A 63,136-nucleotide genomic window follows, 5' to 3' on the forward strand; every position below is an offset into this window, starting at 1 on the left:
ATGTATATGTATGTATATATATACATATATATATATTAGTATATACGGATATGTATATATGTATATATACTAATTAATATAATATAATATCATTACAATATAATATAATATAAATGTGAGTGGGAAAGATAGAGAGAGTGTATAAGGAGAGAGAGAGAAATGCTAGCCAAAAATTGTGTTTTATTAATTCACTTGTACATGTATTTATAGATACAAAGTGATAAGTCATCATTAACACTTGTCAACATTTCATCTAACATTGTTGGAAATGACTACACATGTCCTAACACTTGTCAAAAGACTAATAACCCATTTGCTAAAGTCCACAATATTATAACAAAATATTAATTATAGGAGGATTAATTAGGATAAACACACTACACATCTTATAATTTGCCTCTCCTCCCGAATCTTCAGTCGTACGGTATTGATTGGGATAATTATAGTTTTCTCCCCTCAAGTTTGCACCGATGTTCACATTTAGTCCTTCATGTTTCACAAAGCACATATTTGGTCTGTCGTTCAATAATCTGACATTTTCGGTCATTTACGTCAATTTACCATTAATGTATCTGTTAAGTAGGTGATGGGCACACGCATGGTTCCGTTAGTTTTAACCGAAAATTGATCGAAAGGACTAAAAATGTTGATTTTGTGAAACATGAGTGATCAAATGTGGTTTTTGTGAATATGAGGGATCAGATGTGGTTTTTGTGAATATAAGAGACCAAATATGAAATTGGTGCAATCTTAACGGATGAAAACTGTGATCCTAAGATTTTGATCCGAATATGTCCAATTTTGTAAAATATTTTTCATTTAGAATTCCGATAATCGGGTTCCGTATTTTTCTAACTTGATTCTAATGGATTGGGATACATATTTTTCATTTTGACTTCCGATCCAATTTTTGGATTTCCGAAAATATTTGAAATTCCTGAATTTCTCCAATTACGATCCAAAAGCATTCCAATTTTCGAAAGTTCTTTCATTACGATTTCCAAAATCTGTGGTTGGCTGGTTGCTCATGTAAATACGTTACTAGCAAACACAGCACTATTGATATTTGTAAAGATTATAACATATTTTACTCAAAAAAAAAAAAGATTATAAGATATTGACACACCTAAATGGGCTCCATTGGACCATTCATATTATAGAACCATGTGGGCCGAAATACTAGACCCCAAAGCCCGCCAGATAAAGAAATCAAGCTCATTCTCCTAGCTGAGCCCAAATAGGTCCCACTACTTATGCTCGTATTAATAAAACCTTAATTAGAGTCCTAATCAAAGAGAAACTAGATTACTGCTCTCTAATTAGGATTCTTCTATTAATTAAGTATAAATAAGGAAAGGTACGTTCGAACAAATCCCTTGAGTATTATTGATCTCGTGTTCTCTACTCTATTGTATGTGCTAGCATCTGACTTGAGCGTTGGAGGGGTTTCCGCCCGATGAACCTCCGTCTTAGTTCCCGTGCTATGATTTTACGGGTTCGGCAATCAAGCGTGCTGGATCAACCCCAGGCTTAGTTCACGTGCTTTGATTTTACAGGTTGGGTGTTCGACCAAATCCCTCGAGTATTATTGATTTAGTGTTCTCTACTCTATTATCTGTGCTAGCATCTGACTTGAGCGTCGGACTAGGGATTTCCGCCTGATCAACCCCCGGCTTAATTCACGTGCTTTGATTTTACAGGTTGGGCGTGCAAGAAACTTATCCATGTTCCCAATAAACCGAACAAGATGATATACACATCATCACATATCCAGACTATTAGTAAAATTTTATATTTTAAAAAACAAAATATATAACAAATTCCATTCACAAAAAAAACCTAATTCAATTAGCAGAAATCCCCAATGCATGTATTTTGTATTAACAGTACTGTTAGAATCTAATTAGATTCTAATAAACAAGGGATGAGTAAAGACTTGTGCAACAAGTCCTACGTACCGTGAAACACAAAAGGGAAGTCTCCTTGTTTACTTAAATTCTTTAATTTGTCATTAATTGTTTCTTTTATATAGGAAAATATTTTATTAATTAAAAAGAGTTTTTGTGCAAGACTATCCAATAGTTCTTGACTCTTGTGCGTATGATTTTTCAAGAAGGAAAAGATTTTCTTAATTATCTTTTATATTTTATTGTCATTAATTGGTTGTTTGTTTACATGGGAATTCCCATTAAATTTGGATGACAATATTTTAATAAGGCATGGACTTTTATTCCATATATTTTAACAAGATAATTCCTTCTACGTCTCTAACCTTGTAAAACCTAATACAGGAGTGTTCCTAAACTATAAAAGAAGAAGCAGGAACATAATACGGTGTGTGCGTTTTTTTGGAGAGAAGCCGATCTCTCTCTTCTTGGTTGTTGTTGCACGCCTTTTGTTGGAGCAGAAAAATTATATTTTTCTGCTCTTATTTTTGCTGCACCTGGAGCGTCTTTTTCATCGAGAGAAGATTTCAGAGAAATATTTTTTTCTCTCGTTTTTTATTGCTCCATCGTGATACGTGATTTTCATCGAAAATATATCGGCTTCAAGGCTTTGTGGTGAAGACACCAAGATTCAACGAGTATCACAAGTTTGCTTCTTCTATACAAAAAGAAGATCGGTTCTTCGGGAGAGGGGCTTAAACAGATCTCGGGAGGAGATCGATCCGCCGACTGAGGGATTCAGCGTTGAAGGGAGTTCAACCGTGCGGAGCAAGGGACGTGCTGCAAATTGAAGATTTATAATTCAGCGTAGTATACAAGAACGGCGTCAACAAAGAGGGAGTCTTTGTATTTTGATTAAGTCCTATTATTGTATTCGTAAAACTAAAAATTAGTAAATTTTATTTGCAGGTCCCCGTGGATGTAGGGTACAATTGTATCCGAACCACATTAAAATTTGTGTCTCGTTTATTTCTGTTTTTACGAACTGCTTCACGAACTGTTGCAACTCTTCACGCAACAGTTACGAAAAACTGAATCTGACACAAATAATTTATATCTGCACGAAATAAATTCTAACAATTGGCATCAAGAGCCTGTCACTAGATATACTTAGTGAGATTTTGGGATTTAATTTTTTTATTTTATTGTGCAGATATGAATAATCATCGTGAAGGCGCATTCCTACCTCCTCTCTTGGGTGAATTGAACTACTCTGATTGGAAAATAAGGATGAAGATGTTCATCAAATCTATTGATGAATGGGCCTGGCGCGCGATTCTATTTGGTTGGACACCTCCTACCTCAATGAACGAGTCACACGAGATCATTCAAACGCCAAAAGAGAAGTGGAGTGATGAAGAAGTACGAATAGCAGATTATAATTCCAAGGCAATCAATGCTATCTTGAGTTGTATCGATGACGACCAATTCAAATTGATATCGATGTGCAAATCAGCAAAGGAGGCATGGGATGTTCTACAAGAGGCCTACGAAGGAACTACTCTGATAAGCAAGTGCAAAGAGACTGTTGTTGAAACTGTTGCAACAGTTGGACAGACAGTTCAAACAGAACTCAGGTATGATAATTTGCCTTCAATAGACGACATCGGTTTAACTCCCTTTATTCTTGCAGGAGACGATGGGGATTCAGAAAACAACAGTGATGATGACGAGACGACCTTGGAAGAATTAAAGAAGTGCTACGAAAGGATGTACGAAAAATTGCTTCAGGTATGCGAGTCGAATAAATTCTTAGAAAAAGAGAAGCTTGTCCTAATTGAGGAAAACAAAGTGTTGAAGGTAAGAATTTCTACTCTTGAACAAAATGTTATTTCTGCTAGTAGAGAAACAGATAGTTTGAAGGCTAAATTTGCTCAAACCCAAGATGCTATTTCTAAGTTTAATACTGGTAGAGTAACTTTGAATGAAATTTTGAACAAAAATCAGCCGAACTATGGTCGTATAGGTATAGGGGGGTAATCAGCTATCTAATGATGCATTGAAACAGAAAGAGAATCCAAAAAGAAAAATCAATTTTGTTAAACAATCCACTGTTTCACAAACTGTTGCGACAGTTGCACCAACACAGCCATTTCAAAGAAAAGTTTTTGTTCCTACCTGTCATTTTTGTCATGTTCCTGGTCATATACGACCCAGGTGTTTTAAGTACTTGAAAATGGTTAAAAGAATAATGGCCCGCTCACCACTTTCCGCTAAAATTGATCATACTTTTGTGTCATCTCAAAAACCCAAGATAAAGGTTGATTTAGTGAATAAAACTCAACAAAAAATCTGGGTAAAGAAGTCTGATCTAAATTGTTTATCTGCCATTACTTCTTTAAACTCATGTAATGATAGTACTAACTGTTCCAACAGTTCTGGTGACAAAGCTAGTTTGGGGAATAAAAAACTTTGTAATCTGAATTGTGATAATTTGTATGCGAAAAATAAGTTTATGAATCCAATTCAGCATTCGAGAACTAAGCTTACTGATATTTGTCATCTTTTCATAAGGGGCTTGGTTGAAAAGGGGGTTGTCTCAATTGATTATGCTGCAACGGAGAATGAATTAACTGATGCTTTTGCAAAAACCCTTGATGCACAGAGATTTGATTCCTTGCGAAAATCGCTGGGAATTTATGTTGCTTAATCTGATGCAGTTGCATGAACTGTTGCAACAGTCTGTGTGTCCAGACTTGCAACTTTTAGTGGTAGGACACTTCATATGTTTTTGCATCTCATATAGGATCTGCATTAAGCATACTGCATCTGATTGAGACAAATGTGAATTTGATGCTTCATGTACTTCTAATCTTTGTGGGGGTAGAACTTCACCAATTCCCAAAATGATTACTTAAAAGGCTCCAACTTATTTATTTCTCTGAATAGTCTTGTCATGGTTGGATGTTTTTATAGGGAAAAGCTGCCTCTTTTAATGAGTGAAAGCTACTCTTGAACTACTGTTACTAATATATATATATATATATATATATATATATATATATATATATATATATATATATATATATATCTACAACCATTTGGTCAGTGAATAGTTCGAAGCCTTTTTGAGTCGAGTCAGTAAATCACGTGGCCGAAAGCTCGCTATACGGCTCAATTAGAAAGCCCAGGGGACTACACATTGCACGTCCAATATAAATTATACATATGGTCAGTGAATAGTTCGAAGCCTAGTTGAGTCGAGCCAGTAAACCACTTGACCGAACACTCACTACAAGGCTCAATTAGAAAGCCCAGGGGACTACACATTGCACGACCACCATAATCTCGTTCCTTTTATTTGCTCTGTTTTTCATGAGAAAAAACTACCATTAGACGTGTGTGTACGCTACCTAATAAGAGCATCTTTGTGTTTGACTTGGGATTATTAAGTTTGTTGGTTGCATTGGCAGTCGGATTTTTGGGGATTGCGCTTATCGTGAATGTGAAGATAAATCCCATATGTTTTGTTTGTCCATGCAGTATCCTATTCACATATGTCTCTTCACTCATGTTTATTTCTCATGTTTAATTCTTGTCTTGCATTAGGCATTATTTAAAAAAAAAAAAAAAAAAAAAAAAAAAAAAAAGAGAGAGAGAGAGAGACGGGATTTTTGTTAATGTGCCGGTTAAATTTGATCTTTTGTTGCAACCGGATCTATTGGGCCTACTACTCACATTTCCACGTTTCGTATGAAGTTTGGCAAAGTCTGTAGTCTTTGTTATTTAATGCTGGATTTGATATCACTATCCTTTTGATTTCGTATTGCAATTATCGTGTGTTATTGAGTGTGTGAGCGTGTGATTTTGTGTTCCCGTCATGAATGGTGATTCTTCTTACTTACTTTCAAAATTCTCTCTACGTTTGATATTTTTGTTAAGTGTTTGAACAGCTTGCTCAAATCATCAAGATCATTAGTCCATGTTGAGTTATCTATGCATGGTGATTGCCCAGAAAGGGGGAGAAAAGAACAGTCAGCGATGGCATGAACACAGGGAGAGTTCCGACAACTGTTGCGACAGTGCATCAGACAGTTGCTGGAACAGTGCATGAATGCAGGGGGAGTTCAGACAACAGTTGAGACAATGCATCATACTGTTGTTGGAACAGTGCATAAATACATGACAAATAAGGAGGAATTCATTGTAAAGGGAAGTTGATTATGCTATTGCATATTTTTAGTTGTTCTTTGCTTAATTGAACAACTGTACACTATCTGCTGAACTGTTTGATAAACTGTTGCAACAGTTTATATTTGCAGATGTTATTTTGAATTTGCTGACCCTTGTTCATGCATGTATCATATATTTAGGGGGAGTAAATGTTCTGACCAATCAATGCCAAAGGGGGAGAGTGTTAGAATCTCGGTGGGATTCTAAGTCCTCAACACCAAGTGGAATTCTATGGAGATGTTTATTGTCATTAATTGGTTTAGGTCTTCACAAGAGTATAAAATGAGGAGCTATAATGCCGACGTTATTTGTTGAGTCTTTTATCACGTGGGTGATTTACCACGTCGCCCTCCAAGTCTACAAAGCCAAGTAAGCAAAGTGGAAGAATGAAGTCACTTACAAGGGGAGCTGCCTAAGGTTCATTCACAAGGGGAGATACACATGCAGGGGGAGCCGACTCCGTTGTGAACCACATGCCGAAGCCACTACTGTGGGAACAGTTGTTGAAACTGTGACACTTACTATTGCAGCAGTTCATGCCACTCTTGTTGCTGAAAGAGATTATGATGATGAGCTGTTCCTTTGATGCTGAGGATGATCTTTATTTTTATTGTTTCCTTATATCCTCTATTGTTTCATTTTCAGGCAATTTACTCAGGGGGAGAAAATGTTAGAATCAATAAATGACAAAGGGGGAGATTGTTAGAATCTAATTAGATTCTAATAAACAAGGGATGAGTAAAGACTTGTGCAACAAGTCCTACGTACCGTGAAACACAAAAGGGAAGTCTCCTTGTTTACTTAAATTCTTTAATTTGTCATTAATTGTTTCTTTTATATAGGAAAATATTTTATTAATTAAAAAGAGTTTTTGTGCAAGACTATCCAATAGTTCTTGACTCTTGTGCGTATGATTTTTCAAGAAGGAAAAGATTTTCTTAATTATCTTTTATATTTTATTGTCATTAATTGGTTGTTTGTTTACATGAGAATTCCCATTAAATTTGGATGACAATATTTTAATAAGGCATGGACTTTTATTCCATATATTTTAACAAGATAATTCCTTCTACGTCTCTAACCTTGTAAAACCTAATACAGGAGTGTTCCTAAACTATAAAAGAAGAAGCAGGAACATAATACGGTGTGTGCGTTTTTTTGGAGAGAAGCCGATCTCTCTCTTCTTGGTTGTTGTTGCACGCCTTTTGTTGGAGCAGAAAAATTATATTTTTCTGCTCTTATTTTTGCTGCACCTGGAGCGTCTTTTTCATCGAGAGAAGATTTCAGAGAAATATTTTTTTCTCTCGTTTTTTATTGCTCCATCGTGATACGTGATTTTCATCGAAAATATATCGGCTTCAAGGCTTTGTGGTGAAGACACCAAGATTCAACGAGTATCACAAGTTTGCTTCTTCTATACAAAAAGAAGATCGGTTCTTCGGGAGAGGGGCTTAAACAGATCTCGGGAGGAGATCGATCCGCCGACTGAGGGATTCAGCGTTGAAGGGAGTTCAACCGTGCGGAGCAAGGGACGTGCTGCAAATTGAAGATTTATAATTCAGCGTAGTATACAAGAACGGCGTCAACAAAGAGGGAGTCTTTGTATTTTGATTAAGTCCTATTATTGTATTCGTAAAACTAAAAATTAGTAAATTTTATTTGCAGGTCCCCGTGGATGTAGGGTACAATTGTATCCGAACCACATTAAAATTTGTGTCTCGTTTATTTCTGTTTTTACGAACTGCTTCACGAACTGTTGCAACTCTTCACGCAACAGTTACGAAAAACTGAATCTGACACAAATAATTTATATCTGCACGAAATAAATTCTAACAAGTACATATCATAGAAAATAATCAATTACATTCATAGCATAACGTAACACAATTCGATCCCTAATTCAATTATACATGTCGTCGTCTAACTAGTCGGCATCTCGAATCGGCAAAGCGGGCAATAATGGCTAGTCCTCAGCCACTTCTTGATGCAATCGCCGTGAAAAATATGCGCGCACGGCATACTCAACAATTCTTCTCGATTATAATCATCGCCCCAGAAGCTTTCCAAGCAGACGGAGCAATCCATCTCGGGAATATTGCGAGAATATTCCACCGTCTTCAACACGCGATCAATCGACGAATTCTCGGCCGGAACCATACGAAGAGTAGATTCATCATAATTATTAATATCACGGAGATAAATATATTCGTGCTCCAAAAGTACATCGAAGTGGAGATTCAAAACTCGGTAGGCCCTGCCGCCTGCGATGTATTTGCCGGCTTCGCGCAACGGGTAATCGACCAACTCTCGACGGTTACTGGATTTCAGTCGCGATAATCCACTACTCGTCGTCGTCAGTTTTTCTTCCATGTATTTTTGTGATTCTTCGAAACTCGAGAACTGATTGGAACTCATGGAGACGAGGCAATCGACGACGGGATGATGAGACTGGCTCACGAGCTGCGACTCGTCGTCTTCGGATAAAATCCACTCAGAAACATCGAATTCGAAAGAAAAGTTGAAGTTGATTTGGAATTTACGTACCGAACTCGGAATTACGGCTGTGGTTTCCGATTTTACGAGTTTGTAGGTGAAGGTGTAGACGCATAAAATTAATTAATTGGTTAATTAAATTAGCCAATTAAATTGTGTCTAAATTAAATTATAATTTATCTTACAAAATAAGTTATGGAGATAATTATCAATTAATTATTGGCCAATAGGATTATTTCTTCTCTTCCAAGTTATAAGAGATAAATATCAATTTAAATAGAGCCAATCAAATCGCGCCACGTCATCAAGTAGACTTTAAGTAGGACTCTTATTCTACCACTAGGGACCCTCTCTACACAATTCAAAAAACACAACTCAAGAAGAATAAAAATCGTAGGAGAAAATTCTCTCTACAACATTCAAGTCATCTTCATCAAATTCAAGGCGTTCTTCATCAAATCAAGGGCGTTCTTCAACAAATCAAGATCGAAGGAAGATTGAAGGGCCAAATCCATCAAGATCTTCATCAGAGGGCGTTCTTCAACAAATCAAGATCGAAGGAAGATTGAAGGGCCAAATCCATCAGGAACTCCAAGATCTTCAAGTCAAAACCCGTCAAAGTTCTGCGTTCGATCCGAGATTCAAGTCGCAAGACCCTCGGAAAACGTTATTCAAGTTCAAAATCAAATCCGGAGAAGATCAAGTCAACGACCCGACTCCGAAATTCAAAGTCAACATATATTGTTCTTGAGAGAAGAATCAGAGGATTAAATTAGAGTTTGTAACCCGCAATATTTATATTTATTTCAATAAAATTATATTTGTGCAAGTTTTTCTTGTTTGTCTAAATCGCAGATAAGATTTTGTTGCTACAAATTTTGGCACGCCCGGTGGGACTTCTCTACCTCTCATCTCTTCTCTCTCTCGAAGATCCTCAAAGTGTTGCATTGACTGCTCTACGTTCGCAATGAACACTGCTACTTCGGATTCATCAAGTGTGGGCTTAGTTACAAGGAGTATGGCTAAGAAGCTGCAAGCATCCTCCAAGACTAGCTCGACGCCCCAAACCGTTCAAAAAGGCTTACCACCTCTTGTCAACACAAGTGCAAACGTGGAAGGCTCAAAATGAGAGATTTCACAGCCCATGCCTCATTCAACATCAAGCTACTCAGAGATGGCATCCGTCATGACAACAAACGCTACAACTATGGAAGAAGCATCCTCCAAGACTAGCTCGACGCCCCAAACCATTCAGAAAGGCTTACCACCTCTTGTCAACACAAGCGCAGAAGTGGAAGGCTCAAAACGAGAGATGTCACAGTCCATGCCTCATTCAACATCAAGCTACTCAGAGATGGCATCCGTCATGACAACAAACGCTACAACTATGGAAGAGCAAATTGCAAATTTGACCAAGGCTATTGAGGGACTCACAAAGCATGTTCAACAACGAGATTCTCAAATTGCCAAGTTGATCAACAAGATGGACAAAGCCGATGCTAGTCAAGCTGTGGAGAATCAGATAGAGGTTCAAGACGAAGTCGAGACATCCACAAAGCAACAACCAGTTGAAAACGAGAAGGCTCCAGCTCAAGAACTTCAAGTTTCTCCCGAAGGGCTGATTCATGTAGATCAAGTGATGACGCTGATCAGTGAGACAATCAAAGACAAGTTGGAAGGAGGCTCGAAGTCTCCATCAACCTATGTCAAGCCATACACGCAAATGATTGATGATCTAAGGATGCCAATGGGCTATATATACTTCCAAAGTTTCAACAATTTGACGGCAAAGGCAACCCCAAGCAACATGTTGCACACTTCGTCGAGACTTGCAATGATGCCGGGACGTACGGAGATCACCTCGTCAAGAAATTCGTCCGATCGCTCGAAGACAACGCGTTTGATTGGTACATTGATTTGGGGGCAAACTCCATTGATAGTTGGAAGCACTTGGAGGAAGAATTTCTCAACCGCTTTTACAGCACTCGAAGAACAGTCAACATGATTGAGCTCACCAATTCGCGCCAATGGAAGAAAGAACCTGTCATCGACTACATCAATCGTTGGAGAAATTTGAGTCTTAATTGCAAGGATCGACTGCCTGGGATATCAGCTATTGAACTGTGCATCCAAGGAATGCAATGGGGACTCCGATATATCCTTCAAGGAATTCAACCTAAAAGTTTTGAAGAGTTGGCCACTCGAGCACATGATATGGAATTGAGCATAACTGCAAATGAAGTCGAAGAACCTTCATTCCAAAAGTCGTACCAGCTCAATGAAGAACATGTCGAAGAAGAACAAGAAGATCACGAGGATGGGGGCAAGCCTTTTGAAGAAACAACATCCTATGCAATATGACAAGTCCAAATCAAGTGAAATACTCCTCGACATGAGTTTAAAAGGTCTACAAGTCCAAATCAAGTGAAACACTCCTTGACACGAGTTTAAAAGGTCTACATGTCCATATCAAATGAAGTACTCCTTGACACGAGTTTAAAAGGTCTACATGTCCAAATCAAATCAAATACTCCTTGACACGAGTTTAAAAGGTCTACATGTCCAAATCAAATAAAATACTCCTTGACACGAGTTTAAAAGGTCTACATGTCCAAATCAAATCAAATACTCCTTGACACGAGTTTAAAATGTCAACATATCCAAATCAAACCAAGGCTCCTCGATACGAGCATAAACTATCTATATGTTCAAATCAAGTCAATGTTCCTTGATACGAGCATAAATTATCTATATATCTAAATCAAGTCAAGGCTCCTTGATACGAGCATAAACTATCTACACATATCAAGTCAAGGCTCCTTGATACGAGCATAAACTATCAACATATTCAAATCAAGTCAAGGCTCCTTGATACGAGCATAAACTGTCTATATATCTAAATCAAGTCAAGGCTCCTTGATACAAACATAAACTATCTATACATATCAAGTCAAGGCTCCTTGATACGAGCATAAACTATCTATATATCGAAATCAAGTCAAGGCTCCTCGATACGAGCATAAACTATCTATATATCGAAATCAAGTCAAGGCTCCTTGATACGAGCATAAACTATCTATAAATTCAAGTCAAATGCTCCTTCAGTACGAGCTTAAACTGCGAATGTTTCTCCTTGTCCACATGAGTATAAACTGTGCACGACATCCCTTAAAAGGATATATTTTGAACTACGTTATGACTTGATCCCTTTATAGGGTACGTAGGCAACTTAGAATCTCTGTAAGTTCAGTCATGATTTCAAAAGATATATGTTCTTTGCTAGATCAAGCCGCAATCGAAGTTGAGCAATTATCGAGACTCATCCACTCCAAGATGCATTGTCCGTGAACAAGTCTCGAGGGGGCATTTGTAGACGCATAAAATTAATTGGGTAAATTACACACACCCCCCTGAGGTAAGCTTAAATAACTGTAAGGTCCCTGTGGTATCGATAATTACACTTAGCCCCCTGAAACGTAGTCAGAAACTCTAATAGGATAATGAATTGGATACGTTATTCCGATAGGGTTCTAACGGACTATTGGTTTCAGAAAGTGGTGAAGACAACAAAGAGCTATGGGGTGACATGGCTCCCCGAAAATTCCCGAACATTTCTTAAATCACCCATAGCTCTTTGTTGTCTCCACCACTTTCTGAAACCAATAGTCCGTTAGAACCCTATCGGAATAACGTATCCAATTCACTATCCCATTAGAGTTTCTGACTACGTGTCAGGGGGCTGAGTGTAATTATCGATACCACAGGGACCTTACAGTTATTTAAGCTTACCTCAGGGGGGTGTGTGTAATTTACCCAAATTAATTAATTGGTTAATTAAATTAGCCAATTAAATTGTGTCTAAATTAAATTATAATTTATCTTACAAAATAAGTTATGGAGATAATTATCAATTAATTATTGGCCAATAGGATTATTTCTTCTCTTCCAAGTTATAAGAGATAAATATCAATTTAAATAGAGCCAATCAAATCGCGCCACGTCATCAAGTAGACTTTAAGTAGGACTCTTATTCTACCACTATAAATAGGGACCCTCTCTACACAATTTAAAAAACACAACTCAAGAAGAATAAAAATCGTAGGAGAAAATTCTCTCTACAACATTCAAGTCATCTTCATCAAATTCAAGGCGTTCTTCATCAAATCGAGGGCGTTCTTCAACAAATCAAGATCGAAGGAAGATTGAAGGGCCAAATCCATCAAGATCTTCATCAAATTGAGGGCGTTCTGCAACAAATCAAGATCGAAGGAAGATTGAAGGGCCAAATCCATCAAGAACTCCAAGATCTTCAAGTTAAAACCCGTCAAAGTTCTGCGTTCGATCCGAGATTCAAGTCGCAAGACCCTCGGAAAACGTTATTCAAGTTCAAAATCAAATCCGGAATCAAGTCAACGACCCGACTCCGAAATTCAAAGTCAACATATATTGTTCTTGAGAGAAGAATCATAGGATTAAATTAGAGTTTGTAACCCGCAATATTTATATTTATTTCAATAAAATTATATTTGTGCAAGTTTTTCTTGTTTGTCTAAATCGCAGATAAGATTTTGTTGCTACAAAAGGATTCTTGAAAATCATATAAATCATCCATGGCGTCGTCAAAAGATTTCAAAGATTTCAAGGAAAAAGAAAATTTATCTGTGAAGAGGGTTCTGTTTTAAGGTTGATGCGAATAGAAGATTTCAAGAAAAAAGAAAATTTAAAAGAAAATTTATTTGTGAAGAGGGTTATGTTTTAAGGTTGATGTGAATAGATTTTTAAAATAATATATATTAGGTTAGAAGTAGTGTAATAGGATTAGACTTTGTCGACACGTGTCAAAATCCAAAAGTGCATTGTAATTTGTAATATAATTAGTTTTATCAATTTCAACGGTTTTATTAATTTTAGTAATAATATTTAACTTATAAAAACGTGTCTTAAATTAGTAATTAAGTAACTTTTAAATAAGTGTTTTATAAATATTGGAGCTAAGGGTGGAAATCGAAATGAAATTTTTTAATTCCGCCAATTCTGATTCGAAAATATCCGAATTTGAAACCATATTTTTCATTCTGATTTCTGAAGTTTTGATTTTCGATTCTTCCGAATTTATTTGGAATGGATCTTTGCATTCCGATTTTTTGGAATGAAAATCGGAACCTAATTTTTACTTCCGAAAAAAATTGGAAATATTTCGAAAAAGTCATTTCCGATCCATTCCGTCTGATTTCCATCCCTAATTAGAACATTACGTTTTATTTTTGTTTTTTCATTATTATGATGATTTTTTTTTTTTAAATATACTTGTACATATTTAACATGTATCCTTTTAGTATTTATATATAATAACACTTTGCACCCTCAAAATACAATAAATCAATTATAATGCACCCTAAATTGAATATTTAAAATTAATGAGAGCAATTTCATATTTTGTAAACCATAGTATGATATATGATATCCTTGATGCTTTGTTTCTAAAGACATAGTATTGTGAAAATAACTTCTTCAAAAAGTATTAAAAATCTCTTATAAATTATTTAATTGAGAGTATAGATCTCAAAATGTATTATTCGTGAAAAAGACAATTGAGTAATAGAACTTATATTATTTTTCAACTTATATATATAAAGTTAATCAATGTGTTTCACTAGATCTGTCATCTACAAAAAAACAATTACTGCCAGTCGTATTTTTTCTGTGGGACGCCAACGGGACCCACATGAGTTACCTCGTTCGGACTAAAATAAATGCCATCTGCCCTAGCTATCCAACTGCAAATATTACCACCAATCCCTGTTTGACAGTCTCCAGACAAATGTTTACTGAACACATCAAACGTTTGTTGCTTCCCATTCCACCACAAGTGACAGAAGTACAGAGTTCTTTTAAACAAATCTTGATGAAAAGCCCATTGTTGATATTGGTTCACATAAAGCGTACGATTTCCGAAATCGTCGTTCCCAGATTGACAATGAGTTACTAACTTAGAATTGTCTTTGGGAAGATTATTGTACACATTAACCTCAAACCTTTTTGTAAGAGGATCGGCATCGATTATTTGGACAATGCCGATCAATACTACGAGCGCAAAGAAAACGAGGCTTTGATTATCGTATCCATGATATGTTGTATAAGAAAAGATTAATTAGTATTGCACTTATTTTATTTTTTGTGTATCTAGTTTTTATAGAGGAAATTGGTTTGGATAGAGATTGCATATTCTTGTGATTGTGAATTTTTTTTCAATTAAAATTGCACTTTTCTCTTTTCGTGTATCTGGTTTTTATAGAGGAAATTAATTTGGATGGAGATGCATACTAATTAATGTATTTTTTTTTGGAGATTATACAATATACTACAGAAACCCAAAACCCAAATATGGTATCACAATGTAATTAAAATAAGGGTAAAATTCATTTTGCATCCCTGTACTATGAGAAAGTTATCGTTTACCCCCTGATGTATGAGAAACATCAAACACCCCATGCCGTTAACTTTTTTCTTGACTCCGTTAGTCAAACCTTTTGACTGGCCGTTATAAAGACCCGCTGGCTTTTTTTTGACGAAATTACCCCCAATAATCTCTATATATAGATTGTCTAGTTTTAGCCATTTTTTACAAAATTTTCCCACTTACTCAGCCCTTGATAAAAATAAAGCTTTGCAGATTTTGATCGCAAGACGCACGAAAAAAAAAAAAGTGAAAACCCCTAAAATCGAAAAAAAATGCTAAATCAAAATAAAACTCTAATGAACCGCAAACTAAAAACAAAGATTTAAAGACTTTGCATAAAAATTTTTTTTTAATCCGAGTTGGAAATATACACTCCGCAAAAGAAAAAAAAAACATTACGTGTTCATTGAAAGTAAAAATTTATTTAAGTCCAAGCATAAAAGTCATACAGATTTGAAAAATCTATTCCTATAGCAAAACTAAAAAAAATCAATAAAATTGATCATTCAATAAAGATATTGCGTCTGTTATTTGTATATATAGCTATGCAACAAATTGCATCTACTGTTTGAAATTAAAAATAAACCCCTAAAGTCAAACAACAATAAAATCGACAATATTCTCTACATTGAACAAATTCTGAAAATTGTCAATAATTAACAAAATACGCTTTTTTTTTAAGTTAAAATCGTGTCATTTATCCTCTAAGTTCATCGGGTTACAGAACCCCCAAAAAAATCAGTTCACCCAAATGTTAATCCCGTAATTGGGAAAAAAGAACCTAAAACTAAAATTCATACCTTCTTTTAGGGTAAACGTCCTTCGAATATGCTCATACAAGGTTTCCTCAACAAATTTCACAAATATCTTGAGAATTATATGAATTTTTTTTGGGTGTTGTTTTCTTGGAAAATCGAAGAGAGGGAGAAGACGAGAGAGAGCGAGCGAGAGTTGTACAGAGTAAATGACGTGAAATGTTTTTGGGATTCTCTAAGCCGTGTAAAACAAGGTAAAATTGTAATTGCACGCTCAAATTTAACAGGGTTAAAAGTTTGACCATTGACTGTCAAAAGTAGGGGGGTATTTGATGTTTTTCATACATCAGGGGGGTAAACGATACCTTTCTCATAGTACAAGGGTGCAAAATGAATTTTACCCTTAAAATAATATTCCTATTTCAACTTGAGGTTAAAGGCAAAAAGATCTACCAATTATTCCATTTTAATTTGAACACTTTTCACCTATGATACACGGACACGGATACGTGGACACGACGATACGCGGATACGAACACGGTGATACGGCATTTTCAAAAAATTAGGATACGGACACGCCGGGATACGCATAAATTTAAAAAATATAGGGGTATATTTATAAATAGGGTACATTTATAAATTGTAAAAAATATGTATAAGTCATCATCGCATAAGAGAACCACTCGCCCTTGTTGCTCGTGTTCTTGGTCGCCGTCGCATGCTAGACTTTTGGAGTTTTTTGTGGACTCACAAAGAAAACAGAGGAAATTTGTATTATAGAGAAAAGAAAAGGGCAAATTACGGCCACCCCCCTGATGTATGGTCAAATTACGAAAAAACCCCTCTTGTTTAGGTAATTACATCCACCCCTCATTTTAATTATTTTTACGTAAAATTTATGTAATTCGGTTATTTACCGAACCAAATCGTATATTTTGTTCGGTAAACGGTATGAAATGTTGGCGTACCGAAATTTTGGTCCGGTTTTACCGAATTAACAACCCTAAATTTACCTCTGGAGGGATCTTTTCGTAAGATAAATACATAGTTGAGGGGGTAGCTGTAATTACCCAAACAGGAGCGGGGTTTTCGTAATTTGACCATAGCTCAGGGGGGTGGCCGTAATTTGCCCAAAAGAAAATGCGCATTTTTTTTTATTAGGGCTCTCTTTTAAAACGTAAGAGAAGTGTCCCAACTTTTTTAAAATTGTGGACACTGCCCGACACGGGTGTCCTACTTTTAGCGAAATTACGACACGGCCCGACACGAGTGTCCGAGAAGTGTCCGGGGGTGTCCGAGTGTCCAGGTATCGGACCGGGGACTGTTCACCTTCTAAAAGTGTCCGTGCAGCATAGCTTTTCACAATCTTTTCTTTTCACTTTACAATAGTATGAATGATTCAATTGTAAACGAGTTGACTTACGCCAATAAATTGATTAAAACGAGAGGGTACGTATTACCGACTCTCCTAATGAATGTTGGTTATTCATATAAACATTGTAACTATAATAAGTTATTCAAAAAGTATTAAACATCTCTCATATAAATTATCATTGACAATATAAATCACAAAAAATTACAAAAAAACAAAAGTGATTAAATTTATAATAGAAGTACTTATTTTATAAATTCATACATCTAACTCCGTCGGCATCTCGAAGCGGCAAAGTGGGCAATAATGACTAGTCCTCAGCCATTTCTTAATACAATCTCCGTGAAAAATATGCGAACACGGCATGGATAATAATAATACTTCTTCACCTTCATCGCCACCGCCGGATAAGTCTTCCAAGCAAACCGAGCAACAACTCATCTCCGCCATATCCCTACGATAATCAATTGTCTTCAGCCCCTCGATCGAGGAATACTCCGCCGGAACCATACGAAAAGAATAATCACTAGCCTCCTCTTCAAGTATAACGCAACGATGCTCGTACAAAGCGTTGAAGTGGTGGTAATTCAGATAAACACTACTTCTAGAAGCTTCTCTCCATGCATAATCCACCAATCTTGTAAGGTTGACTTCTTCCAAAGTCAAAACCTTAATAAGTTCTTGTTCAATGAATATTCGCGACAGCTGTTCACAGCTCACACAAAAATCGTGGTTTATTAATACCGGTTCCTCGTACACCCGAACGAACTCGGGTTCGGGTGAATCTTGGCGTATAATCCATTCCGAAAATTCGACCCGCAATGAAACGTGGAAGTGGATCTTCGGATCAGTATTTTCGGTAGTAATAAATTCTTCTTTGATTATATGATTGAAGGAGAAAAATCGATGGTATTCACAATAATTGGAATCCATGGTTGAAAGGTTTGAAGAAAAAAAAAGTGGGTTAAAAGTTAAACGACGTAGTTTTGATTTGAATTAGGTCAATTGTTGGGAAGAGAAATATATAGGAGTTTGTGAACACCAAAATAATAGGTTAAACGATTTGTTCCTACTTGAGTTAGGCCTTGTTTCCTTCACTGTATTGGATTAGATCGGATTAGATTAATTTCCTACTGATTAATTAAATAATTGATTAATAATATATTTACTTCTTTAGATTACATGTTGTATTAAATTTGTTAAATTATTTTATTATATGTAAATTTTCTATAAAGTCTTTTATTTACAAAATTAAATTATTATTTTAAGGATAAATTAATAATGTTTCATCTTAGTCACCCCCTGCAAAATGAATGGGCGAGGGGTGTTACCAATTTCATGACGCAGTAGCATTTAATTGCGGGCTTCAACTTTAGTAGCAAGCTTCAGTAATATTGAATTCTACCAACCAAACATCTTATTAATTCCTATTTAGTTAATATAACCTAATAGGGGTGCAGTTCGGATTTTTTTTTTCGAATTATGCCTATTTCAATTTGCGATTTCCAGCTTTGGAACAAATATCTTCATTCCGGTATTCGATATTTCGATTTTACATTTTCCCGAAATACTTTGTGGATTGGAATTGAAATTTTATTTTTCTTTCCAACATCAATTTTCACATATATTCATCTATAACAAAAACTAAAAGTTCAATTATTTTAGTACTTAATCATCTCAAATAAAGGAATTAAGCAAATATATGCTAATTGTTTTTCCTTGTAGAATTTGATTGATATAAATAGAGAGATTGTTTCTTGTAAGATTTGGTTTACATAAATAATAAGAGAGATTGTTGATTAAGTGCAATTCTATCTGTAATTATTGTTAATTTCTCTAACAGTGTAAGTTGATATTATATTCTATTACCATAAAAACTATTATGCCAAAATTTATTTTAATGTTGCTAATAATAATGTTTCTAACACAACTCTTTAGATAATTATAAACATGCAAAAATATCATCATTAAGCATATTCTTTATTCTTTAGGGTGAAATATATTTATATATATATATATATATATATATATATATATATATATATATATATATATATATATATATATTTGATCAATGTGTAGCATCTATAAAAAACAATTACTGCCAGTCGTATCTTTTCTGCGGGACACCAATGGGACCAGCAGAAGTTACCCTGTCCGGACTAAAATAAATGCCATCCTCCTTAGCTATCCAACTACAAATATTACCACCAATCCCAGTTTGGCAGTCTCCGGACAAATGCTTACTAAACACATCGAACGTCTGTTGCTTGCCGTTCCACCACAAGTGACAGAAGTAAAGAGTTCTCTTAAACACGTCTTGATGAAAAGCCCATTGTTGATATTGGTTCAGATAAAGCGTGTGATTTCCAAAATCGTCGTCCTTAGACTGGCAATGAGTTATTAACTTAGAATTTTCTTTGGGGAGAAAATCGTACACATTAACCTCGAATCTCTTTGTAAAAGGATCGGCACCGACGATTATTTGGACGATGTTGATTGATAGTACGATGGAGAGGAAAACGAGGGGTTTGATTATCATATGAGCCATGATCATATGTATGAGAAAAAGATTATTTAATTTAATATTGCATTTTTCTTTTTTGTTTACGTAGTTTTTATACATGAGATTAATTTGGATAGAGATGCATGTTATTGTAATTTTCTAAGATTATGTACTATGTTACTATTTTATGGTTACATATTGGGTATCATATTAACGTACTGGGAATATATTTTATTGGGACTTACTAAGTATTATTTATTGGTTGTTCGAATTCATTAATTTAAAGGGTAATTTGAGATGATTTCTTGCAACTCCAGAATATGGTGGTCAACACTTAGAAAAAAAATCTTATTTTATAATCCTGGGTATCAAATAAATTAGGAATAAATTCAAGTAAAAAAGAGTATTTGACATACGTCTTGGTGAGAAGAAAGTACTATACTATCTTTATATGCAATTTTCGGTCAAACTGCATTCAACATTTCTGGTCCTGCATTTATCCTTTTCACTGATTTATTTATTATTATTATTTTTTTAATAAATCTGTTTGTTTGATTTATATGTTTTTTTATTAACTTTTTAATTAATTTTTATTTAATTTTTTATTATTTTATTATTTTTTTTATTTTTTTATTTTTGTAAAATCAATATATTTACTGTACTAAAAATAACTACATGTAACTGTAGTAAACTATAGTCATTCGTAGTTATGTTTTTTTACCCCATATTTTTGGTCGATCAATTATGTATACATGTGAATACTGGCTTATACAAAAGAAATTCATAAACACGAACAACAAAAATTTACAAATTTCAATATTTATATTATAAATTATCTCAGAATCACTAAAATAAAAATCGAAAATACACAAATATATGCATATATAACTATAAGTTATTGTAGTAAGCTGTACTGGAAACTACATGTAATTGTAGTAAAGTATAGTCATTTGTTGTTATGTTCTTTTTTTTGGCCCCATATTTTTAGTGGATCAATTATGTACATACTCGAATATTGGCTTATACAAAAGAGATTCATAAGCCCCAACAACAAAAATTTACAAATTTCAATATCTATATTATAAATAACCTCAAAACCAATAAAATACATATCGAAAACACACAAATATATGCATATGTAACTACATGTTACTATATGTAAGTAGTAATGTATAGTAATGTATAGTAATGTACAGTAATGTATACAATGTGTTGAACACTGTAACTTGACGCAGATGTAACTTCAACCAATTTTTTTGACACCTTTAAGTCGAGGATCAATGGCTTCCATTAAGCTGCAATAGCAAAATCAAAACAAAACAAAAAAGTTATTTTAGTGCAAATCAACAAAAATTGAAGAAACATCAAAACATTCAAAATCAACAAACACTAGAGAGAGAGAGAGAGAGAGAGAGAGAGAGAGAGAGAGAGAGAGAGAGAGAGAGAGAGAGAGAGAGAGAGAGAGAGAGAGAGAGAGAGCATAGCTATGAAATGTTACGAATTTTAGACCAAACCGCCAATGATTCCTCACCCAAGCGCCTCTACCAAAACCCAGCCGTCGTTAACCAACCCAGGTTTCGCGCTCACAAATGAAAAAATATATAGAAATAAATATGACAATTAAAAATGAACGAAATCGCCATCAAAATATCGATCTCGTTGAGAGGAATCCAACGGTGGGTAGCCCGTCAAATTTCGACTACCAGAATACAAATTACACCTCCGGCAAGACCCACCGTTGTCGAAATACGCACCGACTGTAAAACGATTGCAGAAATAGACCAAGTGCTTCAAATTGAATGAAATTACCACCAAGAGAAAGAGCTTGACAAGAGGAATCTAACGGTAGTTCAACCATCGAATTCCGATCACCAGATGCAGAGTTATGACTCCGGGAAGCAACTTCCCTGGTTGGAGATCTATGGGAGCGAGATTTGAATCTGGGAGGTGAGAGATGAAGAGAGAGACGACTGTGAGTGACTAGGGTTTAAAACTGATTTTTAAAAGGACATTTTAGGTACTTTAGGGTGGGCGAGGCGAGTATGTCAAATTAATTTCAAAATGGAGGATATATGCATAAGAATATAATTAGTTGAGTAAAAAGCAGTTTACCCCCTAAACTATGACCCGTTTTGCACTTTGCCTCCCAAACAAAAAAAAATTGCACGTTTTTTCCTTAACTCGTCTATTCGTTGCATAGTTCCCCTGAATTAAATTTTCCGGCAATTTTGACCGGAATTCTGAAACATGTTCAATGCACGGCGGCGATGGTGTTGTCGCCCTGGCTGAGGCGGAGAATAATTGCCTTGTTGAGATTTAGGGCAGGGAATAATTTCTCCGGTGAAAGAATTTCTTGCTTTTCCCCAAATTCTCGGGGTGGTTTATTTGTTGTGGCAATTGGTAGTAATTTTTGTGGAGGATAAAGTTGCACGCGTAGATGCCCCCGCCAGCGGAGGGGCATCGGCGTCAACGTCGAGTTTGCCGGCGGAGACGGGAGCAGTGTTGATGGTCAAAGGAAATCCCAAATTGTCATTCCAAAAAATCCCCAAATTCAGTTCAAATAAAATATATTTATATCGATTCCATCTTTGAGTTGGTAGTGAAAAATTACTAGGAGCAAGTTTTCTACGGCGGCGACAATAATAGACAATTTTGGTTCTCTCAAGTTTGCAGGTTTTTCTCGAGGAAGAAGGAGGACGGGGTTGCAGATTTTTGCTTCTTTTCTTTTCTTTTATTATTATTATTATTATTATTATTATTATTATTATTATTATTATTATTATTATTATTTGTTTTTTTTTTCTTTTTTTTTTATTTAGTTTGATGAATGTAAGGGAATAGACACTTTTAACCCTGCCAAACTCACGTGAATGGCATGTGGTGTAAAATTCCGGTCAATTGCAATTTTAGGGCACCGTGCAACAAAAAATCAAGTTTAGGTAAAAACGTGCAAAACAAATTTATTTGGGGGGTAAAGTGCAAAACGGGTCATAATTTAGGGGGTAAATATATATACAATTGCTTTTTACTCTAATTAGTTTGGTGATTAATTATATATAATTTTCATATGGAGGGGTCTCTAACATAATTCTATAAAAGAACAAAGGATTATGGTCAACCGTTCAAACAAAGTCAGGTGCACTGGGTCAAACAAAGTGAGGTACACTAGGTAAAGTTACACTAGGCTAATCATGTGTGACATGTTCCATCTAGTGATCGTTGGCAAAGGAATTCAAACTTGGGTCAATTGACACAGACTCACTTGTTCCAACTGTTAGGTCATCCCTTGCGGGATTGTTTTAAAATTCAAATTTAGTTTTTTGTGATAAATGAGTATCCAATTCCAACTCGATACTAATTAGTTGTAACCTATTTATCACAGAAATTTCAACTTCTTAACGTTTCTGTCGGCCACGTTTCGTGTCGGAAAGTTGAAGACTACTGTCGAATACCTTATGGATCATTTTGCCATTTTCAAAAAGATATAAAAACATGTTTGATAGCAATTTTATAAATATTTTTGATGTATCCATAATTATTTACATGGTTTATTGTTCAATTATACATTGACATATTATAGTAAAAAATTTATTTTTAATATGTTTGTTGAAAATATGTAGAAAAAAAATTATATATAAATAAAAAAATTTATATATTTATACTGCACATTTATAAACATATCTATATACTTCTAATATTTACATGTTTCTCCCATTTTTTTTTGTATGTTTCCTCGTGTCCGATTTCCCCTATCGCCGCTCCTTCGTGTAACTATTGTTATCTCATAGTCATTACAATCCCAATAATTCTATATTATCTTAGTTCTATCGTCCGAACTCTAATTGCACTGATTTCAAGTTGCGCTGAAAAACCGACATAAAAAATACAAATTTTGTGTTTTTCAATTTTGAGGTTCGTCTCAAATAAAGAACTTACGCAAACAAGTACCTTTCTATCTGTAATAATCTTAAATTTCTCTATTATGCCAAAATTAATTTTAATGTTGTTAATTATAATTTATAATTCTAACACAGCTCTTTAAATTATAAACATATAAATAAAGACGTTGCAAACTCCCCAAAAATATTATCGCTGTAGCATATTCTTTATGGTGAATTCAATATATACACAAAAGTTTAAAAATTGTGAAAAAATAAATCATCCAAATTTAAATTATAAAGATGCAGAAACAGAATAAAGACGTTGCAAAGTCCACCACTGTAGCATATTCTTTATGGTGAAATCAATATATATATATATATATATATATATATATATATATATATATATAAGTTTAAAAACTGTGAAAAAAAAGCATCTAGTTAGAAAAATATAGGTATGCAAATTGATAAATAACGAGCTTTCGAAATCGATGTAATGATCTATATAACCTCTACTTCGATCGAGCACGTACGACATGATTAACGCCGCATCTTCACAATCGCCAATCTCCAAAGCATCTCGGGCAACTCATATTCCAATGCGGCAACCTCGTCTTCAAACTCCAGTCACCGGAATATTCCCCCGCCACCGTCTTCAATTCCTCAACCGATGAATCGTCCGCCAAACAAGGACTAGATTCATTAAAAATATCCCGCGGTCGATGTTCTAACGATAAATAAAAGTCGATCTTCATAGCTTTGTCTTTGTTTATTTCATCAGCGGCGTGGAGAGCTTTTACCGCTTCCCTCCACGCGTACTCCACCAGCTCTCTACGAGTACCAGAATCCACTAGAAGATCCCAGAGTTTTTCTTCCATGGAATTCCGTGTTTCTTCGAAGCGGAAGATTTTCTCTCGGTCCACATGGACGATGTAAAGTGTAACGGATCTCGAATCGGGCAATATAGTGGATGTGATTAAATTAAAGGTAAAGGTGATCATATCATCGTCGGGTTTCGTCCCGGTTCGGAATTCGTAAGAGTTTAGTTTACACGAAAATATCTTTTCGCAATCCATATCGGTGAACAAGGAGAAGAAAGAACAAGAGATCTAGTTGGTATTGCAAGATTTTAATTATCAACGCTGCTATGAATTGAAAAATAAAAGGATGCTTTGTATATATATATAGAGATTGAGTCTTGAGACAAAATCTAGTAGGATTAGGAATTTAGGATATTCAATTATGGTAGGATTACGAAACTTGTACTATACATAAATTATTATAGCCCCCGGCGGTGTTAAAATATAGGGCAAATTACGGCCAACCCCCTGAGGTATGGTCATATTACGAAAAAACTCCACTTGTTTGGGTAATTGCAGCCACCCCCTTCCTTTTAAATATGTATACATAAAATCTATGTAATTAGGTTATGTACCGAACCGAATCGTGTATTAAGTTCGGTTTCGAATTTTACCGATTTAACATCCATAATTTTACATCTGAAGAGGGTTTTTTCGAGATAATACATAGTTGAGGGGTGGCTGTAATTACCCAAACAAGAGCGGGCTTTCGTAATTTGACCATAATTTAGGGGTGGCAGTAATTTACCCTAAAATATATAAGTTGTTTTAGTTTTTTTCAGCCCTAGTGGAAAAAATCTTGTTTCTAAAGTTCAAGAAATAATTCTAAGTAAATTCAAGTGCAGGGAAAAATACGAAACACCCTAATTAAACTAATTTATATCCAAAACATTCCAAGTGAAATTCTTTTATCCAAAATTTTATAATATCAAACTAGTCATACTAACTTGTCATATTAATCAATTCAAATAGTTGATTTTTTGCTTAATAAATTAGTTATTGTTCGTAAAATACCATCTACATTACACTAAATTATGGTTAAATACATGCAATTAAATAATATATGTGTTTTTTCGTAGTTAATTTGCGAGTTATATATATATATATATATATATATATATATATATATATATATATATATATATACACACAAATTGTCTATTTAAGTTAGGCCTTGTTTCCTTAATTGTATTGGATGAGATCAGATTGGATTAATTTTCTACTGGTTAATTAATTAGTTAGTTAATAATATATTTACTTCTTTAGATTACATGTTGTATTAAATTTGTTAAATTATTTTATTATATGTAAATTGTCCTTTTATTAACAAAATTAAATTATTATTTAAGGATAACTTTGTAATTTCCTGTTTTAGCACCCCCACTAAAACAGAGTGTTGCTAAGAATGTTTCCTTTAAGGATAACTTTAAATAATAATTTAACAAAATTAAATTATTATTTAAGGATAACTTTGTAATTTCCTGTTTTTCATTTTCTTTTTACTTTTTTATATGCATATTTATTAATTTTAATACTTTTAAAATATTATTTTCTCTATATATTACATAATCTCATTAAATTTCTTAATTTTATCCATCCACCTCACTCCATATGTTTTTATTTAATTTACTAATGACATTGTTTTCTTATTTAATTCTCCTTTGTTCACAGCAGTATCAAGTATTCTCATTGAGTAATTGCCTGAAATAGAATATGAAGCTGTTAATTTTTTCGAATTTACCCCAACAAGAAATGACAAATGCCACCATCATTGCAAGATTGAAGAATCTTTACGGTTCGAATTTTCGTTTTTAGATGATTTCTTATAGAATTATATTCATGTGTTGAAATACATATTATTAATGATTGTAGGAATGTTGTGTAAGAGAAATTGAGGGCCTTTGGTGCATAAGAGAAGATATTCCACCAAGCCAAAATCACCTTCTGACCCAATATTCTTGTTACCATATCCAAACCGGTCACGATAAGCTGATTTCTTGTTCGGATTAATTGAAAAATTTAACCGCTTCAGATTCTATTTCAATCAACAACTCAGTGAAAACATGCGACATTGTTGCGAACAAGTATGTGGCAGCAGTGAAAAACATGACATGTGGAAATCTTGAAATGATAACTGAGGAATTAGAGCTTAAGGAGAGGGACAATTTAAGTAGGTTGATAAGAGATGAAAAAAGTGACACTTGTTTTCAGGCTGAACAATTATCTGCCATGTTTGAATCTTGAAGCATTTAGTAAAGGTTGAGTACAAGTTTTGGCGTTGAAAAATACCATTTAAAGTGTTGTGCCGCAGTTAAACCAGTTGGACCGGCCGATTCAGTCTGATTCTGAGAATCATAGTTATAAGTAAAATTAAAATAAAATAAAATGGTGCGCTCGTAAATTTTCTAATATTGATAGATTTTGTAGTAATTTGATATACTAATGAAATGTTTTTCATATTATTTATCTTAATTCATATCATCAAGTTTATCGTAATTTCTCATGCAAAGAACTTCTTAGAGGACTACATGTAGTAAGATAACTCGTAGAGAAGCACAATGATATATGTCATTAGTGTTTAGGGTAAAAATTGGAGAAAAAAAATTCCTAGCTTCTCCGATTTTTATTCAAATTTTTTTATTTTGGAACAATAATTTTCATTACGAATTCCGAAATTTTTTATTCGCAATTTTTATTTTTTATGGTCTCTGTATTGGAATTGAAATAAATACATGATTCCTATTTGCAATTTGATTTTAATTTATTAATATGTATTTCGTAATATATGTGAATCAAAAATTTAACTCTTTAATCCTTTAACTTTTTTATTTTGGAAAAAATATCGGAGTACAGGGGTCTAAAATTCAATTGGGGATTGAATCACAAATTGGAATAAAAGTGTTTGGCACTTGGTACAATTTTCACAAACTTTTACCCATTAAATTACAACTGCAACATTGTAACAACACGAGTATATATATATAACAATATATATAAAATAATAATTGCAAGCTAAGTACAAATTGCCAACACTTACACACCACACATCACACATAATACAACAATTAAACATAATAACTTTGATTAAATATTACATTTTGCCAAATCATCACCAATCTTTTTTTAAATACTTTTTAAACCCCTATAAATTTATAAATATCACAATTGGTCCCTCTCCTTTATCAACCACAAAGGAAGCCTTAACCATTCTCTCTTTAGAAACATCATTAGCAACTTCAACTTCAACTTCATACACTCCATAAAATCCTCTAAACTCGAACTTCCCTTGCTCGTCTATTCGCCCACGCGCGCGGCTCAACCACTCCTGCTTAAGAGCAACGTATCGTTTTCCCGCCTCGTTCAAATCCCCCTCCGCATTCACCAAATACGCGTTATCTCTACTCATAAACAACTCCCAAAACCCCCACAACACCATCCCTTCGACCGCGGGATGAGCGAAACTCTCCCTCAACATAACCTCCAAATCGTCCGCCCTAACAAACTCGTTATCCGACGCGACGTCGAGTTCCGTGAACCATATCGGAAGTCCGAGCACCCCCAACTTGTCGAGCGCCGACCGAACAACGGGCCCCACGGGGCTATTTATATGCCCTTGTACACCTATTCCACCAACCGGACCACCCTGTGCCCGGAGATCGAGAATGTGCTCGATGTACTTCTCCGGCGATGACCTGGCATCGCACCCGTCCTCGATATTATAATCGTTCACGAAGAGAGTGGCGGTGGGGTCCAGTTGACTTGCGGTTTTGAACATGTGGGCCCGGATGTCCTTTCCGAGGCGGTCTTGATAGAACGACCCGTGGAGCATTTCGTTGTTGACGTCGTAGTGCTTGAATTTTCCGTTGTAGCGAGCGAGAAGGCCCGCCAGACGATTTTCAACGGCCGAGGTTAAATCGTCTTTGTTTAGATTGCGTATCCATGATTGGACGGAGGATTCCGCCTCCCAGAAGATGCAGTGGCCGCGGAGTTGAATGTTGTGGTTCGCGCAGAGGTTTAATAAATCGTCCGCATCTTTGTAGTTGAGGTTACCCTTTTGGGGTTCGGTCCAGTACCATTTGAGCTCGTTTTCAAAGACGGACCAATTGAAATTCTTCGTGAAGAAATCGACAATGTCTTCGTTGTCTATGTTCGAGCGGTTAATGCATGTTCCGAATGGGAAGGTGTTTTGTGTTTGTCGGATTTTGATGGAGGTGCCGACGAGTGTGGCGGAATCGGACGAGGAGAATTTCAAGATAACATCGCGCTTGCGTATCTGCATTCTCGAGCATGTACACATAATAATTTAATGAATTTCGACAGTTATTTTCAAACGGAGGGAGTAATTACTAAAATCAGCAAAACTAACCAAATCGGTTTCCTTTTTCAACTGTCGAAATCGAGCATGTCGGTCAACAGGAAAGATTTGAAGACCCGCGACCATCAAATCAACACCAGCCTCCGGACCCTGCACATAAACCATCACCTTGGTAGGCTGCTTCTCGATTCTGAAAGATCCACCGACTTCGTGCCACTTGTCATCGCTCGATTCGATCTGGCCACCGTTGACCCATTGACCGTCCACGCCTAGAGCAATATTAATATTCTGAGGTTTGCTTGCGTGATTGGCTACTCGAATCCATGCAGAAACTTGATACGTCAAATAGAGCTTCAGTTTCTCGGTTATCATCTGAGCGGGGCCCATCCACGTTTGGGTCCGATTCGTCACAAGAATGTAGCAACCGCTTAAGGGCTCGTGGGCCCCGAGGGAATCTTTAGCCATTGGAGGAAGAATATGCGGAGATCCGTTTCCGACACTCAGATTGCAGTTTCCTAAGGGGAACCAACCGTTCGTACCATCGTTAAGGTTGCTGTTAGCAATAACGTTGACCCCGAAAGCAGCATTCTGTATTTAAAAATAATTTATTTTAAAAAATTAAAAGAAAACGATGAAAAAAAAATGGAAATATCGGAATTCATTTAAGGCCTTGTTTGGTCGCCAAGATAGGATTTTTCAAAGATAAGACATGATTAACTAAATAATTGGACTTTGATTGATATCGGTAAACCCAATAATTTTTCCGGGTCGACCCGGAAATATTATTTTATGTTTAGAGTATTTAATCTTTATCTTTGCTAATCTTAGCTTACGAACCAGACGAGCCGTATATCTAGAAATATATCTCGTGCAATTCGAAAAGTTAATCGCTTATTTAAACTACCTCGATGACTGGGGGAGATGATGGCGGGGCTTTGGCGGCACGTTTTACAACTAGATTATCGAGGAGAATATCAGTGCCTGGTGGTGGGCCCTCCAGAAAAATAACAGCCCTCGAAGGAGAACCATTTACGAGAAATTTGCCTTTCAACTGCACCCAATCTTTGTCAGTCGCCTGCACACTGAATCACCAAAGAAAAATTACGATTAAAAAAAAAATCGGGTTCTTCAAAGAATTGATCCATAACTATATAAAAAAAATGTTTTATCACGCAAATCAAGATTACGATAAACATTTTCACCAAGAATGGAATTTACCTAGCAACCCCTATGTACTGTTCTCGAAGATCTGCTGTCTGAATGTAAAGGGTAGCCTTAACATTAGCAGTACTGATGTTATTACCAAATATTCGAACGGTGGCAATAAAATCGTAGGCAAGCTTTCGTTTCACTCTTCCCGTTATATCCTGCTGAATGCCGTTCCAGTAATCTGTACGATTTTCCGTTGATCCAAAGAACTTTCCAGACACAGGAAGAATATTCCCGTCTGACATGGAATCATGCAATGCAATCTTGCAACCTCTTCCTGACCAGTTATTAAGACCGTCGTCAAATCTTGGATTTTGTATTATGTTTTCATCGCCGCCATCGGATAAAGCACATGTTTGTTTATCACTCTGTCAAAATAAATTCACAAAATATCGGACATGGGAGCGTGGGAAACATATATTAATAAATTATAATTTTTAATATACTTCTGTAAAAAAATTGATTCAATTAATTAATTACTACTAAAAACCATCATTTTACAATCAATCATCGATTGATGTAAAAGAATTAAGGAAGCGGACAAAGACATTTCGGGATTCGCCACTAAAACGTGTGTTTAAATTTTTCAAAAATTACAGAAATGCCACAAAAAAAAAAATTACCTCATACTGGCTGAAACTAATGCAGGAAATCACTACAGATTTTACGAGAAGATCAACGCCGGGCGAAGGCCCTTCCACATAAAACACAACTCGTCTCGGCATAGCAGACAACGAAAATGTACCTTCGACCTTCTCCCAACGCTCCGTCGAAGCACAAGTTCTGAACAATTTTTTTTTTTTTTACGGAATAAAATAATCAAGAATGGAGAAAATTTAATTAATTACCTTCCGATGAATAGATATCTAACTGAATTGTCTTCGAATTCAAGTTTCAAAGTGGCCAGGACATGTTCTTGATTCTCGGACGCGCTGCTCGATATTCCGACCAAAGCACAAACGTTGTAAACGGAAAACGGGGAAACTCTGTCAGTGATGTCTTGCTCGAGGCCTTGCCATTGTTGTTTACGTTTTGTAATAACGGCGAAAGGGACGCTTAATTTATCGGATAGTCCTTTCGGGCGAGTAGTTTCTTCGGAGACAAGAAACGCTTCGCAGGAATTGGGGTGCCATAAATGAAGTCCTCCCGAAAAATCATGGTTGAGTATTATATTATTTGAAGCAGGTGGGTAGTGAGAATCCATTGGTTCGTGATTTGGGCTCTGATAAAAATGTTTGAAAAGTTAAAAGCAAGAATTACAGTACTTAGCGAGGATATATTAAGATTAATTGTTTTTCAAAAAATAACATGTTGAAACGATTTGGTAATGTCTCGGAAAAAAACTTTACAATAGAAGATGTAGTTCGAAGGCTTAACTTACAAAATCCATGAATTAGTACCGTTTAAAAGCCCGGAAAGTTCAATCATTTTAAACGAAAAATCAACGTATTTGAAGATGAAATACGGGCCTCGTTCCAAAACTAGAATCTTCGTTAGGGAAATACGGGCCTCGTTCTCAAAATTGCAAAAATACGAATGAGGTAAGTTTTATCGTTTCGGAAAATATATGTCAGCCTTAAAACATCACACGGTGCAGCCGAAGAAAGGGATAAACATTAAACCACAAAATTGGCAAAAGAGTATACGAAACAAAAGACGAAGGAGTCGCATTTGCTCTATTACAAGAGGCACGCATCAGCGGAATATAAAACTTACAAACGTGTTGAGTAAATATACGACTAATAACAATAAACGGTAGAAAATCGAAAACTTTTTGATTACCTCAGACGGAAGACTTGTTATATCAGCATTGCTTGTGGATGGCTGAGCTTCCATATTAGCTCCTAATCCCTAAAACAATAACAACAACAAAATCTCTACTAAGAACTTCAAAGCAAGAATGTATTATGCAGGAGGGTAATGAATTTAGGATAAATTACAAAAAAACCCCTGAACATAGGCCAAATTACAATATTTCATTGTGTTCACATTTTACAGGGTACATACATATATACACAGTAGAAAGAAAATTACTTTCACTCTGAACGAGACAAAAATATTGAATGAGAAGAAGATGAAGGGGCGGAAGTGAAGTGGTGAAAAAATCAACAAAAACATCATTATTATTACTTTAAAAAAAAACTTTGAAAAAAAAAAACAAATAATAATAAAATAAAATAAATATAAATATAAATAAAAAATACAAAGTATTTCACCTGAGAATGAAGGGTATCTTCTTCATGGGCATTGCTCCTGGGTGGCTTCTCCATTATAGCTATCGACGATGTCTGAAAACCGACAACAAAAAAAAAGCTCAAATTTAATCACATCAAATGAAACACCAAATGGGGGGTTTCGATAATTCTAATTATCGGGAAAATCAAAATTTGCCCACTTGAAATAAACATCAAGAAATTAAAAGGAGCTCGAAACTCGCACGCACCTCTAGATGTGGTGGGGTTTTGTTAAAGACTCTATTTTTGAAGCATAAATTCAAGAAACGCCGCATTATATATATTTATGTTATATATTGCCGCCTCTCTTTTGGGGGAGTTTTACAAGTGAAGCCGAAGAAAAGCGCGGGACCATCTTTCGAAAACTAATTTTCAATTAGAATAGAAATTTCAATTAGGGAATTGGGCAGTGATTGATTGATTTAGGTTATCTTTGGATTGCAGATTGGGGGTTGATTGTAAACCTGTATATTATATATTGGGATGCTTGAATTGAGAAGAAAGATTTTAGTAAAGAGTGTTTCTGTTTTTGCTTTAAGTAATTGATTTACATTATTATTATACCTTTCTTCGTGTTTCGGCATTTCTTGTATTATTGGGGATTTAAATTGTTGGTTCAAGATTTGCTTTCATTTCCTAGACTCTTTATTTTGATTTTTCTATATTTTCCTTCTCACTTTTTGTTCTTTGATTCAACTCTACTCAAAAGTCAAAAAACAAAACCAGAAAAAAAAAAACTTGTCAAAGTTGGGTCTTAATATATAGGGTAAATTACAACCACCCCTGAGGTATGGCTAATTTACGAAAAAACCCCCCTTGTTTAGATAATTACATCTACCCCTCAACTATAATTTTTTTCTTACATCGCCACCCTTATGGTGTTATATTCAACATAATCATCTATATTTCGTGGAATGTGCTCTAGTTTGTACTCGTTTTGTGTAAAAATACAGTTTCTGATAAATACAAGCCAAAAAACACATATTACTATTATCTTGCTTCAAAATGTGGAGTTTGAATGGGATAAAACAGGTACAAAAGTGATAATATTCCATATAATCTCGAAGATTCCACTAAATTTGAAACTGTAAGGGTGGACGTGTAAGAAGATTTATAGTTGAGGTTTTTTTTTTGTAATTACCCAAACAAGAAGGGGATATATAATATATAAAATTGATCTATACACGTATACGATATGAGCTCTGCTCCTATAAAATTTGTCGTACGTAGCATAAACTAACCGTCGAAGATATATTTAATTGCGGGCCAACTCTACTAGGCTATGGAACTTAAGGGTCCGTTTGGATGGAGGGATTTGAAGGGGGGTTTGGTTTTAGGGAAGAAATTTGAAATGACACCAATTTAGAATCATTTGAAATTCACCACAATTGCTCAAAAAACAACTAAAAATAAGGAGTGTGAATTTAAAATTCATTCTCAAATCCCTCAATCCAAATGGACCCTAATAATTTTTCGATACCTTACATTTCGAAAAATGTGATAAATTGTCTATGGTATACTTCAATGGAACTTTTCAATAGGAAAAACAATAGATAACAACTCTCGGATATGTTTTATTGTGCGCACTTTCCATCCGGAAGATTCTACACCGCTCCGGTGGTACCCACCATGCAGATGCTCTGCGCGGCCGCTATGGCCCCGCAGATGTAGTCGTAGGCTGAGTGGAGAATCGTAGGAATGAAATGCTAGGGATGTTGTCATATCCATGTTTGGTACATACAAATAATGAAATAATAATTTCTTGATTGATTCTAGTTTCATCTTTCATAATTAAAAAATAATTTTAATTTTAATAACTAGTATTCAATGATATTATTATCCCTACTTATTGTCATATATGGCAAATCTTTTTAACTATTGTAATTTTAAGGTTAATTTCCTATTAAATTACTATATATTATGAATAAATATATTCAAAATTTCAAATATCTTAATATTGAAATAAATATTTAAATATAATTTTTTTGTCAACGATATTATTTTATTTTGATAAAATAATGATTGATTGGTTGAGTATGAAACAAAATATGTTTTTCTTGAGTTTCATCTTCAATTTTATCGATATTACTCGATTTATTCATCGATAATTACAAACCCAACCTCATGTTGGTGTGGATGTTTGACCCAGAAGATTGATTTACGGACTGTATCATTCTGACATTTGATTCGAAAGATTGAGTGGGATGAGCATAGAAAATCCCTATTTTGCCCCTGCTTTGGGGTTTATAAAAGGGGAATTTTTTCGCCTCTATTTATTTGAGATTTTGTGTTTGTACTTTCTGTCTAACTTTTTTCCTATTTATTTTCCTGTTCTTCACATAGCTTTCAGTAAATACGATTAAGTTTATTTGTCTTTTAATAATTACGAATAAATTACTTTTAATCCATTTAAAAATATAAGTAGCAGCAGTACAAGTGGATTTCGTGGTGGTCCAAACGTAGCGCACTGCGGTGTTGGAGGTGGTCATAATCATCCTTTCGTCTGTCTTCGCAGTTTTAATATCGTATTCCAAACTTCATGGACCACGGCGAATCCAGGGCGGCGATTTGTTACCTGTCCAACCAGAGGTGTCAGTACTAGATTTTGTATCGAATACATCCTCCTCCATTTGGAAACATCATTAAAAGCTGTTGTTTCCCGTTTTTTTTTCTCTTGCAGGCTAATAAATGCAAATTCTTCTACTGGTGTGATTCTGAGGTTTGTGATAGAGCTAAAGCAATCATTCCTGGATTATTGGACAAAATCAACACATTACAATCATCATTGGCTACTGAAAAAGAAACGTTTGAAAAAATGAAAACACATTGTAATATGTATTTCAACAGTTATTGCATTGGGTGTGTTGAAATATGTTTTGTAATTCGTTTGGCCTGTAGTTTAATTTTTATTTATCTGTTGTTGTGATATCTCCCTTCAAGTTGTATATTGTGTATGCTACTTCGAACGTGTTGTAAAATCTTTTTGAGGCTTCCCGAATTTAGTTGTTCTTTCATGAATCGGGGGATTTATATAAATCAAGCGTGGATCGTTTATTGACGGGCATGTAAGCCTGCGAAACCATGTACATATATCAAGCATGAATTATTATTTATAGCTAGAAATGCAAGCTGGCCAATGTACATGTTTAGCTGCAAAATACATACTGCATCCCCACAAGTAATTTGAGTTGATAATTAGTAAAACATAGTTCCCCAAACACAATCGGAGCTGCATTTTTTTCTTGAAACCCCTCACGCATATGTCGAAGTACGGATATCCTTCCCTCCTAAAGTATCTTTCTTCCAATGACTCATGCACACATTAACAACACATATTTTATACAATCATAAAATATACTTTTTTGAATAAACAATATTGAATAACTCAAGAAAATAAAATCACTTGCCGATGCCGTAAGAGATGTAAAATATGTTTTACTGCATTCCACACGCAATGTGGTTGAAATGAACGTGACTTCGGGCCTGCGTATGTACTCATTGAATAAATCAAATTGTGGTCGCAATTCTTCACTATTGATTCTTGAACGGTTGTACAACGAAGACAATGATGAGAGTATGGAGTGAATTTGGTTTGCTTCAGGCAAAAAGATATTCTCTACAAACCTAGCGCAATTTTGTGGCGAATTTTCAAGAATAGCAGGAAATGAGAAATGTGGAGTAATGTCGTCCTAATTTGGTTGAAGGATATTATTGGAATAAATAGTGCTAGGAGGTTATCATAAAGAAAGATATAAGAGATGGACATATCACCATTTCTTATCTATAGGAGGGCCTTATTGCTAATGACCCCAAGTTTAGTTCCCAGAGCATCAGAGAGAGATTTCCTTATGATATTATATAGGTTTATCTGGATCAACAAATAAATTGAAGACCGAAAGGTGGTTCAGGCCCAACTTGCCATTTTCTTGAGTCCCACATCGGTTAAATAGTGAAAGAAACGACGACATACATAAAGCTACCAACCAACTATAGTGCATTGAAAAACAATGATGATTCTACAAGTATTGGATTGCCTCTACTCCATACTATAAGTGCCATTGTATTAGGGTCGTTCCTGAGAAATTGGAGGCACTAGGCGAGTTTTAAGAATTTGTAAAAACTGTCATGAATTTGTATTGTATAATGCATGTACATTAATTCATTATAACGAGCAGAACTGGACAAAAAAAATTTAATTAGCACTTAACATTTTTTGAGAAATACAACTAACATATCGACGAAGTTAAGGCAAAATCAAAAGTTTATGGGGTTCGGGGCAAAGCCCCAAAGTTTGTTTGAAAATAGTCATATAAATTTTATTGAACAAGTAAATATATGTATTCTTTGCTTAAATATATTTAAATAAAATATAGTATATATTAAGTCAAACAAAACCAAAACTCATCAATGTGCACATTACAAATAAGCCCATCAAGGGGTACAGGCAAAAGACTCTCTTACGAAAAAAGTCCACACATCGTCCAGAGGTTTTTAAAAGACTAAAATAGCCCCTCACATTTTAATATGCTCCAATTTCATCCTTTAACTAAATCTTCGTTTGACCCCAAATTTCACAAATTATTCAATTTTGACCCATAATGCAATTTTGAGTACAATTTCGTCCGTCGTCGCCCTTGACTTTTTTTCCCTTTTTTTTTGCTTCTGTCGCCGCTGATCGCCAGTCAACGCCGGTCTCCGACGGCGTTGACCTTTTTTTTTTGAATATTTTTTATTTAACATCTTTTTGCCCCGTTTAAACAACAATATTGTTGTGGTTGGCAGTAATATTAACTATATTATTGTTAAACACAGTAATATTAACTAAACTACAGTTTAACACAATAATATTGCTATATTAATTTCTAGCACAATAATAGTAACACAACAAAAGTCATTGTTATTGTGTACTAGAGTAATATTCATATGTTGACCGTTCAACAAAGGTAAACATAATAAAAAGTCAAAAGAATTAATATTGATGTTGTTTACAGTAATATTACTGTCATCCACAGTAATATTACTGTAACAACAATAATATTACCGACAACCACAGTAATATTATGTGTTTATAGTAATATTACAATAGTAGACAGTAATATTATTACGTTAATTCGTCAACAACTCAAACAAAACAAAATCCCAAAAAACAAATATTGATGCGGTTGATAGTAATATTATTGTAAATATTATTGTGTTTACAGTTATTTTACCGACAAGGACAATATTATAATTGCGTTCACTTGTCAACAAATCAAACAAAAAAAAAAGCCGAAAAATAATAATATTGTCGATGATTGTAATTATATTGGCAACGACAGTACAATTACGTAAATGTATTGTCAACGACAGTATAATTACGTTAATGTACTGTCAGTGACAGTATAATTATTGTTATTGATAGTACAATTACGGTTAACGTTTAGCGGCGGAGATAAAAAAATGAAAATAAAAAAAAATCAAAAAAGTCAACGCCGCAAACCGACGGCAAAAAAAATAATTTCGGAAAAAAAAAGTTAAAAAAACAAAAAATCAAAATTGAATTTTTATGGTCAAAATTAATTAAATTGGGGTTACAATTAAGAATTGAGTGTAAAGGGTTGGGGGTAATTTTGTCATATATATTATTTCTTTCTTTATTTATAATAAATATTAAAGGGATGAGTTTATTGGCGAATAAAAATATAAAACATGAACCTAGAATAGTAAAGATGGTTAAAAGAATGCAAAGATGGTTGGGAAAAAAGGTTTAAAATCTTGAATTAGATAAAAAATTGATATAATAACTCAATGTCCAACTAGTTTTAATTGATCTAAGACATTTAATTCACATCAAATGCAATAATAAATGTAAAAATTCCAACAAATACTTAAACTATGAAACATAATATAGTTATAATTATTCAAAATTGTTGAACTATTTATATATTTTAAATAATATTTAATACTATGACTAGTATATATATAAAAAGACTACAAAACATCATTTGGGGATCCCTAATTTTTTCTAAAAGTCGAGGGTCCGAGGCGCCGCCTCTCTAGCCTATAGCCAGAACCGGCCCTGCACTGTATCTTCCATTCCTCGGAGGGTAATCACTCGACCCAGAGAGCATAAACGAGAACGAACTTTCGGATTCATCGAACAAATTTCGAGGAAATTTACAAAATCCACCAATACTACTACTCGTGCCGAAACTCAAAGGTGAAAAATAATTCATGGAATCCTCTCTAGACCCTTTTAAAATCCTCTCTAGACTCTTTTAAATCCATCGCATTTCGAAACTCGTTTCTGTTTGACAAGAACGGGCTGCGAGGTATATTCCTTACTGGGCTTTGCGAGTGCGGCTGCAGTTTCGTACTCGTCACAAAAAAAAAAAAAAAAAATTTCCTTGTTCCTCTCAGTTTGATTGAAAAAAAGAGTGATGACAAAAGAGTATTTTGAAATAGTAAGAAATATTGACAGAAGAAGACACTGTCCATTTATTTGATTGACTCATTAAAATAAATAAATATAAATATATATATATATATATATATATATATATATATATATATATATATATATATATATATATATATATATATATGGGCACCGCGCGATGCGCGGTGCTGTTTGCCCAGTATTAATGTCTAGTTTAAGGGCGAAAGTCGGATGGGTCGGATCAAAATTAATTTTTTGAACAATTTTCAGAAATGGTCGAAAGTACAAAATCAATTCCAATTTCAATTCCAAAACTTTTGTAATCTAAAAGTTCATTTCAATTCCAAAAGGCCACGGAATTTCGGTGAAAAAAAAATCGAAAATCACATATGTTTTAAAATTTCAAAACTTAACGGAAATTTTCTGACAATTTCATAATTTTGTAAAAATAAAAACATTCACGTCGATAAAAGTAAAACAATTAACTAATAAATTTCAGTTCAGCAAAATAAATAAAAATAAACCACATCGTAATTGAAATCGAAATAAAAAATTGAAATTTCAGAAGACGGACAAAAAAAAATTCAAAATCGATACTTTTTAAATTGGAACCGATGAAAATTGAAATTTTCGTTCCAACTCGAACCCCAAGCCTAGGCCATAAAGGTACGTGTTACCACTTACAATACAACTACATAAGACAAGAAAAAAGAAAATTAAAAATATTTGTGGGCCCTTTGTGGAGAGGGAGGGGATGGTGTGTGGCGGTAAAATGGCAAGAAAAAGAAACAAGAAAATATTAGTGGGCCCACCTTTAAAAAGAAGTGAAAAATGGACCAAATTGAACGCACATGTCATGTGACATCACTAACCGACAGTGGGGCCCGTGCAGAGTACCGCCCATGGATTAAAGAAACTGAGAAAAGAAAAGTCTGCAAGTTACTTTGAGTGAAAATACATAAAACGATGGAGTAAACTGCAAATACTACCCCTGTGTTATCTCGAAATAGCAAAAACCCCCCTGTGATAAATAAACTAGCAAAAATCCCCCTGTGAAATTTAGTCAAAGGCAGAATCCCCCCTAACTGATTTTTTACACTTGAAATGACAAAATTGTCCCTCAAAATGTATTTGTATATATACATATTATATGTATATTTATTCTTTTTAATTTATTTGTTTAGAAATTAAAAAAAAATAGTAAACAACTAAATTGATTATTTTTTAAATAAAATAATTAAAATATTTATAAAATATAAGAATTTATTAATTGCAAGACTCCAGGGGTATTTGTGTCTTTTTATATCAAGTCAACCCTCAAATAGTTCCATAGGGGGGTTTTTGCTATTTAAATAATTTCACAAGGGAGGTTTTTGCTAGTTTATTTATCACAGGGGGGTTTTTGCTATTTCTGGATTACACAGGGGTAGTTTTTGCAGTTTACTCTAAAACGATGTCATTTTAGTGTTAAAGTGGTAAAAAATAATTGAAAAATCTGAGTGCGAAAATGAGGTTGTCACATCCATTCTTATATAGAATAATATATATATATATATATATATAATTAGAATAACCCCTCAACTATAAATTTTCTTACACGTCCACCCTAGCGGTTTCAAATTTAGTGAAATATAATATTCTTGATTATATGGAATATTATCACTTTTATACATGTTTTATCCAATTCGAGCTCCACATTTTGAAGTAAAATGATCATAAGATGTGTTTTTTGGCTTGTATATATATCATATTTTGTGCATCAGAAACTGTATGTTTACCAAAACGAGTACAATCTAGAGCACATTACACGGAATCTATAAGGGTGGAAGTGTAAGAAGATTTATAGTTGAGAGGTAGATGTAATTATCCAAACAAGAGGAGGTTTTTCGTAATTTGACCATAACTCATGGATGGTTGTAATTTACCCTATAATTTAATAATTAATAATTAATAGTAGAATAAATAATTATGAGAACAAAACAATGGGTTGATGAGAAGCAATTGAGGAGGGGTGAAGCTGGCTGGGGGTTGTGGTATATGAATATCAATTCAGGGACTTTTGGGGAAAATATTAATTTTTGAATAAAGTAATTGGTATACTTTAATTCTTGAAACCAGGTGTTAATTCCCAGCTCACACTTCATCGTGGTCAAGTTGGGAGAACCGACGACTTTTGAAAAATCAACATTGCCAATGTCTTTCTTTTTTAATTAAGATCAAGTCAATTGTTTTTTTATTTTATTTTTTCTAAATACAAAATGTCTACAAGTCTTTTTCTTTTTTTATATAAGTAAAATGCCTACAAGTCTATAGACTATAGTATTAGCACATTTGATGCTGATGATGGATTGAATCATTATTAATGGTTTGATGAAAATATCGTGCTATTGTATAAGCTGCATATACAAATATATCTCCATATTCTTCTCTTCATTTTGGTTTCTCTGTAAGAAATTCATCGCTTTCTTTCATAATTATCGGATAATATATGGCAGTTATCTGATTCTTTCACACTCGATGTACGGTTGTTGGTCTTTTTGCAGATAAGCTGACTTAATTGAATGGCATCACCTTCAAGTGAGGTCGCTAAAACTATAGTGTTGATCGGAAAAATAGGTAATGGGAAAAGCGCAACAGGGAATAGTGTTCTTCGAAGAAAGGCATTCAAGTCAATGTCCAGCCCTACTCGTGTTACCAACACTTGTGAGATGCATACAACAACTTTACTGGAAAATGGGCAGAATCTTGTTGTGGTTGATACCCCAGGTACGTACATATATGATATATGCATGTTGGCGCTAATTTAGAATCTCTTTGCAGATAAGTTTAAATATGTGTGACTTGATGAACTAAATGCAATTGTCAGGATTATTTGATTGTTCGGCTGAACCTCAATTTATTGGAAAGGAAATTGCTAAATGCATCAATCTGGCAAAGGATGGTATCCATGCTATTCTTCTCGTTGCATCAATTAAAACTCGCATTTCTAAAGAAGAAGAAGAAGCTGGTGTTTTGATGTTGCAGGCATTTTTTGGCCCCAAAATTATTGACTATATGGTTGTAGTTTTCACCGGTGGTGATTATCTTGAAGATGATGAGACTCTTGATGATTATTTTGGTCGCAATTGCCCCCAACACTATAAGGTACAACTCTCATCGCTCTTCATTTAAGTCTCTTAATATTTAATTTATTTATCGGAACATATTATCAAGTCTTTCCGCGAAGAAATTTGCTTAGGTCATGCCATTTTGCTATAAATATCTTGGTATAGTTACCTGTTTAAGTCTTCTATTTGTTCCCTATGAACATGGATTTTATGAATTAAACCATGATTTCTTGTCATTTATTTTCTCTTTATTTGCCAAGAATATTATTCATAAGTCGTAATTAATTAGTTGTTTGTGGATTTTGGCACAGGAAACTCTCAGATTGTGTGGGAACCGGCATGTTCTCTTTAATAACAAAACAAGAGACGAACCTCAGAAATCTGAACAAGGGAAGAAACTTTTTGCCTTAGTACATGCAGTTGTAAACAAAAATGGTGGAGAACCGTATATGAGTCCGCAATTTGTTGAATTGAAGGTAAGTGCTTTTATTGATCACCGTGTTTTTTTCTTTTTTTTTTTCTTTTTAGTTTGTTAGAAATTTGTTACAATGTGTAAGATAATCATCAACTGTAGGGAGGAGCAACAAGCGATTTTTTTTATGATGCTCCAGCCATTAAACTTAATTCTGAAGAGGAGACATTTAAATTGAAGGAGGAGTTACATAAGTCATATGAAGAGAAGCTTAAGAAAATAATCGAGGCGGTAATTTTTTCAGATATAATACATTTAGTTTGTATATATATATATGAAGATATTGCATGCATGCATCTATTTTTGTATGTAGGTTGATTTAAAGCTAAAGGAAAGCTCTGATAAGCTCGCACAACAAATAACAGAGTTAAAGCTTAAGGAGAGATTTGATAAGCTTGCACAACAAAAAGCAGAGCAGGAAAATGGTCGACTCAAGGAAGAAATTATGGCACTCTCCGCTCAAGTGAAATCAAATGATGAAAAGTATAAGATGAGATTGGATTTATTAGAGACTGCTCATCGGAAGGAGAATGAGAATCACAGGCAGCAGCGACATCAAATAGTAGTAAGCCCATGTGCTTAATTATCTGTAATTAGTAAGCGTACGTATGTATGTGTGTATATATATATATATATATATGTATATATATATATATAAAGATATGGCATGCATGCATCTGTTTTTTGTATGTAGGTTGATTTAAAGTTCAAGGAGAGCTCTGATAAGCTTGCACAACAAAAAGCAGAGCAGGAAAATGGTCGACTCAAGGAAGAAATTATGGCACTCTCCGCTCAAGTGAAATCAAATGATGAAAAGTATAAGACGAGATTGGATTTATTAGAGACTGCTCATCGGAAGGAGAATGAGAATCACAGGCAGCAGCGACATCAAATAGTAGTAAGCCCATGTGCTTAACTATCAGTAATTAATAAGCGCGCGTGTATATATATATATATATATATATATATATATATATATATATATATATATATATATATATATATATATATATATATATATATATATATATATATATATATATATATATATATATATATATATATGCTTTAAAAAAACCATTTCCAACATTTACTGTTAAACTTATGTATGTTTGTATATTTCTTTGTCCATGTTGGGGTTCAATTAAGTCCCATGCACCTCTAAGTGAGGTTAAAACTATATTATTAGTTGGACGAACAGGTAATGGGAAAAGTGCAACAGGGAATAGTATCCTTGGAAGAAATGTATTCAAGGTAATGTTTATGTCTGGGGTTACTACTACTTCTGAGCAACACTCAACTATACTAGAAGATGGCCAAACTCTTAATGTGATTGATACTCCAGGTACGTTATTACTAATTTCTATTTGTAGCTTTAGTACTTTGTTCGTATTGATTCATTTCATAGCTAGCAACACTTATTATATTCCTCATCAGTTCATTAGATCTAGCTAGATGATTTAAAGGAAACCAACACAAACTCCTGGACCGCATTGGTGGTGGATGTTGTCGCCTATTAGAAAATAAAGGATAAATGTTTAGGGGTGTAATGATATATAAAGAAAATATAATTATTCTTGGGGAAATCGACAGTAATCAAGCCAAATGATACATATATATATATATATATATATATATATATATATATATATATATATATATATATATATAAATATATTATTAGTTCAAATATGTCTGACTTGATGAGGTACATGCAAATGCCAGGATTATTTGATTGCTCTGGTGATACTGAATTTATTGGAAGGGAAATTGCTAGATGCGTCGATTTGGCAAATGATGGTCTCCATGCTATTGTTCTCGTCCTGCCAAGCACATGTCACTTTTCAAGGGTAGATCAAGATACTGTGCAATTCATATCTTCTTTTTTTGGTCCCAAAATTATTGATTATATGATTGTACTTTTCACCCGCGGTGATTGGCTTGAAGAAGATGGTATGACCCTCGAGGATTTCTTGGATGGTGATTGCTCTGAAGCCTTGAAGGTATGCAAATGTTGGTATTTAGCCTTCTCATGATATTATGAAATTTGCTAGGGAAAAGAAAAAAAACAAAAAAAAAACAGCTAGATTTGAACTAATGCAAATAGTTTTTAGCTGAAAGTATTTAATACTTTTAGCTACAATTTCATGTCTCCTTAGAGGGGAATAAATAGTTGGTTGTTTAAATATTTTATTTGTTTCTTATGAAGGTCGATTTATGAACCAAGTCATAATGCTTGCATTTCTTTTTTTTCTCTCGATTTTTACAAGATCTGTTCATTCATATATAGTAAGTTGTTTCTGAAGTAATTTGACATGTACATAGGAAACTCTGAGAATGTGTGGGAACAGACGAGTTCTCTTTGATAACAAAACAAAAGATGAAGCCAAGAAATCTGAACAGCTGAAGCAACTTCTTGTCCTAGTGGATGCGGTTGTAGAGAAAAATGGTGGAAAACGATATACAAAGAAGTAGCTGGAAATCCCAATCCAATGCACAAATTGCGGCAATATCTGCTAAGATGAAATCAGAATATGAAATAAGTTTAAGATAGGATTTGGAGTGTAGCTAAGAGGAAGAATCAGAAGTTGTCATCTCAATATCCAGAAGATCACCAATATTGTGCTTGTTGGAATAAACTTGAATAAATCCCATGGAACCGTCATGCCGAATCATCAAGAATATTATGCATAAATATAAATCGGAAGCGTACCTTACTCCGGTGGAATTGATATAAAACGATCATAGATCTTCCAGATCATCATGTACATCCGAACCCGAGAACCCTTTAGACTTCTCTTCGTTTTCTTTATGCCGATGGAATACATAGAGAATGGAATTCGTACATGTGACCCGGGGACCATGACCAATATATATAGATAACCTAATGGGCTATCTTGTGTAATTTTATTTTAGCCCATCACTATAATAAAATTACCCTAATGTCTCTACACATTAAAGGCCCACACCCTATTAGACACATTAAAGCCCAATCCAGATAAACTTTAGTCGATCACTTTAACGGGTTTAATTTTACGTGACAGTCTTGCAACACATAATATTTCACATATAAGTCCAACGTTGGATTAATGTTCCAACAATCTCCCACTTGGACTATATGTGTAACTTTATAATTATAGGTTGCATAAATAAATTTTGAGCTCAACTTTGCTGTCATTACTGAAGTGTGTCTATAACCAATCTCGTCCATCAATCATGCTAACACTGAATCAAAGGGGCCTTCGTTCACATTAGTCGTAACGGGACCCAACAATGGTCACAATATCAACACAATTGAATGACATAGATTATGATGTGGATGTGTAGCATGGAAATGTCATGCAATGTGACCTTAACATACCTATTTCCAATTGGTCCTCCTTAACGAGATCAAACCTTAACAAATCAGAGTGTGAATAAACCAAAACCTTATTTCTGCAGAAATTATCCTAAGAGTATCCTTAATCCGAATTAACCCAAAAATTGTGTCTACGCCAAAAGAACACATTTATTATAAACTCCCACTAAAACCGAATATCCTTAATTAATATGACACCCATACGAGCAATATGCTCATGAGACCTTTTGGGTGACATCCTTAGTGTGCACACATAATGGAGTTTATATCGACGTATTCTATAGACACCTTTCCACTCTGTATATTACAAAATAAGATGCTTTTATAAACTGATTACCGTAGTTAAAAGAGTTTTGGGTGTTGGCTAAACACTCGTACTTAAATTCTCTTTTAATTAGGTATACATTAAATGGATCTATAATGTACAAGCATCATACAAACTCGAAATCAAAAAACCAAATGATCTCCCAAATGAACTGATTTCGATAAATGAGCATAAATGACCTTATGTTCTCTATAATTAATGTATAATCCTTTTGTTTCTATTCAAAGATCCACTTCAAAGGATTATTTATATATCTGCCTAACTTTATGTACGATTTAGCCGAATGCGTACATACCGAAGTGTGCATATAATTTCCCAAAGCTGACAGCATAGGGAACCTTTTGCATTCTTCTTTACCGTAAGATCTTTATTGGGCATTGAATGAGATGTGCAGGATTATCTCCCACGTATCACATGGTATATACAAACATTAACTTTATTTACCTCACAAATACGAGATAATCATTATGAGTTGTAACACCTTTTAGGGAATCCTAAAACTCTAAAATAGAGTCCGTATTGAGTGAAACTCTAGGTGATTAGACTTTGTTTATAACTTTTTCAACATTGCCTATTGAAATTCAAACGGTCTCAAATATACATTTGTGACCAAATGATTTCACACTTTTGACAATTGATAAGATCCCAAATGTCATTATCATCTTAAGTTTAACTCAATTTAATATTGTATTCTCTTAAGGTTGTTGAGTTTATCTTTAAGGAGCAATTTCCTTCATGTGGGAGAAGACGGTATTTTTATTATTGTCTATAGCAACAAAATGAGAAAAATAAATTCTCTCTTTCATACAACAATGAGTATAACCCTTCCCCCCCTTAAACTCAATATCCTTAAGAGATCTTATACATCCCGTCTTTAAAACCATATGTTGCAGTCTTTAGTGCTTCTCTTAAGATTAGAAGCAAAACCTTACTTGTCATTTGACATACTTTGGAGACTCATATCCTTAAATAACAGATAAAGCGGACATGATTCTGTTACTTTTGGAAAAATCTATTATGATGTCTCTACTGCAACAATGTGCCATTCTATGGGATAGTAGTTAACTGAGTACTTTTAGTCTTTTCTCGTTTATGTCATTTTATTCCTACACATAGTCAAACATGAGCTGACAAAGAATTCAGTTATCCTTTCGGTTTTGAAACAAACCTTATGTTGACTATAGATGTAGAAAGAAAAATCAAACCATATGCACTTTAAAGTTAATAAATCGTAACTTTAGTGCTTAAGCCGAAAGTGAGATTAGACTAATACTGAATGTACTCCTTTATATTTATTTTCTTTCATTAATAATGAAACAAGATTAGTCAAAAACTATACTTGATTCAAACTTGTCATTTTAATAATAAAACGTATCAAAAGTGCCTTAAGAAATATTCTAGTACTTGCCCTATCAATCTTGATGCCCCGAAAGATTTCTTAAATAGTGCACCAAATGATCTTAATACTTATAATTAGAACGATCATATTCTTTAAGTCCCTTTTACCTTAACCTTAAGGAAACTTTTAATTCCGAAAAAACTAGTTGTTCGTTCTATTTAAAAGATAAAATGAAGATATGTGCACCCTAAATAATAAGTAAATTGTGCTATAAAGCACAAGAACCAAAATTAACATTGATAGATAATACAGAAGCGGAAGCATGAATTAAATAGAGAACATATACAAGAACACATGCTCACAACTACTATTATGTCATAGAAATATCAAATAGAATCTATGTATGTATGACATAATTAAACGGAATCGGGTTCATTTATCATAAAATACCTAGCCCAATGTTAACATGACGTTATGGACTACTCGTTAACTTTTAAGCGGCAACTTTTTATAAATAAATATTGACGGTAAACTATCGTGTCAAACAATAAATCTACCTTAGGGCCAATTTACAGTTCGCATGAAATTCTATAACCGTCACATATTTATTATATATCAACCACAAAATTCAAATAAAGGTATATTTCATCTCAAGATATCGGGCACTCCATTAATAACTTATCTTTGGACAATGATATTAACTTGTAAGTGATATCTTGGTGTAGTAATCAAACACTGACAATAAGAGCACATCAAATAATAATTCTACCTTAGGGCCAAACTATTATTCACATGCAAAACACCAAATAATCGCCACGCGTTTACCACCACAATATGCACATGCAATTCAGCAAAGTATTGGCCTTCCTTAGGGCCGACACAATACCCACATTATTACATGCACAAAACCTTTTGTATTTTAAAAATAAATTAAGTTTCACAGGAGAGCTCACTTAGGCGAGATGCTGCTTCTCTTAATTCATATCAAAATACATAAACCAAACCAATATTTGAATTTTAACTGGATTTAAGCCTTTAGACTTTCTCAAACAATCTTTAGTCAGAGGCTTAATTAAATTACCTTATGAACCCAAATTTCACGTTATTTAGATTTAAAGTCAAAATAAAGTCGACTAGAAATCTTCACTTTATAACCCAAAGATGAGCCTAAACCATAAATCATAAAAATTCATATTTATTTGAATTTGAGCTTAAAGTACAAAAATGAGCTCACAAATTCAACCTTATTCGATTTAAAGCCAACAATAAATTTCGGACAAATAAATCCAAATTCTTATGAATTTTCACAAAACAATGAAGACTCAAATTTATAATAAAGTCACGAGTCTACGTGCCAAGTATCGATTGGGTCAAAGCTTATTGAGTTATACATGATAACTCATACATATATTGACAAACAAACATTAAACGTGAATGAGTCAAAACCTATTGAATTATAATAATTCATATCCATAATTTGACTAATTAATCAAAATTTCAATCCAAAAAAAAGATCCGTACTTTAGAAATTTGAAATTCCCCAAAATAAAATGCCTTAGAAACTCAATTGAAATTCAAATTGAATCTCACTTTATTGTCCAAACAAGTTCTTAAAGAGAATTAAAAAATAATTCACTTATTCGTTTGATTCTTCGTAAAACTTAAATTTCAAGTGGCCCCAAAAACCTTTTGTAAAACTTAAAATCAATTTTTCATTCCTTAAAAAAAATTGCATTTGCCCCAAATTCAGAAAATCCAAAAAAAACTTGAAGGACTGAATAGAAATTTTGTAAGGAATGTCTTTGATTTAAAACGGACCTGAGATTCATAAATGCTTAATTTTTGGGGGTTAAAATGTATTTTTTCTGAATGTATATCACAGTTTTGAGAGAGACTTGAAAAACGGGGACTGAAATGCAGTTTTCGAAAGCTTGAGGCTGTAATACGGATTTTTCATTATTTCAAATCGACCCCGGCCCAAAAACAGGAATAACTTAAATTAGGGGACCAAATTAAAATTTCAGAGAATTTCAATTATAACCTCAGGGGGCCAAATTTTAGTTTCATAAACCATAAATTCCTTGACCTAATCCATATCCACAAAGCGGCCGTGCAAATTAGCATAACATAAATGGGGGACTTAATAGCAATTTCAATGAACCTTAACGTGGTAAATTGCAATTTCCCAAAACTTAATCAACCTAATTTTGCTTCTTCAGCAAACAAACCGCCGTCACACACCTTCTGCATCAAAACCGCCGCTAGACCACCACATCACCCCGTCTCGCCTGAACTATTGCCGGAAGAGGAAAATTCCTGTTGTGACCTCGCATCATCGCGTATCTAGAACCCGTCGTGAAGAGGAGCGCGGTTACTATCTTCGCCGCCGGCGTCATAGCAGGGCCTTGTAATTCCCTTTTATTGCTTAAATGGGGCTGTTGTATGTGGGTTTGATGGTGGTGGGCGGCGCGGCCATATAACATATACCGGTTGGCTGCCGCCCCTTATTGCGAGGTGTTGAGTTTTGACAGTTGGTGGCGATTTTGGTCGTAATAGAAAAAAAACTGATCGACCGCCGCACCTTACTCGAACAGAAATTTCAGATTTTACCTTAATCCTCAGTCCGATTAATGAGTCACCCAAATTTTTAATTAACCCTAGTTCGGTAACCTTATTGCCGAAAAACTTTAATCCAAATTATCAAATAAACTTAATCCATGAAAATCAATTTCATGACACAGAGAATCAATCAAAATAAATAAGAAAAATCTAGATGATTCGAACATGCTCGGCTCTGATACCACTTGTTGGAATAAACTTGAATAAATCCCATGGAACCGTCATGCCGAATCATCAAGAATATTATGCATAAATATAAATCGGAAGCGTACCTTACTCCGGTGGAATTGATATAAAACGATCATAGATCTTCCAGATCATCATGTACATCCGAACCCGAGAACCCTTTAGACTTCTCTTCGTTTTCTTTATGCCGATGGAATACATAGAGAATGGAATTCGTACATGTGACCCGGGGACCATGACCAATATATATAGATAACCTAATGGGCTATCTTGTGTAATTTTATTTTAGCCCATCACTATAATAAAATTACCCTAATGTCTCTACACATTAAAGGCCCACACCCTATTAGACACATTAAAGCCCAATCCAGATAAACTTTAGTCGATCACTTTAACGGGTTTAATTTTACGTGACAGTCTTGCAACACATAATATTTCACATATAAGTCCAACGTTGGATTAATGTTCCAACAGTGCTATTATGTAGTAAAAGTATACTATGCGTTATTTTTAGAGCTGTCTTCTACTTGAAAGCTTATAACCCCACTATTTGGTTACATTTGCTTACGTGTTCTTTACGCCCCTGCAGCTACAATATAATTCCAATATAATTCATATCCGTTTTACAGGTGGAGAGTGAGTAGAGATATAACTGCAAAATAAAACAAGGTTTTCATATTTCATATATTCATATATTCTCATATTAGTCATATATGCTACTGAAAAATCGTAAAAATGGTACTACGTTTATCAAGTCCTATACTTTAAAATGGAATTTTTGGATTCCTTTTTTAATAAGAAAATAAAATAGATAACCATGGGACTAGGAGTAAGAATATTGGTTGCTTTATATGAATAGGTCCGTTTAATATGGGTCGGTCATGGACTCACGATTTAATATGAATTCGTTGGTTCAAATCGACATGTTAAACCCCCATTAATTTTAAAGGGCTCTTTGCAAATAAGCACATCAATGGGTACTTATTTATATAGAGATCCAGATAATAAACTCTTTTACAAAAAAGTCCACACATAGTCCAGATGTTTGTAAAAGACTAAAATAGCCCCTCGTACTTTAATATGCTCCAATTTCATCATTTAATTGAATCTAACCTCAATTTGACCCCAAATTTCATGAATTATTCAATTTGGACCCAAAACACATTTTTATGGACAATTTCGTTCGTCACCACCGTTGACCGCCGGCCAACCGCCGGTCTCCGGCGTTAATTTTTTTTTTGTTCCTGATTTTTCCGCCACCGGTTTCCGGCGTTGACTTTTTCGATTTTTTTTCTTTCTTTTTGTAACATCTTATTTTTTTCGTTTAAACAACAATATTGTTATGATTGACAGTAATATTAACTATATTACTCTTAAACACAGTAAAATTAACTATACTACAGTTTAACACAGTAATATTGCTATATTAATCTATAGCACTGTAATATTAACACAACAAAACTCATTATTATTGTGTAATAGAGTAATATTAATATGTTGACCGTTCAACAAATATAAACATAATAAAAAACCAAAATAATTAATATTACTGTGACTGACAGTAATATTACTATAACAACAGTAATATTACCGTCAACCACAATAATATTACAATTATAGACAGTAATATTATTACGTTATTCCGTGAATAACTCAAGTTTGGCCAAAATTATTTAACTTAAGTTTGAATATAAATACATTTTCTCTCTATAAATACAGCAATCATCCTCATCTCTAACCAATTCACTCTCTCAACTCACGTTTCACGAAACGCGCTTGGTCCATCAAATTGTTTCATTTTTATCTATATTTCGGTGGTGTTTGCAAAAGCTTTTAAAAATAAATTATGAGTTTTTTTCTCACATAATCTGTTTTTAGGTGTTTGCAAAACCGACTTTTGTTTTTACTTCTCAAAATAAGTTGCTTTAAGCTGTAATTTTAAAAGCACCCATGTACATGCTTTTTCTATTTTAATTGATTTACTTCGCAAACACCGTGATACGCGTAAAACCTACGTATAAATAACCGCAAGTGTACAGTATCGCGTTTTGTAGAATAGTGAATTCCAGATATCGATCCACAGGGAATTAAGTTCCTAAATCTACCAAGTACCGTAATTATACTATCCTAAACTTTATCAGGACGAAGGAAAGAATGGGGGATGACATGAAGCCAAAAGGAAACAAAATAAAAACACCGGTCAGCCAGGACAAGCAAGGAATTCCGACGTGTGATGGCTTCTAGGGTAAAATCCACCAGTGTACTATCGATAAAGATCTACAAATCCGAATCTATTATCAATTCTACGTTCGCTAACCCAGACACTAAAATACCCTAACCCCCGTCTCCAGTGTAGTTAGAGTCTACCCACAGGTCCGACGTCTCCGTTTAGAACCTGATATTAAGAGAGCATTTAGGTCAAGTCCTTAAGGGCTACCCGAGGTGCATCACGTCTCCGTTTCCACAACCCGAGCTATGTTTTCCTAAAATCAAACGAGAAATCCTCTCTCGAGTTCATTCCCATTTACAATCAATTCAACTGTTGGCCAAACAATCGAAAGCATTTAATACATGAAAACATAAACAGAATCAAAGAACGACAAATAGATCACAGATCTGGAAATCAAAATCAAGATATACAAGGTTTCATTTCCCCTAAAAGAAAATGCTCAGTTCATTACAAACATAGCATCAAAATGAAGAACACGAGAAATCATAAACTAAACGTAAAGAAAAAGCTTATGAAAAACCCGAGTCGAAACCCTCGTCGAAGCTTCCTGCGAAGAACTGGCGAAAACCGAAGAAAAACCGAAGAAGAGGTCGAGAGAGAGTCGAGATATTGAAAAATGAAAAAGAGACCTTCTATTTATAGTGAAAAATCAAAGAAAAATATCTAGTCTCGATTTCTGTGCCCAGATCGCGATTTGGGCTTCTTGGATCGCGATCTGGCAACCTCGAAAACTGCCCACCGCCTTCCCAGATCGCGATCCAGGAAGTGCGGATCGCGATCTGCCCCAACTTTTCGCTGCTACTGGAATTTGCCACCAGATCGCGATCCGGTGATTCTGGATCGCGATCTGGCCTCTGCATCAACTTCAAACACTTTTTTCACCCTTTTTCAGCCCGAATTCGACAATTGTGCATTTCACAAACTTTGTAGCCCTTGAAGTTAGCTTTCTAAATCCACTTGAATTAGCCCAATCGGAGGTCGTATGCAAAAGTTATGCTTGAAATACCAAACACTGCCACAATCCGCGAGAATGCACTTTTGCACGTGTTTGGTTTGATTCTCGGCTTCGCTTCCAAAATCGTCTCGAATCGGCAAAAATAGCTTATCTTTACCTAAAATATAAATAAAACAAAAACAACATAATATATACAAATAAAGCCGAAAACTCGGACGAATGAAGACCAAAACACGAAGATTAGGTAAGTAAAAGTTGTGCAAAACGAACACTTATCACACCCCCAACTTTTAGAATTAAGCACTTAATATCAACTTAACTCATAATCATTAACATATGCTTTTAAATAAGCTTTTGCAAACACCTCTAATTCATATGTTAGAACTTACAACAAACAAAACGTCAGTTGAAACTTCGTATTCTAAGCATTTTAACAAAGTAAAACTCTAATCCAGATACATTCAAGCAAAATGCAAATATTGCACATTAACTTCGTTCATTTATATTTCTTAGGGTTAACTGTAAAAAAACTCCTAAACTTTGGATGTTTTTGCACTTTACCCCCTGAACGAAAATAAGTTGCACGAGCATACCTGGATTCTAGTATTTGTAGCACCGACATCAAAATCGTCCAAATTTAGCTAAATTGTTCCTGAATTGCACACGTACAACTCACACGTGAAAATGGAGGGGTAATTTTGTCAACTCACAAGATTTTTAGAAAAAAGAAAATTAAAAAGGAAAAATGAAAAAGGAAAAGAAAAATAAATAAAGAGAAATAGGAAAAAAGAAAACAGAAAAGGCCTCTGTCTTCTTCCTCTCTCCCTACATCTGTTCCGCCGCCGCACCACCACCACCACTACCACCAAATCTGCCTCCAGACATATTTAAGAGGACGAATCCCCTCACATTCAATTAGTGAATTTGGAAAAAAATAAATTTATAAATTATAAATTTAATAATCTGGTCGAATTCATTACCCGAACCGCATCCATCAAATTTCTTTCTCGCAACAGAGTTACAGAAAGGGTTTATCAAGGGTCTCATTTTGAACGAAAATCTCTCTCTCTCTCTCTCTCTCTCTCTCTCTCTCTCTCTCTCTCTCTCTCTCTCTCTTGATGGTATGTATGTTGCGTTACTCTTTCTTCATATACAGGGGATAACTATGGTGTAACTCAGTCCTTAGGGATTTGATTTCAATTAAACCTCGTAGTTGTCTGACTTTTCTGCTTCATTCACTTTCTGAAGCTGAATATTAGGGGGGAAATAAATAATGTGATTTGATTTGGCTGTAGATCGTGGTGATTCTGCTAATGGCATTGTCAATTTCTAGAAGGGTATTGCGAAGCGGGCAAGCGGCGGAGGGCCGCGAATTAGAGCCGGCGGGCGGCGGACGACGGTGGGGCTGAAGAAGGACGAAGAGTAATTTGGTTTTTGGTGGTGGTGACGTGGAGAAGATGAAATCTTTTTTCTTTTTCTTTTTCTTTTTTAAGATTTATTTATATTTATTAAAAAAGAAGAAAATAAGTGTAAGTGGAAAAGACCAATTTATCCAGCTCAAATTATGTGCTTCTCACGTATTGTGGATTCTAGTCACTTTTTGCCAAAAATGGACAATTTCTGTTCCGGTGCTACAAATTACTAAGATGGTGTTTGCAAATGCTTTTTGAAAGTGATTATGTGGTTTTTTTTGCTCATAATCTGTTTTTAGGTGTTTGCAAAATCAACTTTTGTTTTTGCTTCTCTTAAAATAATCTGCTTTAAACTATTTTTTTAAAAGCACCTCTAACCCTTTTTTTTAATTTTAGTTCATTTTCCGAAATATTTGCAAACACCCCCAACTTTTAAAAATAAGCACTTAAAACTAACTTAAATCACAATCACTAACTTTTGCTTTTAAATAATCATTTGCAAACACTACCTAAGTTGAGGTATGCAATTGCCCGTGCATTTTTTTCCATTTCAGGGAGTAAAGTGCAAAAATGTCCAAAGTTTAGAGAATTTTTTGCACTTAACTCTATTACTTATTTTCGAAAATATAAAAAAACTTATTGCCTAATAGAATATTCTTTGCATCTACAACCTTTATTTTATTTGGATTTGGTTCCCCCAATTCCATAATCTTCTAAAATACTTTCATAAATTTGACCACAACAATACATCTTAAATTGAACCAAACACTAATAAAAATATTAACATTAATTTTACAAATTCATAAAATATTAATTAATTAATTAATTAATTAGTACTTGGCTGAATTAAATCATTAATAGAAATTTATTGAGTTTAACTGTAAATATGCAAGCTCCATACATAATGATACTCGAACCAAAAAAAACCTCTCCAAAACTACTTACACAAAAGCCATTATTAAAATCATAAACTACCGCCGCCGCCGCCGCCGCCCCCCAATGCCGGCGGCGTAGGCACCGGAAAATCAGCCCCGGTCCAATTGGTCTCCCCCCAATGCCTCAACATACTCCGCCAATTGCAATACGGATCAATGCACCTCTTCAAACGCCCATCCTTAATCTCAATCCTCCAATGCCCGTCGGAGTAATTCCCCTCCGCCGCCCGCCGCCGATCCCACTCGAGCTGCGCCTTCTGCCTCGACTCCAGCAGGCAGAACTCCCTCAACTCCTCCGGCATCGAGTCGTGCACCCTCCACCACTTACCATGCGCCACGTCACTCGCGAACTCCCGCAGTATATCCACATTCCAATTGCAATCGTATTCCCTAAAACACATCCACGGCTTGTTCCCCAAGTAATGCAGCACGTACAGAACCGGCGGCTCGGCAGCAAACAACCGCGTCTTCTTCTCCCTCGCCGATTCGTCGTCTCCGATCCAGAAATTCTTCAGAAAATTCATGTGCTTCGGAATTCTGTGCCAATACGTGAAAATCTCGTTCAAGTAACCCTGATCTCCGCCATTGTAGGACTCAATTTCATCCACATGATCCATCAACAGCTTGAATGTACAATTCGACGGCTCGATCACCATTACGCCGGAATTGAATAGAGTTCCGTTATTGCCCGTGGCGGAAATTTGGGGCATTTTGAATAAGAAATCGATGTTTCGTAGGATGAGTAGATCGGCGTCAATGAATATGATTTTGTCGTAATCGGTGAGCTGCCATAGCCTGAACTTGCTGTAGTTCCACTCGTTGTAGGCGTCCTTTTCGGCTTTCGGGTTTCGGATTCGTTTTATTGTGCGCACTTTCCATCCGGAGGATTGTAGACCGCTCCGGTGGTGGTCGCCGATTGATTCGTCGACGAGGATCACGAGGTCGCGGGTGGACCCCGACATGCGGATGCTCTGCGCGGCCGCTATGGCCCCGCAGACGTAGTCGTTGGCCGAGTGTAGGATTGTTGTGTACGCCTCCCGTTGCGTTTTTCCCGAATCGTCGTCCCGTTCTGTTTATTTTTATAGCCATATGATTGTTATTGTTGCAAATTGATATTTACTTAGACAATTACAGACGTAGAGAGAAATAGCAGGTACACGGGTGCTCTTAAAATTATAAGTTAAAACAGCTTATTATAAGAAAAGCAAAAGTAAAAAGTAAAAGCTTGTTTTTCAAACAACTAAAAAATGATTATGTGTAAAAAAAACTCATAATGAATTTCTAAAAGTATTTGCAAACACCACCTAAGTTTATTTTTCTCTATCCATTTCTTTGGCTCATTCATAAAAATTTTCGAAACCTTTTGAAAATTTTAAAACTTATATGATTTTCAAAATTTTCGAAATTGCAAAACATTCGACACTTTTGGAATTGGAATAGATTTCTAGATTCCGAAAATTTTAGAATTTGAAGTAGTTTTGTAGTTTCGAAAAAAAATTGGATTTTTTTCTTTCAAAAATACTAATTATGATCCAATCCATCCGACTTTCATCTCCAGCTCGTGGACCAGACAACTTCTAGTACATATGATGCTCAATAACAAAAATTGCAATTATAAGTAAACAAATAAATTAGGAAAATATTGGAATTGAACTTACCTATGGATGATCCCAATGGAAGTGAAAGCTCACAAGATCCAATCGGCAATTGAATCTTTTGCCTCAACGCATTCAAATCCGGTCGATACAACCACACATTTCCTTCACGCGCAACGAGATCCTTGCACGTAAAAAGATTCGGTATAGGGAAGCACCTCGTCACGAAAACGAGATGCACTGGATAATTCCCCTTGAAGGATGCAGCTACGCCAGCAGCCGACATCTGTAAATGTAGCCTAGCCACATCCCTCGACCAATTCCCTTCGTTCCGACAAGGAAGTTTGACCGCAACGAGATCCACCCGTTTCCTCGGGAAATCGACACCTGGCAGTGAAGGGCATTTCGGTAATTCCTCCTCTTGTTCCTCGTCGATCCACTCGGGGTATAAGGACTCCCATGTCACGTTTTTGTCGGCGTAGTCCATTTGGAGGACCAAGTGGTGATTGGCTGCCGGAGTCAACTTCTTCCATTGCTCGATTTCGCGCTCGTTGAAATTAAGTAGGCCGATTCCTTTGATTTTATTTTCCGATGGGATTTTTTTTAATACGGTTAGTATTTCTTCCGATTTTATTTCTAGATTCGATATGTAACGAGGGTCCGAGGCACTTCCCCATATCCACCTGTTCACAAAATGTTGCCTGCATTAAGTATTATGAGTTCCATATAAGTACAAATTTGGTTTAGATATTTAATTAATGTTAATTAAATTAAATTAAATGAAACGTACCGAGAAACGTTGCGCGATGTACGGTTTTGATTGCACACATTTGGAGAAGAAAGAATGGTGAGAAAAGTGGCTAGTAAAATAAAAAGGAGAACAAATTTTAATGGTGGGAATTTGCAATATCTAGTGGTGCTGCTCTTGCCAAGTTTGAAAGTATCTGTCACACTCTTTACTTTTATCCTCTGTAATTTTCTTTTGTATGCATCCTCTCTGTTTTTAACAAATATATATATTTAGTATTTACAAAAAAAAATTAAAAAATAAAAAAAAATTGTTAAATTAAATGGGATTTTACTTTTTAGAGCTCAAAATCAAGAATTAGTATTTCTCGTTAACCCTGTATAGTTAGTTATATTCGATCCGACCGGAAAGTCGAATGTAGCTTGTTTAGTTGATTAAAAGAAACAATCTATACCATATGAAGATGATTTTGCCAAGAGTTGTTTGAATGTATATTCGACACTTCGGAAAAAAGAAAAGGTGATCGAAAAATGGAAGAAATATATACTCACAGGCGTTGTCGAGAATCCATCGAGGCTTCGGAAACTATTGATCATTCATACTCCAATCTGCCAAGCTTTTATTTTAGAGAGAGAGAGAGAGAGAGAGAGAGAGAGAGAGAGAGAGAGAGAGAGAGAGAGAGAGAGAGCGGGGTGTTGTATGTAGTTTAGAGGAGGGCTCTGTTTGGGAAATGGTGGGAAAGGAAGAATAAAGAGCAGGTGGGAGAGTAGAGATGAATATAAAAATGAGTAACTTCCATTTGAATTCTTCTGTCTTTAGGTACAAATACATGAGCTGTACAAACAACTACCAAATTCAAATCTTTTCTTTTTCTTGTGGAAAACTATAGTTATCCTAACATACACTCTTTTTTTTAATTAAATGATTTAATGATGTAATAAGAGAAAGTTAATACTTAGAATTGAATTAAAAGTTCTTTTTTCTTTTGCCAAAATAACAATAATATCATTGATATGTTCCCTCTTTATTGGTAAAAAGGAACAATTAGATGGATTTTTTTTTTTCTTAATGAAGGAACCCGCAACTAATTATATAGATGCGCTGGGTAAACCTACATTCTCGTATAATATATAGCTTGCAAACAATACAAGAAACGTAAACCACAATAGGCTAACCATGTGTGACAAGCTCCACCTTGCGACCGTTGATAAGGAGATTCGAACATGAATCAACAATTGACACAGACTCACTTGCTAGAACCAGTAGAACATCTTTGCCGGACAAAAAAAATAAAAATAAGATGGATTAGGTTAATGAAAAGAATAGGGATAGCTGTTGAGGTATACATCTATAAATTGTAATAATGATTAGTATGTCATATCTCACTAACCAAATAGGGAAAATGTGATTTTCTTGGTGGTTGTGACATTAATTTGGTTTAATCAATAAGATTAATCCTCCAGTTAACAAAGATTAACTTTTGAGACACTAATAAAATTAATTAAACCAATTTTTTGTTCATCTCTTTGTTGTTGTTTCTTTTTTTCTTTTTTTCTTTTTTTCCTTTGAGAACATCTCTTTGTTGTTAAGTGGTCCGAATTGCCATTTGTTTGTAGTAATTGTTACTCAATAAATCAAGTCAAAAGCTAATGTAAGTGTCTTCGAAGAGCTGTTGTATGGATTGTTAGCTAGATTTTAACATGCATCCTATTGTTTGTCATTGAAAGAAATCATGACTCCATTTCAAAATATGTGTCGTTTAACAATTTTTATAAATTTTTATGCACATTAAAAAATTCATCAAATATAGTTGAATTATAGGGAAATAAATAACAACAGTAAGCTAAACATTTGCTATTAAATTTGGTGATAGAAGAGAGTTAGTATTTCATAAATTTCAATTAATAATCACTTTCCCCTACTAGTACTCCATAACCGTCCTAAATTCTGTCACAATATTATTGGAAAAATGTTATTTTCATCTAAACTGTCCAATATTTTCAATCTAAACTCTCCAACTAAATGTTCTATTTTCAGTCAAAGTTGTCCAACTAACCTGTCCGAGAAACTTTTAGCAAATTCAAAATATCAGGCAAAATTTTGAGGGACTTTTAGCTAATTTCCATTTTTGTTTATATATCTTAGCAAGAAAAAATGGTGCTAGAGATGGAATAATAATTATGTTTAATACTGCAGTTTAGATTTACAACTAATCCAACTTAGAGATGGAATGTACACCAATTAATGGGACTTTTGTCCAACTTTTGATTATTTCTCATCTTATTCTCTCTTTTTAAGATAATCTCAGTACTATGAATTATGATAATGGAGAATAATAGTTGAGATCTCTTTTTCTTGAGATGGCATTGGTGGTAGAGTGTATGAACCGATCAATACAATAGAATAGTCAAATCAAATATAATGATCATGAAAAAGTAAGCAATATAATGTGGTCATGTTTCAACAATTATTATTATTTTTTTTATCTTTTTTATATAATAATTATTTGGCGTTTGAGTAATCTATAAAAAGTAAAAACAAAAAAGTCTCTCTGTTAAAAAAAAAAAAGGAAATCTCTAAACATTTATCGGCAAATTGCACAATATTAAGAGTATATGTAAAATGACTACAAGCCCTAAGAAAATTTAGTTTATAGGAAAAATTAGTAAATGATCTTAGGAAAACACATAAAAATACTTGCTCAAAAGTGTTATTGATATGTTGCGCGGGTGGGGAAACTTTGAAATGATATAACTTGATTGAGAATTGACAGTGAACTTTTAAATATGATTGTAAACTTCGAAAAAAAACCTTATAATCTAGAACACATATCGATTGTTCAAAAAAATTCGACATGTAAAAATGCGAAGGAATTATACATTGTAAAACTAACTAACATCGGACTTTTTTTTCTTTTTTTTTGAAATAATGGCTTTACAGTTTAGAGATTTCTAGTTAATTTTCCTAAAATACTTTTTTTTTTGTAACAAAGGAACCCTCGTTCAGTGGCGGAGCCACCCTTTGTTAAGGGTGGACTCAGTGGCGGATCTTTGAAGGGGCAGACCCCAAGAAAAAAAGAAATTTTTTTTTAGCTATTTGTAGTTAATTTTTTTTTGAATATTACTCTTGCGCCCCCAATTATTTTGTAAATATATTTCTTAACCCTTCAATATTTTGTTTTGTCACCATAATTTTATATAAATTATATGTATACGCATATTTATTGTAAAACAAACGAAAACTAGTACTATTTTAAATAAAAAATTATAATTATGTATTTATTTTTTATTCTTTTATTAATACCTTTAAAAAATAAAATGGAACGGAAATAATTAAATGCAATATATTATTAGAATGATTTGGATTAATTAGTTTTTTTTGAATGCTTGAAATATGACAAGATTATATTATGTACTATTTGAATTAAAATTTAACAATATAAACTTCTGTTTGCAGTGTTTTGTGAACCTAAATTTTTTTCGGGGTGCTGCCCCCAACCCCGAAAATTTAACCCACCTCCCCTAACTTTTCATTATGTATCCGCCCCTGGGTGGACTTCAGCCTACTCTGAATTTGTAAAAAATTATACTATATATTATTGCTATATACCTACTCAAATAGTTTAATTTAGCCCACTCAAGTAATTTAGTTTAGCATATCCACCCAAAAGATTATGCTTTATTAGTTTAAGTTTATAAATTTGTAGTTATTATTTACTATGTTATGTGAATGAATCAAAAAAAAAAAATCAGGGGCGCTGACCCCGAACCCCTGTAAATGGTAAGCCAACCCTGTCTCGACTTCCTAGCTCCGCCACTACACGCAGCCAACTATATAGATGAGCTGGATACATCTACACTCTCGTATAGTAGCTTATAGAACATACGAGAAACGTAAAACAAATTAGGATAACTATGTGCGACAAACTCCACTTAGCAAACATTGACAAATTGATTCGAACTTGGATCAATTACTTGGCGGGAAAAAATAAAAAAGAAAAAAAAGAAAACCAACGAATTAAACATACAAAAACTAAGCTAAAACAATCATTCGCTTGTAAGTTGATTTATTTTCTTGACCACTATTGCTTAACCAAATAAATAATGATTTGAAAAACTAGTTAATAAAGTGCAGACACGTGGCAATATAACTACCCACAATTGGAGGGTGTGACATCCTTGTATGACTGAACCCTTTCACCTTTCGCCACGTATTCGGCGGTTCCTCTATCACATACGTAAATCATATCCTAATTCCTAAGAATAAAATATATATTTTGAATATATTTATAACTCCTGAGATAACTTTAAAGTTTAAATAATTCGTTGAAAAATTCTCTAATACTATAGTTGGAAATATATATTATTCTATTTTCAGCTGAATTTGTCAGTTCGTGAGCCATATTCGTGGTTATTGCGTAGCTGGAAATAAAGTTGGTCAAATTTAAACACAGATTTTAAAATTAAATTTAGAGAAAAAAATTAAAAATAAATATTCATTGAGACTTGATACTTATAATTAGGGGATAATTAGTGAGAACCCCCTAATACATTTGACTATATGAAGGTGGATACAATCCCTTTTCTAATATTAGTGAGATCCCCCTACTTAATAATTAAAATCCTTTTTAATTAAAATTAGATTTTGACCTGACTATTCTACCCCTGAATAATTAAATCTAATAAAATATGTGATCACGTTAAATCAGCAGTTTCCAAATCTTGTAATCATAAAACCTAATCACATCTTTAGCACCCAATCGTCATTTTGTCATCTCCATCACGTCTTCTATTCTGTCTCGAACTGAGGATCCGGTGGTGGCGGCGAAGGCGTTGCGGCCAAGGAGAGGACGAAGGGGGGCCACATATCGACAACGACGAGGGAAGACCCCCGCGGTCCGTTAAAAAATCGGCACCTCTAATACAAATTGAAGCGCCTCTTCGTTGGTGACGACGCTCAAGGAGAACACGGCGGCGGCGGCGGCCAAGGAGTGGCCGCCAACTTTCACTCCTCTTTTCCACCCCGACCAACACTTGTTTTACTGCCTTATTCAAGAATTCAACTGTTGCCTCTGCGACTGCTTCCAGACCCATTTTATCATTCAATTAGAAAACAAATGAACAAATTATTTTCTAAAGGAAGAAGATTTATCACAAATTGTCGGATAATTATCCTTCAGAAATGGAGGAATCAAATGAAAGCGAAGCTTACTTTGGGGAGAGGGCAACGAGGC

At 34.4% G+C, this 63,136-nt stretch overlaps 4 protein-coding genes across 5 annotated transcripts; 1 reads left to right on the forward strand and 3 right to left on the reverse strand.

The window, feature by feature from the left end:
• Positions 1–19,297: 19,297 nt before the first annotated feature.
• On the reverse strand, positions 19,298–19,750 carry LOC105950060 (S-protein homolog 2). The gene has a single exon (XM_012973381.2). The coding sequence runs from the start codon at positions 19,748–19,750 to the stop codon at positions 19,298–19,300; it is 453 nt and encodes a 150-aa protein (XP_012828835.2).
• A 7,715-nt stretch (positions 19,751–27,465) lies between these two features.
• LOC105950097 (endo-1,4-beta-xylanase 1) lies at positions 27,466–32,778 on the reverse strand. The gene is made up of 9 exons (XM_012973415.2): positions 32,414–32,778; positions 32,187–32,258; positions 31,753–31,821; positions 30,819–31,192; positions 30,594–30,753; positions 29,980–30,338; positions 29,666–29,843; positions 28,813–29,349; positions 27,466–28,719 (listed from the first exon to the last, which is right to left on the reverse strand). Exons 1-9 carry the CDS (start codon positions 32,477–32,479, stop codon positions 27,589–27,591), a joined length of 2,946 nt encoding a protein of 981 aa, XP_012828869.2. The 5' UTR covers positions 32,480–32,778; the 3' UTR covers positions 27,466–27,588.
• Positions 32,779–41,121: 8,343 nt separating this feature from the next.
• On the forward strand, positions 41,122–50,598 carry LOC105950065 (immune-associated nucleotide-binding protein 9). The gene is made up of 9 exons (XM_088827001.1): positions 41,122–41,388; positions 41,489–41,766; positions 42,041–42,205; positions 42,304–42,432; positions 42,515–42,766; positions 43,351–43,546; positions 43,927–44,204; positions 44,527–44,823; positions 50,503–50,598. Exons 1-8 carry the CDS (start codon positions 41,184–41,186, stop codon positions 44,674–44,676), a joined length of 1,653 nt encoding a protein of 550 aa, XP_088683127.1. The 5' UTR covers positions 41,122–41,183; the 3' UTR covers positions 44,677–44,823; positions 50,503–50,598.
• Positions 50,599–55,471: 4,873 nt separating this feature from the next.
• Positions 55,472–58,707, reverse strand: LOC105950108 (UDP-glucuronate:xylan alpha-glucuronosyltransferase 1). 2 transcript variants are annotated; one of them, XM_012973426.2, is made up of 4 exons: positions 58,455–58,707; positions 57,946–58,152; positions 57,219–57,838; positions 55,472–56,629 (listed from the first exon to the last, which is right to left on the reverse strand). In XM_012973426.2, exons 1-4 carry the CDS (start codon positions 58,472–58,474, stop codon positions 55,590–55,592), a joined length of 1,887 nt encoding a protein of 628 aa, XP_012828880.2. In that variant the 5' UTR covers positions 58,475–58,707; the 3' UTR covers positions 55,472–55,589. The 2 variants fall into 2 exon arrangements, with proteins under 2 accessions (XP_012828880.2, XP_012828879.2); XM_012973425.2 differs by having other exon boundaries at positions 57,219–57,856; positions 58,455–58,704.
• Between the last annotated feature and the right edge of the window lie 4,429 nt (positions 58,708–63,136).

The sequence above is a fragment of the Erythranthe guttata genome, chromosome 12, assembly GCF_056151865.1.
Source record: "Erythranthe guttata isolate IM_541 chromosome 12, IM_541, whole genome shotgun sequence".
Classification (NCBI taxonomy): domain Eukaryota; kingdom Viridiplantae; phylum Streptophyta; class Magnoliopsida; order Lamiales; family Phrymaceae; genus Erythranthe; species Erythranthe guttata.

Excerpts from the sequence above, each read along its gene's own strand:
- LOC105950060 (XM_012973381.2), bottom strand. The coding sequence starts at position 19,750 with ATGGCTCATATGATAATCAAACCCCTCGTTTTCCTCTCCATCGTACTA.
- LOC105950097 (XM_012973415.2), bottom strand. The coding sequence starts at position 32,479 with ATGCGGCGTTTCTTGAATTTATGCTTCAAAAATAGAGTCTTTAACAAA. Across the intron at positions 31,193-31,752 it reads TAACAAGTCTTCCGTCTGAG|AGCCCAAATCACGAACCAAT; the intron begins GTAATCAAAAAG and ends CATTTTTATCAG. Across the intron at positions 30,339-30,593 it reads TTAGTTTCAGCCAGTATGAG|AGTGATAAACAAACATGTGC; the intron begins GTAATTTTTTTT and ends TTATTTTGACAG.
- LOC105950065 (XM_088827001.1), top strand. The coding sequence starts at position 41,184 with ATGGCATCACCTTCAAGTGAGGTCGCTAAAACTATAGTGTTGATCGGA. Across the intron at positions 41,767-42,040 it reads ATTGCCCCCAACACTATAAG|GAAACTCTCAGATTGTGTGG; the intron begins GTACAACTCTCA and ends ATTTTGGCACAG. Across the intron at positions 42,206-42,303 it reads CGCAATTTGTTGAATTGAAG|GGAGGAGCAACAAGCGATTT; the intron begins GTAAGTGCTTTT and ends CATCAACTGTAG.
- LOC105950108 (XM_012973425.2), bottom strand. The coding sequence starts at position 58,474 with ATGGATTCTCGACAACGCCT. Across the intron at positions 58,153-58,454 it reads ATGGATTCTCGACAACGCCT|AGAGGATGCATACAAAAGAA; the intron begins GTGAGTATATAT and ends TGTTAAAAACAG. Across the intron at positions 56,630-57,218 it reads TCCATTGGGATCATCCATAG|AACGGGACGACGATTCGGGA; the intron begins GTAAGTTCAATT and ends AAAAATAAACAG.